Genomic DNA, 72,089 nt, shown 5'->3' on the forward strand with positions numbered 1-72,089 from the left:
ATGGTAATAGGATTGTATATATCAATAATTACCTTAAAAAGTGGATTAAATGCACCAACCAAGGGACATAGACTGGCTGAGTAGATAAAATGTATGTATGTATTTCCATTTATCACATCACTCTGCTTGACCCTCCAAATTATATGTAATTATTTGATATTGTTAGGTTAATCATGTTCCCATTATGGCTTGCAATTGCAATTACTTTTCATTTTTTGTCTGGCTATTGATTGTGAAAACTGATAAACATCTTTTATTATTTTGATTATCTAACTGTCACTCACTTAATGTCATTATATCATGACTGGTCAACAGGAAAATAATAGAATTTTGCATCACCAAAACTACCATAATAGGAAAGCCTATAAGGCATATCAGAATTATCTTAGAAATTTTTGAAAAAATACAAATGTCTAAATATTGTTTTTTTCATCCAAACTCCAGATATGTTTCTAATAAGCTGCTGCTGCTAAGTCGCTTCAGTCATGTCCGACTCTGTGCAACCCGATACAAGGCAGCACACCAGGCTCCCCCATCCCTGGGATTCTCCGTTCTAATAAGCAGCTATGTTTAAAAACAACTGGACTGTAAGATGATCTTTTACTTTTATCTAGTTTGTTTCACTTTTTCTCTTTCATGTTCAGAACATAAACATTTCATATTCAAAACATAAACCATTTAAGTTTAAGTTTTCCAACTTTTCCATCTCTTCTTTTTTTGATATTCTTACTGAAATCTTTATCAAACATAGTAGAATAGCTTTTGTATACATATATGTAAATATTATATATAATATATATCTTAGAAAAATTAATTATTGCCTAACTAAAAAAAATTATGACATTTTGACTCTACTTGTTTGACTTACTATGAATAGAACACTAGATTTCTAATTAAAAAGTATAGATATGTGACAAGCAATAAAGACTTACTGCATAACACAGGGAATTGTAGTCAATATCTTGTAATAACCTATAATGGAAAATAATCCCCAAAGTGATATATTTGTATATGTATAATTGAATCACCTTACTATGAACCTGAGACATTGTAGGTCAATGATACTTCAATAATATATATATAGAGAGAGAAATAAAAACAACATTTCTGCTTAATGGATCCATACCAGTAAAATTCCAACTAAGCACTTTCACACCTATGTAAATTTAATCCTACACATATTCCCTAGATCTATGTTTCTATGAATTTGAAAAACCATGGAGTTCATTTGGTGTTTATCTGAGCTTTCAATGGGTCACACTTTATACCTAATTCTTTGAGGCCTGCTGGAACATGAGGAAAGCTATAGGTAGCACAAAAAGGTGCATTATAGGATTAAATATTTAAATAAGGTACAAACAATCTTATGTAGGATGATCTATCATGTGTAAGATGCATACCCTTTTATATATTTGCATTTTAAAAAATAGATTCCAAAATGTAATTATTTAGTACATGAGCTTTCTGATAAACTGATTTTTAAATTAAGAGATATCTACTTTACAGTTGCTTACAATAAACATATGTTGGGAAAGATTGAGGGCATGAGGAGAAGGTGACAACAGAGGACAAGATGGTTGGATGGAATCACTGGCTCAATGCACATGAGTTTGAGAAAGCTCCTAGAGATGGTGAAGGACAGGGAAGCCTGGCATTTTTCAGTGCATGCAGTTACAAAGAGTCAGACATAACTGAGTGACTGAACAACAACAATGAACGTAATTTCTGAGTTCTACAATATTAACACATAGAAGGAGATTTAAAGACAAAAAGTAGGTCTCTAGAGAGACAGGAGTTTAATCATTAGCAATATTTTATTGATTTACTAATTTTACAATTTAAGTTGTCCCAGAATGGAAGGCTCACCTTGTGTCATCACTCAGAGTACTGAAGTCAAAGCTAACATAAATGTTCTTATGAATGCCAATGTGTAGAGCATGCATCCAGCTGAACTAATTTACACAAATGAAATTTGCTTTTTTTCCCTCTAGTTTTGGTGGAAATGATTGTTTCAGGTCTTTCTAAATTGGGTAAAGCCATACTTTTTAGAATTATAGGAATGTGGAGTACATTGGAACTTTGTAGAAAGCTTGAAAATATTCATATCCAACAAATCACTCAAACATGAAATGCAAAATTTAATTCAATCTTGTCAAAAGAAAGAAGATGATATAAATATTTTGAAATATTTAATCAGCAATTTTTGAGGAGAGGACAAATGAAAATGGGTTTAAATTAAATTAGGCTATACCAAAATTTTTTAAAATGGATAATGTCATTAGATCTAGATTTTCCTTCACTAAATTGCTGCAAAATGGTTTTATATATTAGCAATAGCAAGATGGTATAGCTGAATTGCATTTTTGTGTTCTTTATGTAAAATTGCAATTTGAGATCACTGCAGAGAAATGATCATTCCTTTTATAATAGGTCACATAATATATTTTGTGCAATCTCAATTTCAGGAAAGAGTTTACCTTTACAGATAAATTTTCATGTGTTGTAGAGTCATACAAAAAAGCAAAAACAAAAAGCAAAAACAAAACAATACTTCTTGGAATAAAAAGAAGAGGACATATATAGCACATATTATAAAGATATATAGATTTCTTCTTTGTTATAGTCAGCATGCTGCTGCTGCTAAGTCGCTTCGGTCGTATAGTAAAGGAAAATTTCCAGCTTAGTTACCAGACTTTGGGAACCCCTTGTAGTAAACACCACAAGGCATATTTCTACCTACACTAATGCTTTCTTTGTGTTCAGTCCTATTGCTTCTTTTGTTTACATTTCAGTGAAGCTAGGACTAAAGCTGTTATAGGCCACAATGACATGTCTCATGGTGAATGTTGGTGTTTTTCAATAATAAGAATTTACACAGAATATGACTTTTGAGTACTTTCCAATATTTCAAATAATAATAATAATAATAATAACAACTTTAGGCCTTTGCCTAAGGAAAAAGACACCCCCAGCACAGAGTTAGATATGTCAGTGTCTTTGCACTTTACTATTGCTGTGCATCACGTTTATGAAGGCATAATAAATAGTCATAATAGAAAAAGAGCAGTTAGAATAAAATAAAGTGGTCGATCAAGTACTCAACCCAAGTTTATTACTGCAATGGACTTGGGTTATAATTACCAACAAAGGAGAGAATAACTGTAAGTTATTTTTATGTATAAAGCATATTATACTAAGCCAACATAATAACACAGTTTTTATGAACCACAATAATTATGCTGAAAAATCACACAAGTACATTTTCCTAAAAGAAGGTATGTGTTGATAAGCTACAGAATTTTACAGTTGCTATGAACAAAAATAATTGTCATTGCAAAACAATAAAAGTGCATTAACTTTTGTTGCAATGCTTGAGAAAGATTAAATAATAAAAAATTTAAAATACTTTTTAAATAATAAAAAGTTTATTTCATTTTAATGTCTTTATTTTGAAATGACCTTTTTCATAGAAATTCTCTGTGTATACAAAGTCGTTTATTATCCTTCACGAGTGGTATGTGGGAGATTCTGTTGCTAAGAATGTTCTGTAATATACTTCAGTTAATTAATATAGGAATGATGACTTTTAGGTGGCTGTAGATTTAAATATCTTCTTTGTAAAACTCTAATTAAGATTTTATCTCAAGCCACTATGATTTTATCACTATATTTGATTTTACATTTAGATGCTTATAGAAAAATCAAATGTTATCACCAGTTATATAATGTCTGGTAACAAGTTAAATCATATTATATTAATTCACATTTGAAGGCAAAAACAGACTGTTAAAAAGAACACACGGTCAAGGATATATCTTATAGAAGCAAACCATAAAATAGAGCAATATGGAGAGATGACTTCGAGTAAAGGTTATCTATATAAATTCAGGGCTATACATTTATGACTTATATTGATTTTGAAGAGAATCACTGATTAAAGTAGCTATACATTTTGAGTTATAAACATGGGATTTTCTAAATATAACTAGGAATGAAAAATTCTCTATTTGAATTTCACAGTCAGTAATTTAACAATCTGCTTCGTCTCAAGCAGAAAGGTGATGGAAGACCCAGGCAAGATAATTAGATAAAGGTCTGTGATTTTTCAACATTCTTGACACTACCAAACTGAGGAAAGTCCAGGTATGTAATCTGGAAAGATGTGAAAAATACCAAAAAATTTCACAGACCAGGACTGAGGAGGATGCACTGACTTTGAAAATTCGAGAACATATGGGTGAAGCATTTATTTATTTTCTAAGAGAACATCATGGCATATAGGGCAGAATCCCCTGGGAGATAATGAAATGTATTGTTTCACTGACGTTTGGGAGCTGGGTTCTATCTTTTTGTACACTTATTAGCTAATATCTATGGGTGTTGGCTTTGTTTATTGTGCCTAATGGTCTTTGCCTCTGATAAGGCCCTATAATAAAGGTGCAGGATGGGGGCAGCAGCCATAACTGAGACATACAGTATAATGAGAGGTGAAACATTCCTTGAAAATATTAATTTTCACTGTAAAGCACTTTGTATATTTAAAATATAATCAGCATGAGGAAAGATGTCACGTTATAGTTTTACTTATTTTGCATGCATGCTAAGTGGCTTAAGCCATCACTACATTAACAGAAATAATATTATATAAATAGTGAAATATTAACATTTCAAGGAAATGTAAACACTGTCATAGTATGTTAAGGTATTAACATCAATATGCACTGCGTGCATGGCCACTCAGTTCAGTCGCTGAGTTGTGTCTGACTCTTTGAGACCCCATGAACTGCAGCACACCAGACCTCCCCATCCATCATCAACTCCTAGAGTTCACCCAAACTCATGTCCATTGAATCAGTGATGCCATCCAACCATCTCATGCTCTGCTGTCCCCTTATCCTCCTGCCCTCAATCTTTCCCAGCACCAGAGTCCTTTGAAATGAGTCAGTTCTTTGCATCAGGTGGCCAAAGTATTGGATTTTCAGCTTGAATATCAGTCTTTCTAATGAACACCCAGGACTGATCTCCTTTAGGATGGACTGGTTGGATCTCCTTGCAGTCCAAGGGTCTCTCAAGAGTCTTCTCCAACACCACAGTTCAAACGCATCAATTTTGTGGTGCTCAGCTTTCTTTATAGTCCAACTCTCACACCCATACATGACCATTGGAAAAACCATAGCCTTGACTAGATGGATCTCTGTTGACAAAGTAATGTCTCTGCTTTTTAATATGTTGTGTAGGTTGCTCATAACTTTCCTTCCAAGGAGTAATCATATTTTAATTTAATGGCTGCAATCACCATCTGCAATGATTTTGGAGCCCAGAAAAATAAGGTCAGCCACTGTCTCCCCATCTATTTGCCATGAAGTGATGGGACCGGAAGCCATGATTTTCGTTTTCTAAATGCTGAGACTTAAGCCAACTTTTTCACTCTCCTCTTTCACTTTCATCAAGAGGCTTTTTAGGTCCTCTTCACTTTCTGCCATAAGGGTAGTGTCATTTGCGTACCCAATATTATTGATTTTTCTGCCAGCAATCATGATTCCAGCTTGTGCTTCTACCAGCCCAGTGTTTTTCCTGATATACTCTGCATATAAGTTAAATAAGCAGGGTGACAATATACAGCCTTGACGCACTCCTTTTCCTATTTGGAACCAGTCCATTGTTCCATGTCCAGTTCTAACTCTTGCTTCCTGACCTGCATAGAGGTTTCTCAAGAGACAGGTCAGATGGTCTGGTATTCCCATCTCTTTCAGAATTTTCTATTTATTGTGATCCACACAGTGAAAGGCTTTGGCCTAGTTGATAAACCAGAAACAGATATTTTTCTGGAACTCTCTTGCTTTATCAATGATCCAGTGGATGTTGTCAATTTGATCTCTAGTTCCTCTCCCTTTTCTAAAACCAGCTTGAACGTCTGGAAGTTCATGGTTCATGTATTGCTGAAGCCTGGCTTGGAGAATTTTGAGCATTACTTTACTAGTGTGTGTGAAGAGTGCAATTGTGTGGTAGTTTGAGCATTCTTTGGCATTGCTTTTCTTTGGGATTGAAATGAAAACTGAACTTTTCCAGTCCTGTGGCCCCTGCTGAGTTCTCCAAATTTTCAGACTTATTGACTGCAGCACTTTCACGGCATCATCTATTAGGATTTGAAATAGCTCAACTGGAATTCCATCACCTCCACTAGCTTTGTTCCTAGTGATGCTTCCTAAGGACCACTTGACTTCACATTCCAGGATATCTGGCTCTAGGTGAGTGATCACATCATCATGATTATCTGGGTCGTGAAGATCTTTATTGTATAGTTCTTCTGTGTATTCTTGTCACCTCTTCTTAACATCTTCTGCTTCTGTTAGGTCCATACAATTTATGCCCTTTATTGGCCCATCTTTGCATGAAATATTCCCTTGGTATCTCTAATTTTCTTGAAGAGATCTCTAGTCTTTCCCATTCTATTGTTTTCCTCTATTTCTTTGCATGTGTTGCTGAAGAAGGCTTTCTTATCTCTCCTTGCTATTCTTTGGAACTTTGCATTCAGATGGTTATATCTTTTCATTTTTTCTCTGCTTTTCACTTCTCTTCTTTTCACAGCTATTTGAAAAGCCTCCTCAGACAGCCATTTTTCTTTTATGCATTTCTTTTTCTTGGAAATGGTCTTGATTCCTGTCTCCTGTACAATGTCACGAACCTCTGTCCATAGTTCATCAGGCACTCTGTCTATTAGATCTAGTCCCTTAATGCTTTTTCTAAGTTCCACCGTATAATCATTAGGGATTTTGACTTAGGTCATACCTGAATGGTCCAGTGGTTTTCCCCACTTCCTTCAATTTAAGTCTGAACTTGGCAATAAGGAGTTCATGATCTGAGCCACAGTCAGCTCCCGGTCTTGTTTTTGTTGACTGTATAGAGCTTCTCCATCTTTGGCTACAAAAAATATAATCCATCTGATTTTGGTTTTGGCCATCTTGTGATGTCTATGTGTAGAGTCTTCTCTTGTGTTGTTGGAAGACAGTGTTTACTATGACCAATGTGTTCTCTTGCAAAACTCTATTATCCTTTGCCCTGCTTCATTCTGTATTCCAAGGTCAAATTTGCCTGTTACTCCAGGTGTTTCTTGACTTCCTACTTTTGCTTTCCAGTCCCCTATAATAAAAAGGTTTTATTTTTTGGGTGTTATTTCTAAAAGGTCTTGTAGGTCTTCATAGAACCGTTCAACTTCAGCTTCTTCAGCATTACTGATCAGAGCATAGATTGGATTACCGTGATACTGAATGGTTTGCCTTAGAAATGAACAGAGATCATTCTGTTGTTTCAGCGATTGCATCCAAGTACTGCATTTTGGATTCTTTTGTTGTCCTTTTGGCTACTCTATTTCTTCTAAAGGATTCCTGCCCACAGTAGTAGAATAATGGTCATCTGAGTTAAATTCACCCATTCTAGTATATCTTAGTTCACTGATTGCTAGAATATAGATATTCACTCTTGCCACCTTGTTTGACCACTACCAATTTGCCATGTTTCATGGACCTAACATTCCAGGTTCCTATGCAATATTGCTCTTTACAGCATCAGACCTTGCTTCTGTCACTGGTCACATCCACAGCTGGCTTGTTTTTTGCTTTGGCTCCATCTCTTAATTCTTTCTGAAGTTATTTCTCCACTGATATCCAGTAGCATATTGGGCACCTATGACCTGAGAGTTCATTTCTCAGTGTCCTATCTTTTTGCCTTTTCATACTGTTCATGGGATTCTCAAGGCCAGAATACTGAAGTGGTTTGCCATTCCCTTCTCCGGTGGACCACATTCTGTCAGTCCTCTCCACCATGAAGTCTTCCAAAGCTGAAAAAATGCAATAAACAATCATTGAAATGAAAATGCTGAAGAGTAAATAGTTATTATTTTGGAAATTTCATTATTTTTTAATTGAAGAATAACTGATTTATAATATTGTGTTGGTTTCTGCTATATATGAACATAAATCAGCCATAGATATACATATGACCCCTTTCTCTTGGAACTCCCTCCCAACTACCACTCCATCCCACCACTCTGTTTTGTCACTGAGACCTGGTTTGAGTGCTCTGATTCATACATCAAATCTCCACTATCTATTTTACATATAATAGTGTATACGTACCAGTGCTACTGTCTCCATTCAGTCCACCCTCTCCTCCCCCAGCCCATGTCCACAAGTCTGTTCTCTATGTGCATGTGACTCCATTGCTGCCTCATAAATGGGTTCATCAGTACAATCTTTCTAAATTTCATATAGATGCATTCATATATGATATTTGGTTTTTTCTCTCTGAATCACCTCACTTTGTATATCAGGCTCTAAGTTAATTCACCTCATTAGAGCTAACTCAAATGAGTATTTTTATGGCTGAGTAATATTCCATTTTATATATTTACAACAGCTTCTTTATCCATTTATCTGTTGATAGACATCTAGGTTGCTTCCATGTCCTATTTATGGTAAACAGTGCTACAGTAAATAGTGGGGTACATGTATCTTTTTCAGTTATGGTTTTCACAGGGTAAATGGCCAGGAGGGGAAGGACTGTTGGTTTAAAGAGATGGGAATACCAGACCACCTGACCTGCCTCCTGAGAAATCTGCATGCAGGTCAAGAAGTAAAAGTTAGAACTCGAAATGGAACAACAGACTGGTTCCAAATCAGGAACGGAGTAAGTCAAGGCTGTATATTGTCACCCTGATTATTTAACTTATATGCAGGGTATGTCATGTGAAGTGCCAGGATGAATGAATCACAAGCTAGAATCAAGATTGCTGGGAGAAATATCAATAACCTCAGATATGCAGATGACACCACCCTTATGGTAGAATGTGAAAAGAACTAAAGAATCTCTTGATGAAGGTAAAAGAGGAGAGTGAAAGTGTTGACTTAAAATTCAACATTCAGAAAAGTAAGATCATGGCATCCGGTCCCATCACTTCAAAGCAAACAGATGGGGAAAGAATAGAAATAGTGACAGAGTTTTTTGGGTTCCAGAATCACTGCAGATGATAACTGCAGCCATGAAATTAAAAGACACTTGCATCTTTGAAGAAAAGCTATGACCAAACTAGACAGCATATTAAAAAGCAGAGACATTACTTTGCTGATAAACATTCGTCTAGTCAAAGCTATGGCTTTTCCAGTAGTCATGTACGGATGCGAGAGTTAACTATAAAGAAAGCTGAGCACCAAAGAATTGATGCTTTTGAACTGTGGTGTTGGAGAAGACTCTTGAGAGTCCCTTGGACTGCAAGGAGATCCAACCAGTCCATCCTAAAAGAAATCAGTCCTGAATATTCATTGGAAGGACTCATGCTGAAGCTGAAACTCCAATATTTTGGCCACCTGATGTGAAAAACCGATTCTTGGAAACAAATCTGATGCTGGGAAAGATTGAAGGTGGGAGAAGAAGGAGGATGACAGAGGATGAGATGGTTGGATGGCATCATTGATGTGATGGACAATAGTTTGAGTAGGCTCCAGGAATTGGTGATGGACAGGGAAGCCTGGCATATTGCAGTCCATGAATTGCAAAGAGTCAGACATGAGTGAGCAACTGAACTGAACTGAATTGATGGTAGTTTTATTCTTAGTTTTTAAAGGAATCTCCATAACATCTTCCATAGTGGCTATATCAATTTGCATTCTCATCAATAGTACAAGAATATTCCCCCTCCTCCACATCCTCTCCAACATTTATTGATTATAGATTTTTTGATGATGGCCATTCTGAACAATGGGAAGTGATATATCATTACAGTTTTAATTAGCATTTCTCTAATAATGAGCAATGTTGAGCATCTTTTCATGTGTTTATTAGCCATCTGCATGCCTTGTTTTGAGAAATGTCTATTTAAGTCTTCAGCCTACTTTTTGATTGGGTTGTTTATTTTCCTGGTATTGAGTTCCGTGTGCTGTTTGTATATTTGCTATATATTTGTTATTATTTTCTCTCATTCTGAGGATTGTCTTTTCACCTTGTTTATAATTTCTTTTGTTGTGCAAAAGTTTTTAAGTTTAATTAGGTCCCACTTGTTTACTTTTGTTTTTATTTCTTTTATTATAGAAGGTAGGTCATAGAAGATCTTGCTGTGATTTATGTCATAGAGTGTTCTGCCTATGTTTTCCTCCAAGAGTTTTATCATATCCAGTCTTACATTTAGGTCTTTAATCTATCTTGAATTTATCTTTGTATATGCTAAAGCTGAAACTCCAATACTTCGGCCACCTCATGGGAAGAGTTGATTCATTGAAAAAGACTCTGATGCTGGGAGGGATTGGGGGCAGGAGGAGAAGGAGACAACAGAGGATGAGATGCCTGGGTGGCATCGCCGACTCGATGGACATGAGTTTGTGTGAACTCTGGGAGTGGTGACGGACAGGGAGGCCTGGCGTGCTGCAATTCATGGGGTCACAAAGAGTAAGACACGGCTGAGAGACTGAACTGAACTGAACTGAATGATGTTAGGAAGTGTTCTAATTTCATTCTTTACCATGTAGCTGTCCAGTTCTCTCAGCGATGACTTATTGAAGATGCTATCTTTTCTCTGCTGCATATTTTAGCCTCCTTTGTCAAAGATAAGATACTCATAGGTGTGTGGGTTTATCTCTGGGCTTCCTGTCTTGTTCCATTGGTCCATATTTCTGTTTTTATGCAAGTACCACGTTGTTTTGATGATGACTATAAATTTGTAGTATAGTCTGAAGTCAGGAGGGTTGATTCCTTTATTCCCAAGATTGCCTTGGCTATTTGAGGTCTTCTGTGTTTCCATATGAACTGTGAAATTTATTGTTCTAGTTCTGTGAAAAATGACATTGGCAATTTGATAGGGATAATATTGAGTTTGTAGATTGCATTTGGTATCTACGGATTGTAGATAGTCATTTTCACAATGTTGATTCTTTCAACCCAGGAATATGGAATATCTCTCCATCTGTTTATGTTGTCTTTGATTTCTTCATCAGTGTCTTATAGTTTTCCGTGTACAGCTCTTTTTGTCTCCTTAGGTAAGTTTATTCCTAGATATTTTATTCTTTTTGTTGCAATGGTAAATGGACTTGATTCATTGATTTCTCTTTCTTATTTTTCATTGTAAGTGTATAAGAATGCAAGTGATTTGCGTGTATTAATTTTATATCCTTTGATTTTACTAAATTCACTGATTAGTAATTTTGTGATAGTATCTTTAGGGTTTTTTATGTATAGTATAATGTCATCTACAAACAGTGAGAGTTTTACTTCTTTTCCAAATCAGATTCCTTTTATTTCTTTTTCTTCTCTGATTGCCATAGCTAGGACATCCAGAATTATGTTGAATTATAGTGGTAAGACTGGACAGCCATGTCTTGTTCCTGATCTTTGAGAAAGTGATTTCAGTTTTTCACCATTGAGAATAATGTTTGATATGGGTTTATCATATATGGCCTTTATTATTTTGACTTAAGTTCCTTCTATGTCCATTTTTTGAAGAGTTTTTATCATAAATCAGTGCTCAATATTGTCAAAAGCATTTCTTCCATCTATTGAGATTATCACATGGTTTTTACCTTTAAATTCATTAATATGGTGTATCACATTGGTTTATTTGCATATATTGAAGAATCCTTGCCTCCTGGAATAATCAATAAGTCATATGACTTGATCATGGTATATGATATTTTTAATGTGCTGTTGAATTCCATTTGCTAGAATTTTGTTGAGGACTTTTGTATCTACGTTCATCAGTGATATTGGCCTGTAATTTTCTCTTTTTGTGTTGATGTCTTTATCTTGTTTTGGTATCCAGTTGATGGGGTCTCATAGGATGAATTTGGAAGTGTTACTTCCTCTGCAAGTTTTTGAAAGAATTTCAGATGGATAGGTACTAGCTTTTCTCTAAATGTCTGATAGAATTCAACTATGAAGCCATCTGGCCCTGGGCTTTTGTTTTTTTGGGGAGATATTTTATCACAGTTTCAGTTTCAGTTCTTGTGATTAGCTAGTTCATAATTTCTATTTCTTCTTTGTTCAGTCTTGGAAGGTTGAACTTATCTAATTCTGAATTTTTCTTGTCTGTCCATTTCTTCTAGGTAGTCCATTTTATTGGCATACAACTGCTTATAATAGTCTCTTATAATCCTTTGTATTTCTGCATTATCTGTTGTAACCTAGAAATACATATTTTTGAGCCATGTCTATACCTTAACAAAATACCAGACTATTTAGTGAGAATGACTACATAGGCAATACCTTTATGCATTTGATTCCAGCTAGGAGACTAAAAATAATCTCATCTCTTTCCACATTTAAGAAACAAAAGTCAATTAACTAATTCTGTATACAGTCAATTTCCATTCCTTCCCACAATTTCTTTTTATTCTGATTTTACTCTTACTTGTTTTTCCCATTTTCTTATTTCAGATTTATTAAATCTTAGGATATATGAGTCGATATTTATTTCCACACCATTCTCACAACTAGTGCTTCTTTAGAAAAACACAATATTATTTCATTTTCTTGTTTCACCAGTAATACTGTTGCAAAACATCTTTACTACAGATTGAAGGTAGTATTGGGAGAGGGAAAGAAAAAAATGCAAAGATATCTGAATTCTGTCTTTGCTGAATTCACTAGATAAATACTTTTATTTGTCAATGGAAGAATAGGACAAAAAAGAAAAAAGCTTTCAGAGAATTTCTAAGGACCTAATATAAAACAGGATGATTATAGTTGTACCATTGTACTATATATAATTGAAATTTACTTAAAGAGTAGACTTCAAATGCTCTTACCAAAAAAAAAAAAAAAAAAAAGTAAAGTGAGGGATGTGTTCATAAAGTAGATGTTGGGAATCTTTTTATAAAGTATACACATATTGAGTCACCTTAATGTACACTTTAAATATCCCTCAAATTTGTCAATTATGCCTCAAAAAGTTGGGAAAGAAAGAAATTTTCTATGGGGAAGGTGGGGGTTTGAGTAATGCTAATCATTTCTTTAAACATTTCTGATTAGGGTTTCTTTAATATGCCAAGGTAGGTAATTTTGTAGGGATAAGAAAATGAAATAATTAGGTATGAAATGAGGTGTTTCTACTAATAAATCCTGACATTTTTTAGAGGGACAACAACATGAAATTCCCAGTCTTTTCCCTATGGTGCACACTGTGTTGTCGAACATAGAGTCAGCTGTTAATATTGACCATACACACATAGCACACCCACACAAAATAGTACATTACTCCTGGGCTAATAAGTTGTTGACTATTTAGAGCCAAGGGACAAGTCAATGTAACAAAAGAGGAGAATTACTTAGTTTGTTTTCCCGCAAATAAATCATGATGAGAAAAGACACACTGCATAACACATATTAAGAAAAACATACATTGACATGAATCTGCCACGGATGTACATGTATTCCCCATCTTGAACCAAAACCAATAAAATATTCTAAAATAATTAGCCTTCAATTAAAATAAATAATTTTTTAAAAAATAAAGGAATAAATAAGAAAAAAAAGAAAAGAAAAACGTATCATTTACCAGACCATCTGACCTTAAATCTACCTTCCATTTTAATGGAACTAAATAACTGACTAAACTAACTCAAAGAAAGTTAACAAAATGAAAGAGTCTTCTTTTTGGGACAGAAAGTACATGATGCAATTTTATTACGTAGTATGAAAATGTAAGTGAAGGAAAACAGGATATCAAAACTTATAATGTCCCTAGCATAGACAGTAATTATGTATCATTCTTTTTCCAGCACTGACCTTAGAATGTGTTCTGATTTCCTCTTTGCTTACATTGATTATTTGATCTACGTAGCTGTACTCTCAGAGATCACAGAGAATCCATATTTGTGGATAAAGAACCATAGCAAAATGTAATAACAAAACCAAGAAAAACACCTAAACTTCAGTGTTACTTTATATTAAGGTAGTTTATGGCTCCTGGGCTCCTCTTGATTGCAACACTGTATCTGACTTCCCTTATTTTTATTTATATCAGTAATGAATAATGGATTTTTTATGTTAAACAGTGGCAATAATCATATAATACTTTATTCTTTATTCCACAATTTGTCCCAGATATAGCTAATGGCAGATCTTTCAGTTGAATTCTGCATCTATTTGTTGTATTCTTATAATCTCCTGTGTGTGTGTTTGTATATGGTGTGTGTGTGTGTTTAGCACTTATTAATTTATGGCACTAAAAGATGCTCCCAACTTACCTTGTATATTTCCTACACTAGCCCAGCCTTAAATCATTTCATAAGGTCTTAGAAGTCTTTACTTATTTTGCATTTATTTTCTAAATAATTAAATATATTAATAACTATACTTTACACTGTAGCTACTAATAAGATGATGTTTCTTAACAGTAGAAGAGTCTATTGATGAGGTTGAAAGAGAATAGTGAAAATGTTAAAACTCAACATTCAAAATACTAAGATCAAGGCATCTGGTCCCATCACCTTATGGAAATAAAGAGGGAAAAATTAGACCAGGGACAGATTTTTATTTTGGGGGCTCAAAAATCACTGTGGATGGTAACTGCAACCATGAAATTAAAAGACTCGTGCTCCAAAAAAAAAAAAAAAAAAAAAAAGACTCATGCTCCTTAGAAGAAAAGCTATGACAAACCTGGACAACATATTGAAAAACAAAGGCATCACTTGGATGACAGAGGTTCGCATAGTCACAGCTTTGGTCTTTCCAGTAGTCTTGTACAGATGTGAGAGTTGGGCCATAATGAAGGCTGAATGCAGAAGTATTGCTGCTTTCAAATTGTGGTGTTGGAAAAGACTCTTTAGAGTCCCTTGGACTGTGAGTTAACCAAACCAGTCAGTCCTAAAGGAAATCAACCCTGAATATTGATTGGAAAGACTGATGCTAAAGCTGAAGCTCTAATACTTTTGTCACCTGGTGCAGAGAGTCAACTCACTGGAAAAGACTGCTGGGAAAGATGAAGGCAGAAGAAGAAAGGAGCAGCAGAAGATGAGATGGTTAGATAATATCATCATTAACTCAATGGACATGTATTGGGGCAAACTCAGAGAGACAGTGGGCTTCCCTGGTGGCTCAGACAGTAAAGAATCTGCCTGTAATGTAGGGGACCTGGGTTCAATTCCTGATTTAGGAAGATTCCCTGGAGAAGGGAATGGTTACCCATTCCAGTATTCTTGTTAGGAGAATTCCATGGACAGAGGAGACTGGCAGGCTCCTCCATGGGATTGCAAGAGCCAGACATGACTGAGGAATTAACACTTTCACACTTTCCAGGAGATAGTGAAGGACAGGGTAGTCTGGTGTTCTGCAATCTATGGAGTTGCAGAGTCTGACATGACTTAGCAAATGAACAACAGTAGAAGAGGTTAAGAGGATTAAACTTTATAGAAACACATGGATTAGTATTTCAAGATCAATGTTTCTTTATAAATAAATATGAATCAAGTAAAGTCATTTATCCTTTATTCTTATCTTAGTGGTATGTTGTTTAGTCACTAAGTCATGTCAGACTCTTTGCGACCCTATGGACTGCAGAACAGTCCCCATGGACAGTATTCTTTATGGTCTAACTCTCACATATGTACCAAACTATTTCTTAGGGGTAGACTGAAGGAGATTTTAAATATATAGTCCTTTCCTTAGTTATAGACTATAGAATCATATATTTAAAATATTCGTCAGCATGCTTGCAGTATAAATATTCAGTTTACTTAGAAGCTTTATATATTTTAATGTATATGCAAAAACAAAGGAAAAAATTAGAAAATTGAAATATTTAATGAGAAAATAAACATGTAACTATCTGTCTAAATTACGATTTAAAAATTTTAAAAATATGAATAATGAATGCAAATTAGAGAAATGCAAGCAACAACTAGGTGTTTTGTTTCATTATAGTATATACATTTATAAGGAAATGGGCAAAAAAAATAATGACAATAGTATTTGCAGTGAAGAAGTAAACATTAAATAAGAGAGTGCTAGCTTTTACCACTTTTAGAGCAGAATGAAAATTCTCATGATTCTATTGTTAGATTTTTTTTAATATGGCCAAAATGAAAATTGATAGAAAACATTTTTTTTGTTGAAGTGACAGGATTTAGAAAAGACCAAAATTAGAAATGTCAGGCTGGGTGAAGAACAAGCTAGAATCAAGATTGCCAGGAGAAATATCAATAACCTCAGATTTGTAGATGACACCATCCTTATGGCAGAAAGTGAAGAGGAACTAAAGAACCTCTTGATGAAAGTGAAAGAGGAGAGTGAAAAGTTGGCTTAAAACTTAACATTCAAAACACTAAGATCATGGCATCTGGCCTCATCATTTCTTGGCAAATAGATAGGAAAACAGAGGAAACAGTGAGAGTCTTTATTTTCTTGGACTTTAAAATAACTGCAGCCATGAAATTAAAAGATGCTTGCTCCTTGGAAGAAAAGCTATGACCAAGCTAGACAGCATAATAAAAAGCAGAGACATTACTTTGTTGACAAAGGTCTGTCTAGTCAAAGCTATGGCTTTTCCAGTACTCATGTTGAGAGTTAGATCATAAAGAAAGCTGAGTGCCAAAGAATTGATGCTTTTGAACCGTGGTGTTGGAGAAGACTCTTGAGAGTCCCTTGGACTGAAAGGAGAGCCAACGAGTCAATACTAAAGGAAATCAGTCCTATATTAATTAGAAGAACTTATGCTGAAGCTAAAGCTCCAATATTTTGGCCACCAGATAAGAAGAACTGACTCACAGGAAAAGACCCTGATGTTGGGAAAGATTGAAAGCAGAAAGAAGGGGACAATAGAGGATGAGATGGTTGGATGGCATTACTGACTTGGTGGACATGAGTTTGACCAAACTCTGGTAGTTGATGATGGACAGGAAAGCCTGGTGTGCTGCAGTCCATGGGGTTGTAAAGAGTCAGACATGACTGAGTGACTGAACATAACTGAACAGAACATTTCAACATTTCCAATCACTGTATTATTTCACTTGGAAATTTAATACATCAAGTGTTTTCTTTCACTGAAAAGGGTGAGGAACCATATCACGTTCTCTATATTTGCAAAGGCAAAGTCAGATATTACATATTTGTAGTGTTAATTATATTTTTTAAAATTACCTTTTGACAGGGATTAAGGGATGCAATATAAAGCCTTGATGTACTCCATTTCCTATTTGGAACCAGTCTGTTGTTCCATGTCCAGTTCTAACTCTTGCTTCCTGACCTGTATATAGGTTTCTCAAGAGGCAGGTCGGGGCTCTGGTATTCCCATCACTTTCAGAATTTTCCACAGTTTATTGTGATCCACACAGTCAAAGGCTTAGGCATAGTCAAGAAAGCAGAAATAGATGATTTTCTGGAACTCTCTTGCTTTTCTTATGATCCAGCAGATGTTTGCAATTTGATCTCTGGTTACTCTGCCTTTTCTAAAACCAACTTGAACATCTGGAGGTTCACAGTTCACATATTGCTGAAGCCTGGATTGGAGAATTTTGAGCATTACTTTACTAGCATGTGCAATAGTGTGGTAGTTTGAGCGTTCGTTGGCATTGCCTTTCTTTGGGACTGGAATGAAAACTGACCTTTTCCAGTCTTGTGGCCACTGCTGAGTTTTCCAAATTGGCTGGCATATTGAGTGCAGCACTTTCACAGCATCATCTTTCAGGATTTGAAACAGCTCAACTGGAATTCCATTGCCTCCACTAACTTTGTTCATAATGATGTTTTCTAAGGCCCACTTGACTTCACATTCCAGGATGTCTGGCTCTAGGTGAGTGATCACACCATCGTGATTATCTTGGTCATGAAGATCTTTTTTGTACAGTTCTTCTGTGTATTCTTGCCACCTCTTCTTAGTATCTTCTGCTTCTGCTAGGTCCATATCATTACTGTCCTTTATCGAGCCCATATTTGCATGAAATGTTCCCTTGGTATCTCTAATTTTCTTGAAGAGATCTCTAGTCCTTCCCATTCTGTTGTTTTCCTCTATTTCTTTGCATTGGTTGCTGAAGAAGGCTTTCTTATCTCTTCGTGCTAGTCTTTGGAACTCTACATTCAGATGCTTATATCTTTCCTTTTCTCCTTTGGTTTTCACTTCTCTTCTTTTCACAGCTATTTGAAAGGGCTCCTCAAACAGCCATTTTGCTTTTTGACATTTCTTTTCCATGGGGATGGTCTTGATCCTTGTCTCCTGTACAATGTCACGAACCTCCATCCATAGTTCATCAGGAACTCTATCAGATCTAGTCCCTTAAATCTATTTCTCACTTCCACTGTATAATCATAAGAGACTGGTTCCAAATAGGAAAAAGAGTACATCAAGGCTGTATATTGTCACCCTGCTTATTTAACTTCTATGCAGAGCACATCATGAGAAACTCTGGGCTGGAAGAAGCACAAGCTAGAATCAAGATTGCCAGGAGAAATATCAATAACCTTAGATATGCAAATGACACCACCCTTATGGCAGAAAGGGAAGAGGAACTAAAAAGCCTCTTGATGAAAGTGAAAGAGGAGAGTGAAAAAGTTGGCTTAAAGTTCAACATTCAGAAAACGAAGATCATGGCATCTGGTCCCATCACTTCATGGTAAATAGAAGGGGAAACAGTGGAAACAGTATCAGACTTTATTTTGGGGGGCTCCAAAATCACTGCAGTTGGTGATTGCAGCCATGAAATTAAGAGAAACTTACTCCTTGGAAGGAAAGTTATGACCAACCTATATAGCATATTAAAAAGCAGAGACATTACTTTGCCAACAAAGGTCCGTCTAGTCAAGGCTATGGTTTTTCCTGTGGTCATCTATGGATGTGAGAGTTAGACTGTGAAGAAAGCTGAACGTCTAATAATTGATGCTTTTGAACTGTGGTTTTGGAGAAGACTCTTGAGAGTCTCTTGGACTGCAAGGAGGTCCAACCAGTCCATTCTGAAGGAGATTGGTCCTGGATTTCTTTGGAGAGAATGATGCTGAAGCTGAAACTCCAGTTCTTTGGCCACCTCATGCAAAAAGTTGACTCATTGGAAAAGACTCTGATGCTGGGAGGGATGGGAGGCAGGAGAAGAAGGGGACGACAGATGATGAGATGGCTGGATGGCACCATTGACTTGATGGATGTGTCTGAGTGTACTCTTGGAGTTGGTGATGGACAGGGAGGCCTGGCGTGCTGCAATTCTTGGGGTCACAAAGAGTCGGACATGACTGAGTGATTAAATTGAACTGAAGGGATGTAATAATTTTTTTTCAATAATTATCTGAATTTTATAAATAATATTGAGGAAGCAAAACAATTTTCTAATGAAATGGTTTTTATTGGTTTTAATGGTTTTTATTGACTTTTTGTTTTGGAGGAAATATTTTCTCATTTTTGATTATTTAAACTATTTCTGTGTGCTTGTATATTTTTCTGTGTGTCAGGGGAGAAAAAGAGGGAGAGAGACAGAATTTATATGCAATATATATATTGTTTTCATATGTAATTTTGATTATGAGTACCGTAGATTACCTTATGAAGCATCACTACAAACAAAGCTATTGGAGGAGATGGAATTCCAGTTGAGCTATTTCAAATCCTAAAAGAAGATGCTGTTAAAGTGTTGCACTCAATATGCCAGTGAATTTGGAAAACTCAGCAGTAGCCACCAGACTGGAAAAGGTCAGTTTTCATTCCAATCCCAAAGAAAGGCAATGACAAAGAATGTTCAAACTACCACAATAATTGCACATATTTCACACACTAGCTCAAAATTCTCCAAGCCAGGCTTCAACACTACGGGAACCAAGAACTTCCAAATGTTCAAGCTGGATTTTGAAAAGGCAGAGGAACCAGAGGTCAAATTGTCAATATCCTCTGGATCATAGAGAAAGCAAGAGAGTTCCAGAAAACCTCTACTTCTACCTTATCGAATATGCCAAAGCCTTGAACTGTGTGAATCACAACAAACTGTAAAATTTTTGAAGAGATGAGAATACCAGACCACCTTATCTGCCTCCTGAGATATCTATATGCAGGTCAAAAAGCAAGAGGGTTTTTTCCAATAAATCAGTTCTTCGCATCAGGTGGCCAAAGTACTGAAGCTTGAGCTTCAGCATCAGTCCTTCCAATGAATATTCAGGATGGATTTCCTTTAAGATGGACTGGTGGGATCTCCTTGCAGTCCAAGGGACTCTCAAGAGTCTTCTTCAACACCATAGTTCAAAAGCATCGCTTGTTTGGTCCTCAGCTTTCCTTATAGTCCAGCTCTCACATCCATACATGACTACTGGAAAAACCATAGCTTTGTCTAGACTGACCTTTGTCGACAAAGTAATGTCTCTGCTTTCAAATATTCTGTCTAGGTTGATCATAACTTTTCTTCCAAGGAGCAAGTATCTTTTAATTTCATGGCTGCAGTCACCATCTGCTTTGATTTTGAGACCTAGAAAATAAAGTCTCTCACTGTTTCCATTGTTTCCCCATCTATTTGCCATGAAGTGATGGGACCAAATGCCATTATACTAGTGTTTTGAAAGTTGAGTTTTAAGCCAACTTTTTCACTCTGCTCTTTCACTTTCACCTTTTCACTGTTTTTTAGTTCTTCTTTTCTTTCTGCCATAATGGTGGTGTCATCTGTGTATCTGAGGTTATTAATATTTCTCCCATCAATCTTGATTCCATCTTGTTCTTCATCCAGCCCAGCACTTCACATGATATACTCTGCATATAAGTTAAATGAACAGAGTGACAGTATGCAACTTTGATGTACTCCTTTCCCAATTTGAATGCATGTATATGGAATCTAGGAAGATGGTAATGATGATTTTATTTTCAGGGCAGCAATGGAGAAGCAGACATAGAGAACAGACCTATGGACACATGGGGAAGGAGGAGGGAGAAGGTAAGATAATGGAAAGAGTAACATGGAAGCTTACAATACGATTTGTAAAATAGATAGTCAATAAGAAATTGCTGTATGACTCAGGGAACACAAACAGGGGCTCTTTGACAGTCTAGAAGGGTGGGGAGGGGAGGAGATGGGAACGAAGCTTGGGAGGGTGGGGACAGGGGTGTACCTATGGCTGATTCTTGTGATGTATAACAGAAAACCGCTAAATTCTGTAAAGCAATTATCCTTCAGTTAAAAAAAACAAAGTGGCAAAGAAAAAAAAAAAAAAAACCTCTGTGCACTTTTTGATCATTTGTTGTTTCGATGCTAAGTCATGTCTGACTCTTTTTGACCCCAAGGACTGTAGCCCACTAGGCTCCTTTGTCTATGTGATTTCCCAGGCAAAAATACTGGGGTAGGTTGCCATTTCTTCTCCAGGGGATCTTCCCAACCCAGCGATCAAACTCACATCTCCTGCATTGCAGGTTGATTCTTTATCACTGAACTAGAAAGATTTGCTTTTAATTCTTTATCTTTCCCTGAATTGTCATTCAGCTTTTATTTAATGTCTTTCTTGCTTAGTCTTACTGTATTGTTGATAATGGACCTAATAGAATACAGGTACAGTAGTATCTTGGTTGCTGCATGCAGGATTGGCTTACAAATTTTGAGAGGCTTGAAAATTTTCCTGTATCACACAGATTCTGGGGGTCAGCAATGATAAACACATTGCATTTTATGTATTTAGAGTTAACCAAAATTACCAGATCGCATTTGAAGTTCCCAAAGCAGAAGCATACTTCTTTAGCCACTTATGGAAGCCATCCTCTATTGCCAGTTATGGCTAGTGTCATATCTAAGATGATATCTAATTATTTTTATCTGTGTTGTAACTGATATTGTGAAATTGGTTGGTTAAAGTGATGTTAGCTAGCTTAACTGAGGGGATTGTTGAGACATAGTAGAGGGATGTTGGCTCATTTTTCCATAAATGTACTCATAGCTTAGGATTGTCTAGCTCTAGTCTTTTTCTTCCCATTTATAGTCAAGAAAATCTCCAAAATATGCATAAAAATATAACATCTGATTTAATAAGTTTTGAGATTCTTAGGGCAAAACCACAGATTTTCAAAAATAACAGAAAAATATTTGGCTAAGGTGTACATATAATGTGTATTTCCATGTTAGATTCATGATGTTGAAGACTTCTAATTTCTCTCCAGTTTGGAAAAAGTTCAGTCAAATAAAATATTCTTGAATTTAAACTCATGAAGTAGAAGTTCATTAAATAAATGACATTGAAATAAAAAACAACATTGATTTGCTTTTCTTCTTTTCTCTATTCAATATTATTAATAATTGTGGAGAGGAGTAAATCCAACACAAACTCATCAAGGACCCATTTCCATAAAATGCCTATTAATCTTTTTGCAACATGGAAGATCTAACTGCATGTCTCAGAATGATAAAAATCCCTCTGCAGCAAGTATCTAGTGTGATGTTAAAGGGATCTGTTTTTTGCTTGTTTTAGCCACACAGTACTGTGCCTTTGTGCAACGGAAACTCTGAATCTTAACCACTGGACTGTCAGGAAGTTCCTAAAGGAATCTTTTAATGCTTCTTGCTATTGGAGGTGGAATGAGTGTTTACAACGACTCAGTTCCTTGCATAGACCGACTGTATGGTTCAGGTCACATTCAGCTATTTTCTGTCTCTTTTATCACATCTATTTAGAATTTCTATTCATTTTATCTTCAGAAAATATTTTTTTCTTATGATACTCTAGCAAAACCCTTAAGTTTGCCAAACCTAAGATGTCAATGGCTTCTTTATTCTCACATCATCTTACTAACTAAACTTATATGGAATCCCTTAAACTCTATTTTGTTCTGTCATTACAGGATCTTTGAGGCATCTTATACTTCTCTAACCACATTTGTATGACATAAATATCATTATCTAATTACATTTGAAAAATCTATTATAATCCTAAGGAGTGGCACACAGAAACACAGGATATACATAGTGCAAGCAGTTAAGGCTTATATGGAAAGCAACTACTATGGTTAGCACAGATCTGAAGGCTAGACCTATATCAGAACTGATAACACTTTATGGTTCAGTAGTACATTTGCTCAGGGGCAAATAGTTTCTGGGTCCTGACAATGAAAGAGAAGCTTTTTCTCCCCAGGTTGTATGTAGATGAGTTTTTTACACATATTAGTTTTTAAAGAAGCATTGTAACTCTTATAAAAACTTGCTATTTTAATGAAATATGTGAATTCAGCTTTCAAAGATGCAAGAGAAAGGCAGACTAGAGCCAAGAGCTATAATTAACCACATGCTTATTTGCTAAAATAAATGTGCAGTTCTCACTTTTTCCCTGAATGGAGTCACTGAGACTACTATCATTAGACTGCCATTATAGTCCTATCATTAAAGAAATAATAAGAAACAAGCTGTGGAATCTACTTTTCTCTTCAATTTAGGGGCAATTTGGTGGTAGAAACAGAAGCAGAAGTTATTTTTAAATGTGTTCCATAATTCTTACACAGTGATACCTACATCCATTTGTAAATAAACATGATTATCTGGTCATTTTAAATAGTGGCTTAATGTAAAAATATTAATTTCCTTGTGGTTAACCTAGCTTATCAGATTACATAAAAATTTTGATTGCAAAGTCAATTATGATGCAGAAAATATGTATTGATGGTTTCTGTTTTTCTAATTTACTGATTTTCTGTAATGGTGAATGCTGAATATTTGAACATTTCTTATAGCCTAGTGATTTTTCTACAGTGTACCCCATTTGCATCCTGCTGATTCTCAGGCCTTTCTCCTTTGTCATGCTCCTTTCTGATTCTACAGATTGTTTTACATCCTATGACGCTATCACCTGTTTGTATGATGGTAAACTACAACACCAATCCAGGCTTTTCTGCTGTATGACGACTCTTGGATAATACAGAGGCACGGAAAATGTACCAGCCTTGATCATATGCTTGCTATTTACTTGGAGTCAATGGATCAAGGGTACATTCTCAGAAACATGCAAGAAGGGCTCTAGAATAAAGCTTATAAAGAAATAAATATTTATACACATATATTTTTAAACATAAAATATCCTAAAGTAAAATTACTATCATTGTGTCTATCTGTTTCACATGTTTGAAAGGCAGAGGATGACTATCTTTTTCAAATGTTAAGCAGAGGCAACTAAAATGAAAATTAAAGATTTGTCAGCTGGGAAGTTTATTGGTCATCAAAAGGATCACAAAGACAGATTGGTGAAATCTGGACTGATTAGACTAGAGTTATTTTTTAAAATAGAGTGAATAAATGCAGAGTGGGAGATAAAGAAGTGGATATAACAATAACATTTAACAATTTGAGTAATAATGAAAATTTTACATAAAAAGAGGACAAATGACAAAGAATCCAGATTGAAGGGTTTTCCTTTAAAACTGAGAAATAAGAAAGCAGTAAAAAAATTAAATAATAGTACTTATGTTATTAATAGTGGTATGTTAATTAGAGAGGGAGTGCAAGGGATTAGCTTTAAATACAATTGAGACAATGTTTTTTTAAGAGGATGGAAAGCTGTGAATATGAATTTAGAAAAAATAATTTTATATTACACATATGCATGAAATCATATAGCATTTGTCTTTCTCCATCTGACTGATTTCACTTAGCATAATATCAATGTTCATCCATATTGTCTCAAATAGAAAGATATCATCCTTTTTTGTGGCTGAGTTCAGTTCAGTTCAGTTCAGTCGCTCAGTCGTGTCTGACTCTTTGCGACCCCATGAATTGCAGCACGCCAAGCCTCCCTGTCCATCACCAACTCCCAGAGTTTAATCAAACTCATGTCCATTGAGTTGATGATGACATCCAGCCGTCTCATCCTCTGTCGTCCCCTTCTCCTCCTGCCCCCAATCTCTCCCAGCATCAGAGTCTTTTCCAATGAGTCAACTCTTCACATGAGGTGGCCAAAGTACTGGAGTTTCAGCTTCAACATCATTCCCTCCAAAGAATTTCCAGGGCTGATCTCCTTCAGAATGGACTGGTTGGATCTCCTTGCAGTCCAAGGGACTCTCAAGAGTCTTCTCCAACACCAGAGTTCAAAAGCATCAGTTCCTCAGCTCTCAGCTTTCTTCACAGTCCAACTCTCACATCCATACATGACTACTGGAAAAAACATAGTCTTGACTAGAAGGACCTTTGTTGGCAAAGTAATGTCTCTGCTTTTCAATATGCTATCTAGGGTGGTCATAACTTTCTTTCCAAGAAGTAGTAACCCATTATTTATATGTATGTACACACACACACACCCCACATCTTCTTATCCATTTATCTTTGATGGGCATGTAGGTTGTTTCCGTATTTTGACCATTGTGGATCGTATCTCAGTGAACATAGAGATGTATATATTTCTTAAAATTAATGTTTTCATATTCTTTGGCTAGGGCTTCCCATGTGGCACAGTGGTAAAGAATCTGCCTGCCAATGAGAGGAATGCAAGAGACATGGATTTAATCCCTGGGTTGGAAAGATCCCCTGGAGGATGAAATGGCAACCCACTCCAGTATTCATGCCTAGAAAATCCATGGATAGATAATCCTGGTGGGCTTCTCTCCATGGGGTCACAAAAAGTTGGACATGACTGTGATACTGATCATTGAGCACATTCTTTGTATAGATACCCAGAAGTATCAGAGCTGGATCATATGATAATTATATTCTTAATTTTTTGAGAAATATTCATACTGTCTTCCAGAGTAACTGGACCAAATGAACCAAAAACAAAATAAATAAACAAACCAAACACACAAATACAGAGAACAAAGTAATGGATATGAGAGGAGAAGATGTATTGGCAAAGGAAGCTGAAATAATTAAAGGGATCAGCTGTGTAGTGATGGATGGTAACTAAATTTTTGGTAGTGAGCATATTGCAGGGCATACAGAAGTAGAAATATAATGTTGCATACGGAAAACTTACATAACACTATAACACAATGTTATCTCAATCAAAACCATCCCTACTTTTTTAATGGAAAAAGGATTTTTAGAAGATTTTTGGAAGAAAATGAAGATAAGGAGGGAAGGAAATGAAAGGTCAATGGACTGTGAAAAAGCTGGTAGATGGATGGATTCAAAATTCTGATAGAATGACATGTTGATGTAATGGAGTTACTAAAGGAAAGTAGAAGATAGTTATCAGAAAGAGGATTCATAAAATTTTGGAGTGATTTTACTTTGAAAATACTTAGGAAAAATGATATGTGGCTAGAGGAGAGGTCACCTCATTAAAAAATGAGTAACTCGGGAAACTTTGGGGTGAGGCTGATGATAGATTGTGCAAAAGGATGTTAAGAGAAATAAAAGAGAGAGAAATAATGCTTTGATATTAATAATCATTTATCAGAGTTACCTGCTTGATAAGTACATCATAGATGTATATGATTCTTAGGAATAGGAAGGAAGATGCTATTTGAAATGAGAAGAGCAACTGTTCTACTTCTAGACTAAGTTTTAGATCTTAGTCATATTCAAGGTATGGGTGAAAAAGTAATTATTTTCTTGTGTGTCTTAAAAAACACTGTAGTAGAAAGGAAAGCAAAATTTAAGACATGGTGATAAACATATAGGTCATTTTGATTATGAATTACAAATTTTAATATTTGAGGGAGTCTTGGGGCTGACACTGGTAGGATGAACACCCACAGAGGTGGGGCTGAAACCACTGCTGAGCCCCAGTGGCTGTGCAACAAAGAAGAAGAGCTTAAATCTCTCCTCATGGCTACAAGAACTATGGACTTATGCACCACCACCACCCCACACCCAATACAGGTCCTCACAGAATGTCTGAATGGATGAGTGTTCCCACAGCTGAGACAGTTCTAACTTTAGCAGCTGTAGGCATTATGGGCACTTACATGTGGAGATCTGTCCAGGCCAGAATCTGAGATGCCTCCATAGGTCTCAGAGCAGGCCCATGTGCTCAATTACTGCAGTCCTGGGACCTGACTTTGGTAGATCTGCACTAGTGGCCTGGTGAAAACAATAACTAGGAGACACCAGGACCAACTGTGGGCTTACTCATGGTTAAGGTGGGGCTGAAAACAGGGCCAGCAACAGTGTACTTTATGAACCTACACAATGGGTAAAATAGTGATACAACAGAGTACACTCATTGTTGAACAGCTCCAGATAAGGAAAACTCAATGGCTTTTCTCCCCATAGGAGTGCTACAATCCCTCCTACCTCACATCTCACACAGTTCAGAAATAGATCTGGGGCTTCTACATTAACAACTAGGAAGAAGACCCTGCATCTAATAGGACAGTAAAAACCACAGACCAAAGGGGAGGACCTTCTCAACATCCAGTGAAGGCTCAGATTTACCACAATATCAGTCACATCTACTATCAAGGGGATAGTGACTAGTACACACTGAGGAAACAATTATTAGACATCCAAACTAAAAACAGCTCTTACATTAAAATTGTGAAACACCAAGAGACAACAGAAGGGTGTCTCCACATAAAAATAGTCCCCTAAGACAGTCTGAGTGTCAGGCATCAGGAGGAAAATGCACAAGAGCATTTGGCTTTCAAGACTAGCAGGTTCTGAGTACAGGAGCTCTACAGAAATGAGCAAAACAGGAAGTCCACTCTTGGAGGGTTTACATAAGACCTTACCCACACTAGAACACATCACAAGACAATACTTCCATAAGAACAAAGGCTAGACCTAACTAGGGGTCTGGGAGGTTTGCCTGGAAAGGTAGGGGTTAGTTGTAGCTCGCTATAGGAGCAAGGACACTGGTGGTGGAGGCCACAGAGAATATTTATCAGCATGAGCTCTCTTGCAGATCCCCACTTCAGTACTAAAACCTGACTATACCCAACAGCTTATGGCCTCCAGAGCAGGAAACCTCAGGACAAACAACCAGCAAGACAGGAACACAACCCCACCTATCAACAGACTGGCTGCTTAAAGTTATTCTGAGCTCACAACTACCTCAAACTATACCACTTGACACTGTTCTGCCCATCAGAGGGATGAGATACAGCCCCACCCACCAGAAGACAAGCATGAGTCTCTCACACCAAGAAGCCTACACAGTTCCCTGGACCAACCTCACCCACCAGGAAGCAAATATCAGAAACAAGAGAAACTAAAACCCTGAAGCCAATGGGAAGGAGATCACAAACACAGAAAGACAAAATGAGATAAGAGAGAAACATGCTACAAACAAAGGAACAAGATAAAACCCCCAAGAACAAGTAAATGAAGAGGAAACAGGCACTCTACCTTAGAAATAATTCAAGATAATGATATTAAAAATTATCCAAAATCCTGGATAAAGAATGGAGGCACAGATCGAGAGAATACAAGAAAAATTTAGTAATGAGCTAGAATATTTAAAGAATAAGCAAACAGAGATGGATAATACAGTAACTGAAATGAAAAAAATACACTAGAAGGTATCAATAGCAGAATAACTGAGACTGAAGAACAAATAGGTAAGCTGGAGGACAAAGTGGTGGAAATTACTGCCACAGAATAGAATAAGAAAAAAATGAAAAAAAAAAAAAAAAAAAAGGAGTCTCAGAGACCCTGAGACAATATTAAATGTACCAACATTCACATTATATGGTTTCCAGAAGGAGAAGAGAAAGAGAAAGTCCCTGATAAAATATTTGATGAAATTATAGCTAAACACTTCCTTAACATAAATGGTATGGACCTAACAGTAGCAGAAGATATTAGGAAGAAGTGGCAAGAATACACAGAAGAACTGTACAAAAAAGATATGCATGAGCCAGATAATCATGATTATGTGATCACTAATCTAGAGCCAGATATCTTGGAATGTGAACTCAAGTGGGCCTTAGAAAACATCACTATGAACAAAGCTAGTGGAAGTGATGGAATTCCAGTTGAGCTGTTTCAAATCCTGAAAGATGATTCTGTGAAAGTGCTGCACTCAATATGCCAGCAAATTTGGAAAACTCAGCAGTGGCCACAGGACTGGAAAAAAATCAGTTTTCATTCCAATTCCAAAGAAAGGCAATGCCAAAGAATGCTCAAACTACTGCACAATTGCACTCATCTCACATGCTAGTAAAGTAATGCTCAAAATTCTCCAATCCAGGCTTCAGCAATACGTGAACCGTGAACTCCCTGATGTTCAAGCTGGTTTTAGAAAAGGCAGAGGAACCAGAGATCAAATTGCCAACATCTGCTGGATCATGGAAAAAGCAAGAGAGTTTCAGAAAAACATCTATTTCTGCTTTATTGACTATGCCAAAGCCTTTGACTGTGTGGATCACAATCAACTGTGAAAAATTCTGAAAAAGATGGGAATACCAGACCACCTGACCTGCCTCTTGAGAAATCTGTATGCAGGTCAGGAAGCAACAGTTAGAACTGGACATGGAACAACAGACTGGTTCCAAATAGGAAAAGGAGTATGTCAAGGCTGTATATTGTCACCCTGCTTATTTAACTTCTATGCAAAGTACATCATGAGAAACGCTGGACTGGAAGAAATACAAGCTGGAATCAAGACTGTTGGGAGAAATATCAGTAACCTCAGATATGCAGATGACACCACCCTTATGGCAGAAAGTGAAGAGGAGCTAAAAAGCCTCTTGATGAAAGTGAAAGAGGAGAGCAAAAAAGTTGGCTTAAAGCTCAACATTCAGAAAACGAAGATTATGGCATCTGGTCCCATCACTTCATGGGAAATAGATGGGGAAGCAGTGAAAACAGTGTCAGACTTTATTTTGGGGGGCTCCAAAATCACTGCAGATGGTGATTGCAGCAGTGCAATCAACTGAACATGATAAAGGAAACAGTCACTCAAGTCCAGGAAGTACAGGAAGCCCCATACAGGATGAATCCAAGGCATAAAACTCCAAGACACATATTATTTAAACTGAAAAAATTTAAGGACAAAGAAAAAATTTTAAATCAATTAAGGAACAGAAACAAACCTCATAAAGTTATTAGCTTATTTTTCAGCAGAAGCTCTGCAAGCCAGAAAAGGGTGGCAGGATATAGTTAAAATAATGAATGGGGAGAAACTGCAACCAAGAATACTCCACCCAGCAAAGCTCTCATTCAGATTTGAAAGAGAAATCAAAATCTTTAAGATGAACAAAACTGAAAGAATTCAGCACCACTATATCAGTATTTAACAAATGCTAACAGAACTTCTCTAGACAAGAAAGAGATATAGAGAGTAAAACAACCTTGTGCATATACAGACTACCATATCAAAACATCATGGGAAAAGCAAAACAAAAAACTATAGTAGATAAACACACAAAAATGTAAAAGCAACTCAAACAATATGCTAAATATAGTCATCAAACCACAACAGAACTGAACAAAATTGGAATGAAAGAAAAAAGACTTACAAAAATAAATCCAAAATAATTAAGAAATATCAAAGGAACATATATATTGAAAATTGCATTAAATGTATTGATTAAATGCTCCTACAAAAAGGCATAGACAATATGTGGATACAAAAACAAAACTCATATATATGCTCTAGGAGAAATTACAGACTGCAAGTACTGGGATGGACAAGGATATTCCATGCAAATAGAAACCAAAAGAAATCTAGAGTAGCAATACTCATATCAGAAAAAAAATATTGACTTTAAAATAAACACCGCTACAAGATTAAGGGCAGGAGGAGAAGGGGACGATAGAGGATGGGATGGTTTGATGGCATCACTGACTCGAGGGACATGGGTTTGGGTGGACTCTGGGAGTTAGTGATGGACAGGGAAGCCTAGTGTGCTGAGGTTCATGGGGTTGTAAAGAGTCGGACATGACTGAGTGACTGAACTGAACTAAACTGAATAAGAGAGAAAGGAGTACACGCATAATGACCAAAGGATTAATCCAAGAAGAAGATATAACAATTGTAAATATACATGCACCTCATTAGCAGCAACTCAGTATATAAGCCAAATGCTAATAGCCATAAAAGGGGAAATGGACAGTAACACAATAAAACTGGGGAACTTTAACATATTGCTTACACCAATGGTCAGATAATCTAGACAGAAAATCAATAAGAAAACATAGGCCTTAAAAGATATATCAGACTAGATGAATTTAATTGATTTGTAGAGACCCATTCCATCCAAAAGCAGCAGAATACATTTCCTTCTCAAGTGAACACGGAACATTCTCCAGGATTAACTGCATAGATAACATATTACATATTGGGCCACAAACTAAGCCTTGGTAAACGTAAGGAAATTGAAATTATATCAAACATCTTTTCTAACCACAATGTTATGAGATTAGAAATAAATTATCAGGAAAAACAAGAAAAATCCAAATATGTAGACACTAAAAAATATGTTACTAACTAACCAACCCCTTGGTCATTGAAGAAGTTTAAGAGAAAAAAAAAAAAAACTATGCTAAAATGACGATGAAAACATTACAATCTAAAACCTATGGAGTGCAGCAAAAGCAGTTCTAAGAGAAAAGTTATTAGGAATAAAATTTTACCTTAGGAAACAAGAAAAGTCTCAAATAAACCACCTAAACTTACACCTAAAGCAACTAGAGAAAGAATAATGAACAAAATCCAAGGTCAGTTGTTATTGTTTGGTGACTAAATCATGTCTGATACTTTGAGACCCCCTAGACTGCAGTGCTCTAGGATCCTCTGTACTTCACTGTCTCCCAGAGTTTGCTTAAATTCATGTTGAATCAGTGATGCTATTTAACCAATCTTACCCTCTGCCACCTGCTTTTCCTTTTGCATTCAATCTTTCCCAGCATCAGGGTCTTTTCCAAGGAGTCAACACTGTTTAACAGGTGGCCAAAGCATGGGAGCTTTAGCTTCAGCATCTGTCCTTCCAAAGAGTATTCAGGGTTTATTTCCTTTAGGATTCACTAGTTTGATTTCCTTATAGCCCAAGGGACTCTCAATAGCCTTCTCCAGGACAATTCAAAAGCATAGATTCTTCAGCTCTCAGCCTTCTTTATGTCCCAGCTCTTACATCTATACATGACTACTGGGAAAACCACAGACCTTTGTCAGCAAAGTGATGTCTCTGCATTTTAACATGCTGTCTAGGTTTGTCACAGCTTTTCTTCCAAAGAGAAAGCATCTTTTAATTTCTAGGTTAACCAAAGTTAGTAGGAAGGAAAATATGAAGATTAGAGTCGAAATAAGTGAAATAGAGATAAAAATAGAAAAGAGCGATGAAACTAAAAGCTGATTCTTTGGAAAGATAAATAAGATTGATAAAACTTTAGCCATGCTCATCAAGGAAAAAAGGGTGAGAGACTCAAATCAATACAATTACAATAAGGAGAAGTTACAAGGGACACCATAGAAATGCAAAGGATCATAAGAAACTACTACAAATAACCATGCCAATAAAACTGATGACACTGAAGGAATGGATAAATTCTTAGAAAGGTGCAACCTTCCAAGACTATGTCAGGAGTAAATAGAAAATATGAACATACCAACAACCAGTACTGAAATTGAAAATATGATTAAGAAAGTTTCCACATATCAGAATCCCAAGAATAGATGACTTCAAAGGGAAATTCTTTCAAACATTCAAAGAAAAGTTAGAACCCACCCTTCTGAAACTCTTCCAAAATTTGAAAAGGAAGGAGCACTCACAAATTTGTTCTATTAATAAAAGGCCACTATTACCCTAATAACAAAACCAGACAACAATACTGTAAAAAAGGAAATTGCAGACCAATATCACTGATGAACATAGATTTGAAAATCTTAAACAACACTAACAACTGAATCCAACAACACATTGAAAGGACCATACATCATGATTAAGTCAGATTTACCCCAGGGAGGATGGAAGAATTCTTGACTATTCACAAATCAATCAGGGTGACACAGCACAATTACAAATTGAAGAATAAAAGCCATATGATCATCTCAATAGATGCAGCAAAAGCTTTTGACAAAATTCTACATCCATTACAAGAGAGTTCCAGAAAAACATCTATTTCTGCTTTATGGACTATGCCAAAGCCTTTGACTGTGTGGACCACAATAAACTGTGGAAAATTCTGAAAAAGATGGGAATACCAGACTACCTAACCTGCCTCTTGAGGAATCTGTATGCAGGTCAGGAAGCAACAGTTAGAACTGGACATGGAACAACAGACTGGTTCCAAATAGGAAAAGGAGTACATCAAGGCTGTATATTGTCACCCTGCTTATTTAACTTCTATGCAGAGTACATCATGAGAAATGCTGGACTGGAAGAAACACAAGCTGGAATCAAGATTGCCAGGAGAAATAACAATCACCTCAGACATGCAGATGACATCACCTTTATGGCAGAAAGTGAAGAGGACCTAAAAAGCCTCTTGATGAAAGTGAAAGAGGAGAGTGAAAAAGTTGGCTTAAAGCTCAACATTCAGAAAACGAAGATCATGGCATCTGGTCCCATCACTTCATGGGAAATAGACGGGGAAACAGTAGAAACAGTGTCAGACTTTATTTTGGGGGGCTCCAAAATCACTGCAGATGGTGACTGAAGCCATGAAATTAAAAGATGCTTACTCCTTGGAAGAAAAGTTATGACCAACCTAGATAGTATATTCAAAAGCAGAGACATTACTTTACTCACTAAGGTCCGTCTAGTCAAGGCTACTGTTTTTCCTGTGATCATGTATGGATGTGAGAGTTGAACTGCGAAGAAAGCTGAGCACCAAAAAGAATTGATGCGTTTGAACTGTGGTGTTGGAGAAGACTCTTGAGGGTCCCTTGGACTGCAAGGAGATCCAACCAGTCCATTCTGAAGGAGATCAACCCTGGGATTTCTTTGGAGGGAATGATGCTAAAGCTGAAGCTCCAGTACTTTGGACGCCTCATGCAAAGAACTGACTCATTGGAAAAGACTCTGATGCTGGGAGAGATTGCGGACAGGAGGAGAAGGGGACGACCCAGGATGATATGGCTGGATGGCATTGCGGACTCAATGGATGTGAGTCTGAGTGAACTTCGGGAAATGGTGATGGACAGGGAGGCCTGACGTGCTGCGATTCATGGGGTTGCAAAGAGTCGGACACGACTTGGCGATTGAACTGAACTGAAGTTATGATAAACACTCTTCAGAAAGTGGACAGAGAGGAAACGTACCTCAGTATAAGGACCATAGATGACAAATCCATAGCAAACATTTTCCTCAGGGGTTCAAAACAGAAAACATTTTCTCTAAGATTGGTTACAAGACAAAGATGTTCTGTTCTCACCACTTTTATTCAACATACAGTGAGTTATCATTCTTACCCCAGTCACAATGGCCATCATCAAAAAATCTACAAACAATAAATGCTGGAGAGGGTGTGGAGAAAAAGAAACCCTCTTATAATGTTGATGGGGATGTAAATTGGTACATCACTGTGGAAAGCACTATAGAGGTTCCTTTAAAATTAGAACTACCATATCCCACTCATGAGCATATATCCAGAGGAAATAATAATTCCAAAATATGCATGTACCCCAATGTTCACTAAAGCACTATTTACAATAGCCAGGACATGGAAGCAACATAAATGCCCATCAGCAGAGAATTAACAAAATATATATATATACTTATATATATATGCAATGTAATATTACTCAGCCTTATAAAAGAACAGAATAATACCATTCGCAGTAATATGAATGAACGTAGACATTTTCATACTGAGTGAAGCAAGTCAGAGAAGGAGAGATATTATATGATATCGCTTATATGTGGGATCAAAAAAAAAGTACAAATAAACATATACAAAAGAATAAATAGAGTCAGAGATTTAGAAAACAATTTACAGTTACTGGAGAGAAAAGTGACAATGAAAGAAAGTCAAACCACTCAGTCATGTCTGACTTTTTGCAACCCCATGGACTGTAGCCTACCAAGCTCCTCCGTCCACGGGATTTTCCAGGCAAGAGTACTGAAGTGGGCTGCCATCTGCTTCTCCAGGAGATCTTCTCAACCCAGGGATCGAACCTAGATCTCCTGCATTGCAGACAGATGTTTTACCATCTGAGCTACCAAGGAAGACTGGAGAGAAACGTAAAGAGGGATAAATTGGGAGATTGGGGTTGACATAAAGAAACAACTATCTATAAAATAGAAAACTAATAGAGACCTACTGCATAGCACAAACAACTCTACTCAATACTCTGTAATGGCCTATAGAGGAAAATAATCTATAAAGAATACTGGAAATAAAAGCAAAAATAAACAAATGAGATCTAATTAAAATTAAAAGCTTCTCCGCAACAAAGGAAACTATAAGCAAGGTGAAAAGACAGCCTTCTGAAAGGGAGAAAACAATAGCAAATGAAGCAACTGACAAACAACTAATCTCAAAAATATACAAGCAACTTATGCAGGTGAATTCCAGAAAAATAAACAACCCAATCAAAAAATGGGCCAAAGAACTAAACAGACATTTTTCCAAAGGACATACGGATGGCTAACAAACACATGAAAAGATGCTCAACATCACTCATTATCAGAGAAATGCAAATCCAGACCACAATGAAGTACCATTTCACACCAGTCAGAATGGCAGCGATCCAAAAGTCTACAAGCAATAGATGCTGGAGAGGATGTGGAGAAAAGGGAACCCTCTTACACTGTTGGCTGGAATGAAAACTAGTACAGCCACTATGGAGAACAGTGTGGAGATTCCTTAAAAAATTGCAAATAGAACTGCCATATGACACAGCAATCCCACTGTTGGGCATACACACTAAGAAAACCAGAGTTGCAAGAGACACATGTACCCCACTGTTCATCGCAGCACTGTTTATAATAGCCAGGACATGGAAACAACCTAGATGTCCATCAGCAGATGAATGGATAAGAAAGCTATGGTACATATACACAATGGAGTATTACTCAGCTATTAAAAAGAATACATTTGAATCAATTCTAATGAGATGGATGAAACTGGAGCCGATTATACAGAGTGAAGTAAGCCAGAAAGAAAAACACCAATACAGTATAGTAACACATATATATGGAATTTAGAAAGATGATAATGATAACCCTCTATGAGAGACAGCAAAAGAGACACAGATGTATAGAACGGACTTCTGGACTCTGAGGGAGAGGGAGAGGGTGAGATGATTTGGGAGAATGGCACTGAAACATGTATACTATTATGTAAGAAACGAATCGCCAGTGTCTGTTTGATACAGGATACAGGATGCTTGGGGCTGGTGCACGGGGATGATCCAGAGAGATGATATGGGGTGGGAGGTGGGAGGGGGGTTCAGGATTGGGAACTCATGTACACCCGTGGCGGATTCATGTCAATGTATGGCAAAACCAATACAGTATTGTAAAGTAAAATAAAGTAAAAATAGAAATTAAAAAAGAGTGGATAATATAATATATATAATATATGTATATATAATATACATATAATGATGATGATCCAAATTGGAAAGAATATTTTTATATAATTTGAATATATTTTTTATGTATATTGTATATCATTTGTATATTAGTTTGAATGTATGTATTTCTACATGTATTGTATATACATATATATGGTATACCATGTATATATACATATACCATATGTATATGGCATATCATTCATCTTGCATTTATAAGATGCAAGATGAGAAATATGCAAGAGAATTATTAGTTCTCATAAAACTTTGCCAGCAATTAACTTTTATAGCCAAAATTACCAATAAAGAAATAAGGAAATGAGGGAGGAAGGAAGGAAAGAATGGAGAAGGTCATTGAGGGATATTAGAATATATTTGATTGAAATAGCGAAGTACTCAAAATTTTACATCTATATATTATAAATTACTATTTTTCTGAAATAATACGACACATCAAGAGAACTGAAAGTTATATGTACAATTATTGACAACCTAAATTTGAGTTCAATTTATTCTTCAATTAATTTGTATTTAAAATTTTAATTTAATGTTATACTCTTCCTTTACTGTAATATAATCAGTTTAATAAAGTAGAAAACTATATAATATACATATTCTCTCAGCTCAGTAGGCAAAGAATCTGTCTGCAATGTAGGAGACACAGGAGATGGGGGTTCAATCCCTTAGATGGGATTATACCTTAGAGAAGAAAAGGGCCCCCACTCCAGTATTCTTGCCTGAAAAACACCATGGACAGTCTGCCGGGCTACAGGTCATAGTGTCACAAAGAGTCAGAGACAACTGAGCATCTGAGAACACATATATGATATATACATTCTCTCACCTTTAATGCCATCTCTAAAAGTATGCTTGAAATGGAACATTTTATATGTAATGTTCTTATAATTAGAATGCCTTAGACTATTTTAATGATTTAGATTTAACTTACTTCATCCTAATTTTTCCTAACTATGAGAAATACTTTATATGATTGTTATTCATTGTTTAACTTGTTAATGTTTTGAAATAAGTGAATCCATGGAATTTGGCTCAACTTAAAATGACTTTAAATGTTTTTTTCTTGAGAGTGTCATATTTCACAATACACTACTAAGGCCATTATTGGTTAAGTGTGAAGAAGTCAAACACTGTTTTTAAGAAAACTATGATTCTAGAGGGCACGCTGGTGATAGCAGCTTGTGGTTAAAATCATGCCAATTTTTAAATTAATTTCTACTGAACTGTGAAATCACTGCTTACAACTTTATAAAACACACTATACAGAAAGAACAGGGCTACTATCACCATATGCCAAAGGAATGCTCTTTGATAAGTAATGAGAAAAATTAAGTTTAATTAAAGGAAACTAGGATTCTTAAATGACTTTGAATTGATTTCAGAAACAGGTTTAATGATTATTCATTTATTAGAGCTTATATAAATATATTAGAGAAGGAAATTGCATCCTACTCCACTATTCTTGCCTGAGAAATCCCATGGACAAAGGAGCCTGCTGGGGAGAGTCTATAGGGTCACAAAGAGTTGGACATGACTTAGCAACTAAACAGCAATATAAGCATCTATGCGTTTGTGTGTGTGTATCCTTCAATTTTGTGTTAATGAAAATAAGATTTTGCTAAAAGATAGTGTTTAGACACAGATATGCCAATCAAGAAAGAAAAGAAGGAAACTGATACCAAGAAACTTATTATTTAAAGAATAAATCTGCATGAAATATATATTTGAATTGTGACTCCTACTTTCTACTCAAAGTCATGACTTTTACCTACAGACATCCTTCCTCCTGCACCAGTGTAAAAGTCCAATGTAGATAATTTATTTCTTTATTACTCAGGTTTTATTATTCTTAATATTTTTCATTAATTATTATTTTTTAATTTTATTTTTTATTTTTTTAAGGCTTTCATATTTTATCTCTACTAATCTAAAAGCACTTGGGTCTTTTTTGTAAACATTTAAATTTTGTTGAAAATTCTGATTACTGAAGTCATGCATGCCCATTGTAAAAATTTCACTTAAACAGAAAAACAAAGAGGGGAAAAACATCACTTGCAATCTTGCCAACCAGAATATGTACTGCTAACATTCGATGTATGCTTTTACCTACAAGCATAATTAACAATAGTAAATTATTTATTGAATATGAAATTTATAAGAAGGAAATAGCATTAGAAAGTGAAGGTCATTAATAGTTACATTAGGAAAGCAAAAATCATAATTTAAAATATTTAGTTCGTTTAAATCATTTATAGGACATATAATTTATTAACAACAATCAATTCAATAATTTGGGTAAGGGGAAAATTTGTGATCACAAAAGTTTCTTAGACAAAAAAAAAAAATACTTTAATGCAGTAGCTTAATAAGTAGAAAAGTTACTGCATACACACACACAGAAATGACTTAAAAATAGAGAAGTCTTCCAGGAAAAAAAGGAAGAAAATAAAGATGAAATTAATGAGTATTATTAGAAAATAAAAGATGACAAATATACTTAACATAAGTCCAGGAGAGGAAAACAGAGCAAATATAGGAAGAGTAATTGTAGAAACTAAGTAGATATTTCTCATCTAAGTGAAAAAAGAAGGTTCATCAATTACCAATAAAATTAATGAAATGAGAAAAAGGAAAAAGAGTCATTCTAAAAACATGTCATTCTCTCAAAAAAAAATTTTAGCATGAAACACAAATTGGTCCCATCACTGTTTGATAAATAAGGAGTTTAAGAAACATATTCAAGGTCATTCAGTGTTCCTCAGAAAGTGACAAAAAGGAAAGTAAGTTCGCATGAATACACTGCTTTACACACAATAAAATTATATAATAATTATAATAAACCTCTCTTTTATAGATCATTTCTGATAAGAACTGTCACTACAAAATTATTTTTTTTCTTTTGATCATTATCATAGAAGAAAAGTTATTACTATCACCACTATTACAGATTGAAAAGAAAGGTCAAGTGAATTGCTGAAAAAGTGACAGTGTTCCTGAAAATAGAAGTAAATGCATTTAAAACTAAATTTCAATCATTGTGCTTTAGATGTAAAACTTTGAATGAGAAAAGCCTTGGATTTTGTTCTGAAGTAATTTATCAAGGAGATTGGAAATGGTCTTGGGCAATAATTAAAGTATATCCAGAAATTATTTTTTAAATTTATTTTTTACTGAAAGATAATTACTTTACAGAATTGTTTTGTTTTCTGTCAAACCTCAACATGATTCAGCCATAGGTATACATATATCTCCTCCCTTTTGAACTTCCCTCCGTCTTCCTCCCCGTCTCAGCCCTCTAGATTGATACAGAGCCGCTGTTTGAGTTTCCTGAGCCATATAGCAAATTCCTGATGGCTATCTATTTTATATATGGTAATATAACTTTCTATGTTACTCTTTCCATACATTTCACACTCTCCTTCCCTCTCCGCATGTCCATAAGTCTATTCCCTATGTCTGTAACTCCATTTTTGCCCTGTAAATAAATTCTTCAGAACCATTTTTCTAGATTCATATATGTGCATTAGAATATGATGTTTATCTTTCTGTTTCTGACTCACTTCATTCTGTATAATAGGTTCTAGGTTCATCCACCTCATCAGAACTGACTCAAATGCATTAATTTTTATGGCTGAGTTATATTCCATTGTGTATATGCGCCACAACTTCTTTATCCACTCATCTGTTGATGGACATCTAGGTTGCTTCCATGTTCTAGCTATTGTAAGGAGTGCTGCAATGAACAATGGGATACCTATGTCTTATTCAAATTTGGTTTCCTTTAGGTATATGCCTACGACTGGTGTTGCTGGGTCATATGATGGTTTTATTCCTGATTTTTTAAATAATCTCCATATCATCTTCCATAGTGGCTGTATCAATTCACACCAACAGAGCAAGAGCATTCCCTTTTCTCCACACCCTCTCCAGCATTTGTTGTTTGTAAACATTTTTATAATGGCCATTCTGACTGGTATGAGGTGATATCTCATTGTGGCTTTGGTGTTCATTTCTCTAATAATGAGCAATGTTGAGCATCTTTTCATGTGTTTGTTAGCCATCTGTATGTCTTCTTTGGAGAAATGTCTGTTTAGGTCTTTTTCCCACTTTTTGACTGGGTTGCTTGTTTTTCTTGTATTGAGTTGTATGAGCTGCTTGTATATTTTGGAAATTAATCCTTTGCCAGTTGTTTCACTTACTATTATTTTGTCCCATTCTGAGGGTTGTCTTTTCACCTTGCTTAGTGTTTCCTTTGCTGTGTAAAAGCTTAAAGTTTAATAAGGTCCTACTTCTTTACTTTTGTTTTTATTTCCATTGCTCTAGGAAGTAGATCATAGAGGATCTTTCTTTGATTTAGGTCATCGAATATTCTGCCTATATTTTCCTCTAAGAGTTTTATAGTTTCTGGTCTTACATTTAGATCTTTAATCCATTTTGAGTTTATCTTTGTGTATGGTGTTAGGAAGTGTTCTAATTTCATTCTTTTACATGTAGCTGTCCAGTTTTCCCAAAACCATTTATTGAAAAGTCTGTCTTTGCCCCATTGTATGTTCTTGCCTCCTTTGTCAAAACTAAGGTACCTATAGGTGCATGAGCTTATTTCTGCACTTTCTATCTTGTTCTATTAGTCTACATTTCTGTTTTTATGTGAATACCATGCAGTCTTGATGACAGTAGCTTTGTAGTATAATCTGAGGTCAGGGAGCTTGATTCCTCCAGCCCCATTCTTCTATCTCAAGATTGCTTTGGCTATTTGGGGTCTTTTGTGTTTCCATATGAATTGTGAATTTTTTTGCTCTAGTTTTATGGAAAATGCCATTGATAATTTTATATGGATTGCATTGAATTGATATTTTGCATTTGGTAATATAGTCATTTTCACAATATTGATTCTTCCTACCCAGGAACATGGAATATCTCTCCATCTGTTTATGTCATCTTTGATTTCTTTCATCAGTGTCTTATAATTTTCTGTGTACAGTTCTTTTTTCATCTTAGGTACATTTATTCCTAGATATTTAATTATTTTTGTTGCAATTGATTCCTTAATTTCTCTTTCTGATATTTCATTGTTAGTATATAGAAATGCAAGTGATTTTGGTGTATTGATTTTCTACCTTGCAACTTTGCTAAATTCACTGATTTGCTCTAGTAATTTTCAGATACTATCTTTGGGGTTTTCTATGTACAGAATCATGTCATCTGCAAAATGTATGAGCTTTACTTTTCTGATCTGGATTCCTTTCATTTCTTTTTCTTCTCTGTTGTAGCTAGAACTTCCAGAACTATAGTGAATAACAGTGGTGAAAGTGGACACCCTTGTCCTGTTCCTGATCTTAGGGAAAATGCTTTCAATTTTTCACCACTGAGAATAATGTTTGCTGTAGGCTTATCACATATGGCCTTTACTATGTTGAGTTAGGTTCCTTCTATGCCCATTTTTTAAAGAGTTTTAAACATAAATGGGTGCTGAATTTTGTCAAAGGCTTTTTCTGCATCTATTGAGATAATCATATGGTTTTTATCCTTCTCTTTGTTAATATGGTGTACCACATTGATTGACTTGCATATATTGAAGAATCCTTGCATCCCTGGAATAAACCAATTTGATCATGGTTTATGAGCTTTTGATGTGTTGCTGAATTCTGTTTGCTAAAATTTTGTTGAGGATTTTGCATCTATGTTTATCAGGGATATTGGCCTGTAGTTTTCTTTTTTGTGTGTTATCTTTGTCTGGTTTTGGTATCAGGGTGATTGTGGCCTCGTAGAATTAGATTGGAAGTGTTCCTTCCAATGAATTTTTTTGAAAGAGTTTTAGAAGGATAGGCATCAGCTCTTCTATAAATGTTTGATATAATTTTCCTGTGAAGCCATCTGGTCCCGGGCTTTTGTTTTTTGGGGAATTTTTTTTTTTAATCACAGCTTCCACTTCAGTGCTTGTAATTGGGCTGTTCATAATTTCTATTTCTTTCTGGTTCAGTCCTGGAAGATTGAAGTTTTCTAAGAATTTGTCCATTTCTTCCAGGTTATCCATTTTATTGCCATAGTGTTGTCTATAATAGTCTCTTATAATCCTTTGTATTTCTGCATTGTCTGTTGTAACCTCTCCTTTTTCATTTCTAATTTTGTTAATTTGATTCTTCTCTTTCTCTCTCTCTTTTTTTCTTGATGAATCTGGCTAAAGGCTTGTCCATTTGATCTTCTCAAAGAACCAGCTTTTAGTTTTATTAATCTTTACTATTGTTTCATTTCTTTTTCATTTATCTCTGCTCAGATCTTTATGATTTCTTTCCTTGTACTAATTTTTTTTGTTCTTTTTCCAGTTGTTTTAGGTGTAAAGTTAGGCTCTACTGACTATAAGTATATTCAATATTTTGTTTGTTTCTTGAGGTAGGATTGTATTGCTATAAACTTTCCTCTTAGGACTACTTTTGCTGTATCCCATAGGTTTTGAATTGTCATATTTTTATTGTCATTTGTTTCTAGAAGGTTTTTGACTTCCCTTTTGGTTTCTTCAGTAACCTGTTGCTTATTTAGAAATGTTGCTTTATCTCCATATGTTTGTGTTATTTTTTTTTCCTTGTAATTGATAGCTAGTCTCATAGAGTTGTGGTAAGAGAAGATGCTTGATACAATTTAAATTTTCCAAATTAACTGAGGTTTTGTTTGTGACCCAAGATGTGGTCCATCCTGGGGAATGTTCTATGTGCCCTTGAGAAGAAGGTGTATGCTTCTGCATTTGAATGGAATGTCAGAAGATATCAATGATGTCCATCTCATCTAATATATCATTTAAGACTTGTGTTTCCTTATTAATTATTTTTTTTTTGTTTTGATGATCTGTCCATCAGTGTGAGTGGGATGTTAAAGTCTCTTACTGTTTTTGTGTTACTGTTAATTTCTCCCTTTCTGTCTGTTAGTGTTTGTCTTATGTGTTGAAGTGCTCCTATGTTGGGTGCATAGATATTTACAATTGTTATGTCTTCCTCTTGGATTGATCTGTTAATCATTATGCAGTGTCCTTCCTTATCTCTTGTAATTTTCTTTATTTTATGGTCTATTTTGTCTGATATGAGGATTACTACTCTAGCTTTCTTGTGCCTTCCATTTGCATGGAATATATTTTTCCATCCTCTCACTTCCAGTCTATATGTGTCTTGAGGTCTGAAGTGTGTTTCTTGTAGACACCATATATATGAATCTTGCTTTTTTATCCATTCAGCCAGTCTGTGTCTTTTGGTTGGAGCATTTAATCCTTTTACATTTAAAGCAATTATTGATATATATGTTCCTAATTCCATTTTCTTAATTGTTTGGGGTTGGTTTTGTAGATCTTTTTTCTTCTCTTGTATGTTTTGACTATATGAGTCCGTTTAACATTTGTTGTAAAGCTGGTTTGGTGGTACTGAATTCCCTTAACTTTTGCTTGTCTGAAAAGCTTTTTATTTCTGCATCAACTTTGAATGAAATCCTTGCTGGGTACAGTAATCTTGCTTGCAGATTTTCGCTTTCATTACTTTAAATATATCTTGCCATTCTCTTATGGTCTGGAGAGTTTCTGCTGAAAGATCAGCTGTTAAACATATGGGGTTTCTCTTGTACGTTACTTGCTCCTTCTTCCTTGCTTCTTTTAATATTTTTTTTCTTTCTGTTTAGTTTTTATTAGTTTGATTAGTGTGAGCCTTGTCATGTTTCTCCTCGGGTTTATCCAATATGGGGCTCTTGGTGTCTCTTGGACCTGACTGACTATTTCCTTTTCCATGTTGGCTAAATTTTCAACTATAATCTTTTCAAAAATTTTCTCCTACCCTTTCTTTTTCCTCTTCTTCTTCTGAAACCCCTATAATCTGAATGTTGATGCATTTGATATTGTCCAATAGGTCTCTAAGATTATCCTCAGTTCTTTTCATTCTTTTTACTTTAGTCTGCTCTTCAGAAGTTATTTCCACCATTTTATATTCTAGTTCACTGATTCATTCTTCTACTTCAGATATTCTTCTTTTAACCCCTTGTAGAGTATTTTTAAATTCAATAATTGTGCTGTTTGTCTCTGCATGTTTATTCTTTAATTCTTCTAGGTCTTTGTTAATTGACTCTTCCATTTTGCTTTCAAGGTTTTTTATCATCTTTACTATCATTATTCTGCATCCTTTTTCAGGTAGTGTGCCTATTTCCTCTTCATTTATTTCGAATTCTGTGTTTCTACTTTGTTCCTTCATTTGTGTACTATTTCTCTGCCTTTTCATTATGTGTGTTTTTTTTTAGCTTATGGTGTTTGAGGTCTCCTTTTCTCAGACTTCAAGGTTGAATACTTTCTTCCTTTTGGTTTCTGCCCTCTAACGTTGTCCCAGTAGTTTGTGTAAGCTTCTAATAGGGTGAGATCTGTGCTGAATTTTTGTTTGTCTGTTTGTTTCTCCTCTGATGGGCTAGGATGAGTGAGGTGGTAATCCTGTCTGCTGATGATTGGGTTTGTTATTTTTGTTTTGTTTGTTGTTTAGATGAGGGATCCTGCACAGGGTGCTCTTGGTGGTTGGGTGATGCTGGGTCTTGCATTCCAGTTTCCTTTGTGTGAGTTCTCACTATTTGATATTCCCTGGGGTTAACTGAAGCAGGGTAAATGTTAATTGAAGCAGAAAACACACTGGTCATAGCAAATACCCTCTTCCAACAACACAAGACTCTACACATGGACATCATAGGATGGTCAGCACTGAAATTAGATTGATTATATTATTTGCAGCCAAAGATGGAGAAGCTCTATACAGTCAGCAAAAACAAGACCAGGAACTAACTGTGGCTCAGATCATGAACTCCTTATTGCCAAATTCAGACTTAAATTGAAGAAGGTAGGGAAAACCACTAGGCCATTCACGTGTGGCCTAAATGAAATCTTTTATGATTATTCAGTGGAAGTGAGAAATAGATTTTAGGGCCTAGATCTGATAGATAGAGTGCCTGATGAACTATGGATGAAGGTTCATGACATTGTACAAGAGACAGGGATCAAGACAATACCCCAAAAAAGAACTGCAAAAAAGCAAAATAGCTGTCTGTTGAGGCCTTACAAATAGCTGTGAAAAGATGCAAAAAGCAAAGGAGAAAACAAAAGATATTCCTATTTGAATGCAGAGTTACAAAGAATAGCAAGGAGAGATAAGAAAGCCTTCCTCAGCAATCAGTGAAAGAAATAGAGGAAAACAACAGAATGGGAAAGACTAGATATATCTTCAAGAAAATTAGAGATACTAAGGAAATATTTCATGCAAAGATGGGTTCCAAAAAGGACAGAAACGGTGTGGACCTAACAGAAACAAAAGATATAAAGAAGAGGTGACAAGAATACACAGAAGAACTGTTAAAAAAAAAAAAAAAAAAAAAAAAAAAACTTCACAACCCAGATAATCATGATGGTATGATCACTCACCTAGAGCCAGATATCTTGGAATGTGAAGTCAAGTGGGCCTTAGAAAGCATCACTATGAACAAAGCTAGTGGAGATGATGGAATTCCAGTTGAGCTATTTCAAATCCTGAAGGATGGTGCTGTGAAAGTGCTGCACTCAATATGCCAACAAATTTGGAAAACTCAGCAGTGGCCACAGGACTGGAAAAGGTCAGTTTTCATTCCAATCCCAAAGAAAGGCAATGCCAAAGAATGCTCAAACTACTGCACAATTGCATTCATCTCACACGCTAGTAAAGTAAGGCTCAAAATTCTCCAATCCAGGCTTCAGCAACACGTGAACTGTGAACTTCCAGATGTTCAAGCTTGTTTTAGAAAAAGCAGAGGAACCAGAGATCAAACTGCCAACATTCATTGGATCATCAAAAAAGCAAGAGACCTCCAGAAAAACATCTATTTCTGCTTTATTGACTATGCCAAAGCCTTTGACTGTGTGGATCACAAAAAAAAAAAAAAAAAAAGAAAAACTGGAAAATTCTTTAAGAGATGGGAAGACCAGACCACCTGACCTACCTCTTTAGAAACCTATATTCAGGTCAGGAAGCAACAGTTAGAACTGGACATGGAAAAACAGACTGGTTTCAAATAGGAAAAGGAGTACCTCAAGGCTGTATATTATCATCCTGATTATTTAACTTCTACACAGAGTACATCATGAGAAACGCTGGGCTGGAAGAAGCACAAGCTGGAATCAAGTTCGCAGGGAGAAATATCAATAACCTCAGATATGCAGATGACACCACCCTTATGGCAGACAGTGAAGAGGAACTAAAAAGCTTCTTGATGAAAGTGAAAGAGGAGAGTGAAAAAGTTGGCTTAAGGCTCAACATTCAGAAAACTACGGTTTTCTACTTCATGGGAAATAAATGAGGAAACAGTGGAAACAGTGTCAGACTTTATTTTCTGGGGCTCTGAAATCACTGCAAATGGTGATCTTAGCCATGAAATTAAAAGACGCTTGCTCCTTGGAAGGAAAGTTATGACCAACCTATATACCACATTAAAAAGCAGAGATATTATTTTGCCAACAAGGTCCATCTAGTCAAGTTTATGGTTTTTCCAGTGGTCGTGTATGGATGTGAGAGTTGGACTGTGAAGAAACCTGAGTGCTAAAGAGTTGATGCTTTTGGACTGGGTGTTGGAGAAGAGTCTTGAGAGTCCCTTGGACTGCAAGGAGATCCAACCAGTCCATCCTAAAGGAGACCAGTTCTGGATGTTCATTGGAAGGACTGATGCTGAGGCTGAAACTCCAATACTTTGGCCACCTCATGTGAAGTGTTGACTCACTGGAAAAGACCTTGATGCTGGGAGGGATTAGGGGCAGGAGAAGAAGGGGATGACAGAGGATGAGATGGCTGGATGGCATCACCGACTTGATGGACATGAGTTTGGGTGAACTTCGGAAATTGGTGATGGACAGGGAGGCCTGGTGTGCTGTGATTCATGGCGTCATAAACAGTCGGACATGTCTGAGCAACTGAACTGAACTTAACTGGGGTTAATTCTCTTATAGTCTAGGGTCTTGGAGTCAGTGCTCCCATTCCAAAGGCTCAGGGCATGATCTCTGGTCAGGAATGAAGTAAAAAACCTAGTCAGATTTCATAGTGCCAATAAAATTGACAACTACCACAGAAGGGGGGCAAATAAGAAAAAGAAAATAATGAAATCCAAAAGAATCTATGGAACAAGTCAAAACAAGAAAACTATTTTAGTCAGATTTCATAGTGCCAATAAAATTGACAACTACCACAGAAGGGGGGCAAATAAGAAAAAGAAAATAATGAAATCCAAAAGAATCTATGGAACAAGTCAAAACAAGAAAACTATTTATTTATTTTTTTTTCAAGAATTTTTTTTTATTTTAAATATTTTTTAATTTAAAAGTTAAATATATTTTTAATTTTTTATATTAATATTTTTTTATTTTCAAGAAAAATAAATTTTTCTTGAGGTCAGAGTCCTTTCCTTCACTGGGAGTCACAGCCCACTTCACCTCCTTAGGATGCCTTCTAACTCTGTGCTGATCTCTGGATCTGCTCTTGGGGCATCTCCGATTCTAATCTGTTCCTACTCCTCTGTGTTCTTGCCTCCAATATCCACAGCTATCAGAACTAGTGTGTTTTCTATTGTGGGAGCTCTCAATGACATTTTACATATTCCATAGTCGCAGAGTCTGCCTAGTTGATCATGTGGATTTAATCTGCAGCTTGTACAGCTGGTGGGAGGGTTTGGGGTTTTCTTCCTTAACCACACTGCCCCTGGGTTTCAATTGTGGTTTTATTTTCAGCTCTGCATATGGGTTGTCTACTGGGGTTTGCTCCTGAGCCTACTCTGGAGGACTTGGGTTTTCCCCTGTGAAGACCAGGTGGTTAGGTGTTGCCGCTGCTTGACTAACAGGGGTTCTGGCAGCACCAGGAACTCAGGAGAAAGTGCTCTAGAAGGGTATGACAACCAGTATTGGCCAATACACTCTGGTAGTCTTGCATGGAGAACCTCCCTCCCTGACAGAGAAGCCTGGCAGACCACACTACAAAGTCGCAAAGAGTCAGACACTACTGAATTGACACTTCACACATAAGTGAAAGACATTTTTTTTTTTTTTTTTTTTTTTTGCCTATGGCAGCTCTGCCCCAGTGACAGTTGACATGAAGGTAGTGCAGCTGCTTGGCTCGCAGGGACCCTGGTGGCGCCAAGTGTGCAAGGACATGGACTGCCTCTGCCGCAGGAGTTATGGCCCTATAAGTCTTTTTCTGAGCCTCTTATAGTTGGTGATCAGAAGGCGTCTTTGGCCAGTCTTTCTCCATAGCTCCACCTGTTCAGGCACTTAGAGGGTCTCCTTGCCTGGGGTCATTCTCTGCTGTCCATGCATCAGGCACATAAGGGGGCCCACCAGCTGAGGTCCTATTCTGTAGATTGGCATGTTAGGCACTTAAAGGAGTACCCTAGGTGGGATCCTACTGTATAGTACAGTATGGCAGGTGTTTGATGGGCTAGCCTCTCTGTTGTTCAGCTGCTGATGCTGGTGTGTTGAGGAAGAAAAGCTATGGTGATGGCTCCACCCCCTATGCATGACTTGGCAGTGGCTTTCCTCCACAGGCATTTCCACCACAATCTCCTCCATTATATCCCTTTGATCCATCTCTTTGTAGTCAACAGCAGCCCTCACACTAGGATTGCTCCACAATCCCTAAACTTCAGATCCCAGGTGCTGCACCTTCCAGGGGATCTACATCCCTATCCAGGGCATGTATGGCTGCGGCAAAGGCTGTCTGATTCTCATTCCACTTAGGCTGCCACAGATCAGCTGTTTCACTCTCAGCCTTAAACGTTTTTCCTCTGGTTCAGACAATTGTCTCGCTGTGAGGATCGAACCCCTGCTTCAGTTCCCCCACCCACTGAGGGCAGGCCCAGTCCTACTAATACTCCTGCTTTCCCCCCTTGTTCCTTTGTCTTACTAAGTTTTGCACGGGTCTATGTATATTCTTGTCTGCTTGTCAGGTACTCCTGTCCACTCTCAGCTGGTGTTGTGCGTGCACTTCTGTGTCTGAAGGTATATTCCTGATGTATCTGTGGAGAGAGATGTACTTCACATCCACCTACTCCTTTGCCATCTTGCTCTCCTCAAAAGCCAGAAGTTATTTTTTTTTAAACACAGGATCTAAAACAATAAAATATTTTCTTAAGGTATGAATTTGGTGCATATATATATATATGTATATATACATATATATATATATATATACACATGCCATAGTCATCAGTTCAGTTCAGTACAGACACTCAGTCATGTCCGACTCTTTGTGACCCCATGAATTGAAGCACACCAGGCTTCCCTGTCTATCACCAACTCCCAGAGTTCACCCAGATTCACGTCCATCGAGTCCGTGATGCCATCCAGCCATCTCATCCTCGGTCGTCCCCTTCTCCTCCTGCTCCTAATCCCTCCCAGCATCAAAGTCTTTTCCAATGAGTCAACTCTTCTCATGAAGTGGCCAAAGTACTGGAGTTTCAGCTTTAGCATCATTCCTTCCAAAGAAATCCCAGGGTTGATCTCCTTCAGAATGGACTGGGTGGATCTCCTTGTAGTCCAAGGGACTCTCAAGAGTCTTCTCCAACAACACAGTTCAAAAGCATCAATTCTTCGGCGCTCAGCCTTCTTCACAGTCCAACTCTCACAACCATACATGACTACTGGAAAAACCATAGCCTTGACTAGACGGACCTTAGGCGGCAAAGTAATGTCTCTGCTTTTGAATATGCTATCTAGGTTGATCATCATTCTTCTTCCAAGGAGTAACCATCTTTTAACTTGATGGCTGCAGTCAACATCTGCAATGATTTTGGAGCCCCCAAAATAAAGACTGACACTGTTTTCATTGTTTCCCCATCTATTTCCCATGAAGTGATGGGACCAGATGCCATGATCTTCGTTTTCTAAATGTCGAGCTTTGAGCCAACTTTTTCACTCTCCTCTTTCACTTTCATCAAGAGGCTTTTTAGGTCCTCTTCACTTTCTGCCATAAGGGTGGTGTCATCTGCATATCTGAGGTTATTGATATTTCTCCTGGCAATCTTGATTCCAGCTTGTGTTTCTTCCAGTCCAGCATTTCTCATGATGTACTCTGCATAGAAGTTAAATAAGCAGGGTGACAACATACAGCCTTGAGGTACTCCTTTTCCTATTTGGAACCATTCTGTTGTTCCATATCCAGTTCTAACTGTTGCTTTCTGATCTGCATACAGATTCCTCAAGAGGCAGGTTAGGTGGTCTGGTATTCCCATCTCTTTCAGAATTTTCCACAGTTTATTGTAGTCCACACAGTCAAAGGCTTTGGCATAGTCCATAAAGCAGAAATAGATGTTTTTCTGGAACTTCCTTGCTTTTTCCATGATCCAGCGGATGTTGGCAACTTGATCTCTGCTTCCTCTGCCTTTTCTAAAACCAGCTTGAACATCAAGGAGTTCACGGTTCACGTATTGCTGAAGCCTGAATTGGAGAATTTTGAGCATTACTTTACTAACATGTGAGATGATTGCAATTGTGCAGTAGTTTGAGCATTCTTTGGCATTGCCTTTCTTTGGGATTGGAATGAAAACTGACCTTTTCCAGTCTTGTGGCCACTGCTGAGTTTTCCAAATTGGCTGGCATATTGAGTGCAGCACTTTCACAGCATCATCTTTCAGGATTTGAAATAGCTCAACTGGAATGCCATCACCTCCACTATCTTTGTTCGTAGTGATGCTTTCTAAGGCCCACTTGACTTCACATTCCAGAATGTCTGGCTCCAGATGAGTGATCACACCATCGTGATTATCCAGGTCATGAAGATCTTTTTTGTACAGTTCTTCTGTGTATTCTTGCCACCTCTTCTTAACATCTTCTGCTTCTGTTAGGTCCATACCATTTCTTGAGCCCATCTTTGCATGAAATGTTCCCTTGGTATCTCTCATATAGTGATATAATTTCTAAAACTTCCTGTTGAAATATGTATTTTCCCATTCTGTATCTAAATAAAATAGCTAGCAATTCTAGTGTGAATTTGATAAGATTATAATAGGGTAGCTTAAAAATCTCACTAGCAAATTAAAGACAGAAAAATAATTTTTAGCGAATTTGGGAGACTATTGTAAACTAATGACCACTCAAGAAAATAATCCAATAATGTAGCAACAATCTACTATACCTTGATGGGCCAGGAACACTCAAGCCACAAGTCCTGATAATTAAAACTGAAGACAATAGATATGGGGCCTGACTCTTGTTACATGAAATCAAGTAGTTAATGTTCCTTGGAAAGTAACATTTCTGTCTCTATCCAAGACGATAATATAGATGAAAAGGGGTGATGTGGGTGGAACTAGGGGAAAGAGGACAACATACAAAACCTTGGATGAATTATCATGTTTTAGTATATGTCCTTACTCTTTTGCTAATATACAAGTGATTTAAATGTATGTATACATATATACATATACATAACTGCATTGACAGTCCTAGTTAGACCATATAGGATCAAAAGGGGAACTAATGATAAAAGCCTTGAAGTCTACTGAAAAATAACAAAGACAGTAGTCTTCTTCCCTCCCCACTTTTTCTTTATTAAAAAAAAAAATACGTAGCCTGCTTTGTTCTAGGGGTTCTACTCCCTTGCCTGCCAGCTTGCCTCTCTCATAAGCATCATATGACCAAAAAAAAAAAAAAATCTATTTGCCTACCATTTTACCTCAAACAAAATTATCTGTGCTGAGACAAAAGAATCTGAACTTCAATAAATCCTGACACCAGGTAAGTGATTTTAACTAAAAGATCGTGGGCTTGAGTGAGAAATGAGAAATGGAAAACAGAGCTATTTCTTGGATATTTAAGACATTCTTTCAAAAAGTGTGTGTAGTATGATTACAGCTTTGAGAATATTTTAAAGGATGCATTTCTGGAAGTCTATAAACCAAGGAAATATTTAGTTCTTTACATAACAATTATTTAGTTACATAATAGTTACATAACTATTATTTAGTTATGTAACTAAATATTTAGTTATTTACATAGCTAAATAAATTTAGGTATGTAAAGTTTTTGCTTTCTGTTTTTAAATGTAATACTCTTTTATTCACTAAGGATTTTTAAAAATATAATTAAAAAGTTAAAATTATTTTAAATGTATAAATAGAAATTAGAATGGTTATTTTAACAGAAAAAGTCAGTGTAAAACATTAAAAATGATGCAATGGCCTTAATAAAGCAGAATAATTTTATTATTTATGGTTTAAAAATTTAAAAATGTTGCTTTTTATTAGTAATTATATTTAAAGTAATTTAAATTCATAAGGAATTCTCAGAATATATCTTAAGTTCATAATTCAAAATTCTGTGAATAGTTTGATTATAAGAGAAAAATATACATATATATATATACACACACACACAAATAACTAATACCCAGGAATTATGTTCAGGAAAGTGTTTAATTTTTAATTTGTTACATTACAGTGAGGTTTTATTGCATTTTATTTGCACTTCTAAATTATGAAATACTTTACACATATAAGTTACTCATTAGTATGAGTGTAAAATGCATACCCATTAGTCTACCATCCAAGCTAAGAAATAAAACATAACATTTCCACTATATTTACTTTTTGCTCTTTTAACTTAAAATTTGAAAATTAAACAGATGTAATTATTTTTTATAGTAATAGATATTTCTTTCCAGATGTTTCTTTTTCAACATTTTTATTTTGAATCATTTTTAAAACATGTTCAACTGTTTCTTTTGAAATTATCTTAGAGCTTCCCCTGTCAGGAGCCGCATTAGGCATTACTGACAAAATGGAGGGATGGCTCCAACCCCCTTTCCTCATCCTGCAGGCACAGTCCTGGGATGAAGGAATTAGGTCTTGTGATTCTGACTTGTTCTTTCCTTTCTTCAGTTGAGTTGGCTGGAAAGATTGCTAAGGGGCTTATTGTTCTTGAGAGAAGCATGAGAAAGAATAAAGCCTTCTGCAATTGTGCCCAGAAAATAATCTATAAAGTAACCATTGACATTTGTTCAAGGATCTTTACAAAGAATGTTCCAGGATGAGCACATAGGCCTCAGCTTGTGGCCATGGGAAGGATTGTTATCTGAGACCTGTTTGTGAGGGGAATGTTTATGGCAAAGGATGTTTGCTGAGCTTAGGCATTAGGAATAATTAAGAATAGCAAGAAGACTTTTTAGGAGATAGTGAGCTTAGGATACTAGGAGCAAGCAGGATTTAGAAAGATAAATAAACTGAGGGATGTGGTATGCAGCCCAGACATATGCATGTGTTACAAAGTAACTGTGGTTGAAGGGCAACAATGATTTATGGAGACAATAAATCTGGGTGAGAGGGAGCTGAAAATGTAAAATCTCTGACTTAATGCTTTTGTTAAAGTAGAAAAGAAGACCTGATGCTTGAAATAAACATGCAGTCCCCCATCTTGAGTCAGAGGCTGCATCATTCTCTGCTGACACCACTCATCTCTTCATGCTGATTCCCTGGCTGCTGGAGCTGGACTCCAGCATTCCCCCTCAAATATTGTAGTATCTATGTCTTTTAATATGAAAATTGACTTAATTTAAGCCTACCCATGTGTTTGCTTATGACTATTGTTGTTTTCCATAAATAATATTGCTCATTCATTTTCATTTTTATTGATAGAGTAATTCAGATGAACTTTTCAAGCACTAAAACTCCTAAGTATTTATATCCTGGAAGATAATTTCATTTTTTTTTTCACACTTGCATATTTTGACTATGTGTAATAATATAATTTAAAATCAAAATGACTTTTCATCAAAACCTGAACTTCAAGAATTTGTCTTCTTCAATCTTGTTTTGCCAATGATATATTTTTTAAAAAATCAGTTTTTTGGTGTGTTTTATGTTGTTTTTGTTGACAGCTATTTCTTTGTACTTATGAATTTTCTAGTTTTATATTCCATTAATATTTTCCACTATATATCAAGAAAATGCTCCTTTCCTTCTCTTTTCATCTTTAAATATGTGTAACTTCTTTGATAGCTAGAATTTTTTTTCTCTCTCTCTTAAAGTATTATCCAATTCATCTTTTGACTTTGCTCTATTCTCTAAAATTACTTTCAAACAAATCTTGGAGCTTTGGATAATCTGATATGGAAAAGGTCTTACTTTGATGCAAGATAATGTAATAACCATGAAATTGTTTTAACCTAAAAATTATGTTTTAAAATGTATAAGAATCAAAAAATGGTGGTGGGAAAACTAGACATTCATATGTATAAAAACTGAATCAAGAAAACAAGCTTTACACCAATCACAAAAATTAATTCAAAATGAATCATAGATCTAAATGTAAAACACAAATTTCTAAAAATTCTAGAAAGAAACTGGAGAAAACCTCGATGTCCTTAAGCATGTTGATGACTTTTAAATACAGCACAAAAGGGGTGATCAATAAAATTAGTAATTAATAATCTAAACCTCTAAAATTAAATATTTTTCTCTTCAAAAGATGCTATCAAGAGAATAAGAAGATGAGGCTAAAGACATATCTAATAAAGAACTATTATCCAAAATATATAAAATATTCTTAAAAGTCAACAAGAAGAAAATACACAACCTATTGTAAAAAAATAAAAATAAAAATGACAAAACATCTGAAGACACCTCACCAAAGAAGAAAACATATAGTAAGTGAACATATGAAATAATTTTCAATATTATATATCATTAGGCAATTGCAAATTAAAAAGCTGAGATACCACTACTTACCTAATAAAATGGCCACATTTAAATCCCTGACTACACCAATAGAAGTCCCAAGGATGTGAGGACACAGGAACTCTCAATCATTGCTGGTGGGAATTCAAAACAGATAAGCTAGCTAGGAAGACAGATTGACAGTTTCTTACAAAATTCCAACCAAAAAATCTTTCAAATTCACTCAGGACTTTCCCCAAAGGAGCAGAAAACTTATTCCTGCACAAGGATGTTTATAGCAGTTTTATTTGTCATTATTAAAACATGAAAAAAACAAAAATGTCCTTCAGTAGAATAATAGATAAAGTGTAGTACACATAGATAATAGAGTATTATTAATCTCTAAAGAGAAATTAGCTATCTAACTTTAAAAAGACATGATAGATCCTTATGATAGATCCCTAAACGTATATTACAAAGGGAAAGAAAGTGAAAGTGAAACTGTTCATCGCTAAGTTTTGGCCAACTCATTGCGATGCCAAGGACTCCAGCCTGCCAGGTTCCTCTGTTCATAGCATTCTCCATGCAAGAGTAATGGAATGAGTAACCATTCCCTTCTCCAGGGGTTTTTCATGACACAGGACCCAAGGATCCAACCCCAGTCTCCTGCATTGCAGGCAGATTCTTTACCATCTGAGCCATCTGGTCCTTCAAGGCTACATAACTTACCATTCCAATTATATAATATTCTGGAACACACATATCTATTGAGATAATAAAAAGATCAACAATTGTTAGGTGTTGTAAGAAAGGGAAGATAGAGTTGATAAAGCACTTAGGATTTTTAGGGCAGTGAAGCAATTGTGTGATATTGTAATAGTGGGTATATGTCATTGTACACTTGTCCAGATATAGAATATACAACACGAAGAATGAATCATCTGGTAACTATGGACTCTGAGGGATTATGACTTTTTTCCATGTGGGTTCATTGATTGTAAGAAATATGGGGAAGAAAATCTATGCTATCTGGTCAATTTTTCTATGAACCTGGAGGGTGGAATGATTTGGGAGAATGGCATTGAAATATGTATAATATCATATAAGAAATGAATCACCAGTCTAGGTTTGATGCAGGATGCAGGATGCTTGGGGCTGATGCACTGGGATGACCGAGAGATGGTATGGGGAGGGAGGTGGGAGGGGGGTTCTGGATTGGGAACATGTGTACACCCGTGGCAGATTCATGTTGATGTATGGCAAAACCAATACAGTATTGTAAAGTAAAATAAACTAAAAAGAAAAAAAAAAGCATATATTGATGAATGCTGCTGGCCCCTATAGAATTCCCAAAATCCTGTATCATGGAGCTTCTACTGAAAATAATGGTTGTGGCAACAGGCAACAGAGCCCTGGTCCATTCATATACCCATATAAAAGACTGATGTAAGTGAATGCCTGGACATTGAGAAACTCAAATTGAAGATAAAAGATTCAGAATGAAACAGAACAAAACAAATCTTTATTCAAATTAATCAGACAAAAAATATACGTAAAATAGAGTTTATGCCTGCTGTCCAACAGTTTGTTCTCTTCACTGAATATATATTTTATTACACAAATTCTGCTGAGCAAGCTGAACAACTACATGTGAAAGAATGAAATTGGAACATTCTCTAACACCGTTAAAAAAAAAAAAAAAAAAACTTGGAATGGATTAAAGACTTAAATATAAGATAACACACTATAAAACTCCTAGAGAAAAACACAGGCTGAATACTCTTTGACATAAATCACAGCAATATTTTTGTTGGTCCATCACCTGAACTAAAGGAAAGAAAAGCAAAAATAAACAAATTGGACCTAGTGAAGCAAAAGCCTTTGCATATTAAAGGAAAACTTACAAAAAAGGAAAAGACAACATACTTAATGGCAGAAAATATTTACAAGTGATAAGACCTGTGAAGGATTAAAATCCAACATATATAAGTAGCTTTCACATCTTAACATCAAAAAAGAAAAAAATAATAAAAAATGAGCAGAAGAAGCAAATAGATATTTTTTCAAAGAGGAAATGCAGGTGGCCAATAGACACATGAAAAGATCTTCAACATCACTAATCATCAGTGAAATGCAAATCAAAATCACAATGAGATATCACCTCATGCCTATTAGAATGGCTATCATCAAAAAGGACACAAATAACAAATATTGGTGAAGATATGGAATAAAGGGAACACTCATACTATGTTGGTGGAAATATAAATTGGTGCATCCACTGAAGAAATGCAAGTTTTATAATAAAACTGAAAATGGAAATGTCATATGACCCAGCAATTTCACTACTGGATGCATAACTGAAAAAAGTAATAGTACTAATTTGAAAAGATATGTTCACCCCAATTTTCATAGCATATATATATATATATAATATATATATTCCTACTGTTTACACCCACTAGTCATGCATAAAAAATAATACAATTTTGCAGTTTGCAACAACATGGGTGGACTTGGTGTGCATTATGCTGAAGTGAAATGTCAGACAGAGAATAATAATACTGTATGATATCACAAATATGGAATCTAAAAAACAAAACAAACTAGTAAATAAAACAAAAAAGAGGCAGACTCACATACACACAGAGCAAAATAATGGTTAGCAATGGAGGAGAGGGGTGTATATGGGCAGAAGAGTAGGAGGCATAGACTATTGAGTGTAAGTAAGATGGACTCAAAAATATATTGTACAGTAAAAGGGGTATAACTAATATTTGCAATAATTGTAAGAGAAAAGTAACTCTTAAAAACTGTATAATTTTTAAAATACACATATAACAATGACAAAATTAATTATGTATTGTCATAAAGGATATCTCCACAAATTTTACAATACATAAATTATACTATCCATAAATTATGCTAAAGCTAAGTAAATAGTATGAAATTTAAACAACAAAAGTGACTAATTGAAATTTATAAGCATTAGCTTTGAGAGTAAATATAGCATGTCCATTATTATCAAAACCTCTAATGTCGTTTTATTCTTATACTACTCACCTCTCCTTCTTCATTACAGAGGTATCCTGATATTTTTTAAATCATCTGCCACTTTTCTTTATAATTTATTGAGCAATGCATGCATCAATAAGATGTACTTAAGTTGCCATTTATATTCATAAAGTTATCTTTTGGTTCACTTTTTCCTGAAATTTTATTAACATATTTTGACTTTATGAATTATTAATTTTTATAAACCCACGGATTTTTAGCATGCAACTTAAAAATACCCCATTTATCTCTTTTCAAAACAGTGAGCATTTGAGTTATTTAAAATGTTTGAGGGGGCGGTCCTAAGACGGCGGAGGAATAGGATGGGGAGACCACTTTCTCCCTCACAAATTCATCAAAAGAACATTTCAACGCTGAGTAAATTTCACAAAACAACTTCTGAATGCTGGCAGAGGACATCAGGCATCCAGAAAAGCAGATCATTGTCTTCAAAAACAGGTAGGAAAAAATATAAAAGAGGAAAAAAGAGACAAAGGAGGTAGGGAGGGAGCTCCGTACTGGGAAGGAAGTCCCGTCCTGGGAAGAGAATCATAAGAAGAAAGGTTTCCAAACACCAGGAAACACTCTCACTGCTGAGTCTGTGGCGAGCCTTGGAAGCACAGAGGGCAACATAACAGGAAGGAAAAATAAATAAATAAAATGAACAGATTATGAGCCCAACAGTAACTCCCCCAGCGGAGAAGCAGCGAAGATGCCTGCATCTGCCACTAGCAAGTGCGGGCTGGGCAGGGAGGTGCGGGCTGCAGTGCTTTTAAGAATCGGGCCGGAATGCCCCACGCGTAACCAGAGCGAACTAACTTGAGCTAGCAAACCAGACTGTGGAATAGCTACCATGCGAAAAGCTTGAACATAAGACACCACCAGGACCGCACACAGAACAAAGGACAGAACAGAAATAGCTGGCTACAGACCATCCCCCTCCGGTGACAGGCAGTCAGAGCCGTAAGGGCTGGAAGGGGGCAATTGCAGCCCAAAAGAGACATTACCTACCAAAATGCAAGCAGGCTTCTTTGCTAATTAAGTCTTCTGGGGGTTCTGGACAGTCATCATGCACCTGAGAAGGGACACCAGCGGTACACCCAGAAAACTGAGCAGCAGAGATGGGAAAAGCGATAAGTTGCAGTGACCGTGCTCGCCAAACACCTGAGCTACTCGGACCTGGGAGGCCCAACTGAATCTGCGCCTCTGAGGGCTACCTGAGCACCGAGCCTGAGTGGTTTAGACCGGGGAGGTGCATGCACCCTAGCGCCGGCCTCAGACTGTTCCCGGCAGAGCAATGTAGAGCCTGAGCAGTGTGTGCCGTGAGCAGGGGCAGGCCCAGCGGAGCTGAGACAGTGCGAGCACATGCCAGTGTTATTTGTTTGCTGCATCCCTCCCTCCCCACAGCACAACTGAACAAGTGAGCCTAAAAAAAAAATGTGTCCACCACCACACCCCCCTCGCCCCATGTCAGGACAGAAATCAGACATTGAAGAGACCAGCAAATAGAAGAAGTTAAACAGAGGCAACTGCCTTGGAAGTGACCCCACAATGCCCACAACACAAGAGAAAGGGTCAGATATATCTTTACTATTTTTACAATCATTCCTTTTCTTTTTTTTTTTGTTGATGTTGTTGTGTGATTGTTTTTTCTTTTCTTTTTCTTCTTTTTTTTTAACTTCTTAAAAGTTTTAAGTCCTCTATTTCTCCTTTAATTTTTATTTTTATAACTTACTATTACTTTTCAAAAAAAAAAAAGACCCTATTTTTAAAGCAAACGCCGTATATAGTTTTTTTGTGGTTGTTGTTGTTGTTGTTTTAATAATTCTTATGTTTTTTTTTTTTTTCCTTCTTTTCTTTAATATTGTGTATTTGAAAATCCAACCTCTACTCTAGATTTTTAATCTTTGCTTTTTGGTATTTGTTGTCAATTTTGTACATTTAAAAACCCAATTTTCAGTACCCAATTTTACCTGAGAGTGAGATTACTGGCTTGACCACTCTCTCCTCCTTTGGACTCTCCTTTTTCTCCACCAGGTGGCCTCTGTCTCTTCTCTCCCCCTTCTCTTCTCTACCCAACTCTGTGAATCTCTGTGTGTTCCGGATGGTGGAGAACACTTAGGGAACAGGTTACTGGCTGGATCTGTCTCTAACCTTTTTGTTTCCCTCTTTTATCCTCCGGGCCACCTCTGTCTACTTCCTCCCTCTCCTCTTCCCTGTATAACTCCGTGAACACCTCTGAGCAGTTCAGACTGTGGAGTGCACATAAGGAAGTGATTACTGGCTAGCTTGCTCTCTCCTCTTTCGATCCCAGCTCATCTCATTCCAGTCACCTCTAACTACCCCCTCCCTCTTCTCTTCTCCATGTAACTCAGTGAACCTCTCTGGGTGACCCTCAATGTGGAGAAACATTTCATCTTTAACCTAGATGTTTAATTTTCGGTGCTGTATAGATGGAGAAGTCTTGAGGCTACTGTAAAAATAAAACTGAAAACAAGAAGCAGGAAGCTTAAGTCCAAATCCTGAGAACATCATAGAACTCCTGAATCCAGGGAACATTAATCAATAGGAGGTCATCAAACGCCTCCATACCTACACTGAAACCAAGATCCACCCAAGGGCCAACAAGTTCCAGAGCAAGACATACCATGCAAATTCTCCAGCAACACAGGAACACACCCCTGAGCTTCAATATACAGGTAGTTCAAAGTTACTCCAAAACTGACATCTCATAACCCATTACTGGTCACTCCATTGCACTCCAGAGAGAATAAATCCAGCTCCACCCACCAGAACTCCAACACAAGCCTCCCTAACCAAGAAACCTTGACAAGCCACTGATACAACCCCACCCACAGTGAGGAAACTCCATAATAAAGAGAACTTCACAAATTCCCAGAATATAGAAAGGCCACCCCAAACGCAGCAATATAACCATGATGAAGAGACAGAGGAATACCCAGCAGGTAAAGGAACAGGAGAAATGCCCACCAAACCAAACAAAAGAGGAAGAGATAGGGAATCTACCTGAGAAAGAATTCCAAATATTGATAGTGAAAATGATCCAAAATCTTGAAATAAAAATGGAATCACAGATAAATAGCCTGGAGACAGGATTGAGAAGATGCAAGAAAGGTTAAACAAGGACCTAGAAGAAATAAAAAAGAGTCAATATGTAATGAATAATGCAATAAATGAGATCAGAAATGCTCTGGAGGCAACAAATAGTGGAATAACGGAGGCAGAAGATAGGATTAGTGAAATAGAAGATAGAAAGGTAGAAATAAGTGAATAAGAGAGGAAAAAAGAAAAACAAATTAAAAGAAATGAGGACAACCTCAGAGACCACCAGGACAATATGACACGCCCCAACAATCATATTATAGGAATCCCAGAAGAAGAAGACAAAAAGAAAGACCATGAGAAAATACTTGAGGAGATAATGGTGGAATACTTCCCTAAAATGGGGAAGGAAATAATCACCCAAGTCCAAGAAACCCAGAGAGTTCCAAACAGGATAAACCCAAGGCAAAAAACCCCAGGACACATATTAACTAAATTAACAAAGATCAAACTCAAAGAACAAATATTAAAAGCAGCAAGGGAAAAACAACAAATAACACCCAAGGGGATTCCCATAAGGATTACTGCAGTTCAGGCCAGGGGGGAATGGCAAGACATACTTAACGTGATGAAAGAAAATAACCTACAGCCCAGATTACTGTACCCAGCAAGGGTCTTATTCAAATATGAAGGAGAAATCAAAAGCTTTACAGACAAGCAAAAGCTGAGAGAATTCAGCACCACCAAACCAGCTCTCCAACAAATGCTAAAGGATATTCTCTAGACAGGAAACACAAAAAGGGTGTATACACCCGAACCCAAAACAATAAAGTAACTGGTAACGGGATCATACTTATCAATAATTACCTTAAATGTAAATGGGATGAATGGCCCAACCAAAAGGCAAAGACTGGCTGAATGGATACAAAAATAAGGTCTCTATATATGCTGCCAACAAGAGACCCACCTCAAAACAAGGGACACATACCGACTGAAAGTGAAGGGCTGGAAAAAGATATTCCACACAAATAGAGACCAAAAGAAAGCAGGAGTAGCAATACTCATAACCGATAAAATAGACTTTAAAACAAAGGCTGTGAAAAGAGACAAAGAAGGCCACTACATAATGATCAAAGGATCAATCCAAGAAGAAGATATAACAATTTTAAATATATATGCACCCAACATAGGAGCACCACAATATGTAAGACAAATGCTAACAAGTATGAAAGGGGCAATTAACAGAAACACAATATTAGTGGGAGACTTTAATACCCCACTCAAATCTATGGACAGATCAACTAAGCAGAAAATTAACAAAGAAACACAAACTTTAAATGATACATTAGACCAGTTAGACCTAATTGATATCTATAGGACATTTCACCCCAAAACAATGAATTTCAGCTTTTTCTCAAGTGCTCATGGAACCTTCTCCAGGATAGATCACATCCTGGGCCATAAATCTAACCTTGATAAATTTAAAAAAATCAAAATCATTCTAAGCATCTTTTCTGACAATAATGCATTAAGATTAGATCTCAATTACAGGAGAAAAACTATTAAAAATTCCAACATATGGAGGATGAACAACACGCTTCTGAATAACCAACAAATCACAGAAGAAATTAAAAGAGAAATCAAAATATTCATAGAAACAAATGAAATGAAAACACAACAACCCAAAACCTGTGGGACTCTATAAAAGCAGTGCTAAGAGGAAAGTTCATAGCAATACAGGCATACCTCAAGAAACAAGAAATAAGGCAAATAAATAACCTAACTCTACACCTAAAGCAACTAGAAAAGGAAGAAATGAAGAACCCCATGATCAGCAGAAGAAAATAAATTTTAAAAATTAGGGCAGAAATAAATGCAAAAGAAACCAAACAGACCATAGCAAAAACAACAAAGCCAAAAGCTGATTCTTTGAAAGGATAAATGAAATTGACAAACCATTAGCCAGACTCATCAAGAAACAAAGAGAGAAAAATCAAATCAATAAAATTAGAAATGAAAATGGAGAGATCACAACAGACAACACAGAAATACAAAGGATCATAAGAGACTACTATCAGCAATTATATGCCAATAAAATGGACAACGTGGAAGAAATGGAATTCTTAGAAAAGTACAACTTTTCAAAACTGAACCAGAAAGAAATAGAAAATCTTAACAGACCCATCATTAGCACGGAAATTGAAACTGTAACCAGAAATCTTCCAGCAAACAAAAGCCCAGGTCCAGACGGCTTCACAGCTGAATTCTACCAAAAATTTAGAGAAGAGCTAACACCTATTCTACTCAAACTCTTCCAGAAAATTGCAGAGGAGGGTAAACTTCCAAACTCATTCTATGAGGCCACCATCACCCTAATACCAAAACCTGACAAAGATGCAACAAATAAAGAAAACTACAGGCCAATATCACTGATGAACATAGATGCAAAAATTCTCAACAAAATTCCAGCAATCAGAATCCAACAACACATTAAAAAGATCATACACCATGACCAAGTGGGCTTTATCCCAGGGATGCAAGGATTCTTCAATATCTGCATATCAGTCAATGTTATTCACCACATCAACAAATTGAAAAATAAAAGCCATATGATTATCTCAAAAGAAACAGAGAAGGCTTTTGACAAAATTCAACATCCATTTATAATAAAAATTCTCCAGAAAGCAGGAATAGAAGGAACACACCTGAACATAATAAAAGCTATATATGACAAACCCACAGCAAACATTATCCTCAATGATGAAAAATTGAAAGCATTTCCCCTAAAGTCAGGAACAAGACAAGGGTGCCCACTTTCACCGCAACTATTCAACATAGTTCTGGAAGTTTTGGCCACAGCAATTGGAGCAGAAAAAGAAATAAAAGGAATCCAAATTGGAAAAGAAGAAGTAAAACTCTCACTGTTTGCAGATGACATGATCCTCTACATAGAAAACCCTAAAGACTCCACCAGAAAATTACTAGAGCTAATCAATGAATATAGTAAAGTTGCAGGATATAAAATCAACACACAGAAATCCCTTGCATTCCTATACACTAATAATGAGAAAGTAGAAAAAGAAATTAAGGAAACAATTCCATTCACCATTGCAACGAAAAGAATAAAATACTTAGGAATATATCTACCTAAAGAAATTAAAGACCTATATATATAGAAAACTATAAAACACTGATGAAAGAAATCAAAGAGGACACTAAGAGATGGAGAAATATACCATGTTCATGGATCAGAAGAATCAATATAGTGAACATGAGTATACTACCCAAAGCAATCTACACATTCAATGCAATTCCTATTAAGCTACCAGCGGTATTTTTCACAGAACTAGAACAAATAATTTCAAGATTTGTATGGAAATACAAAAAACCTCGAATAGCCAAAGCAATCTTGAGAAAGAAGAATGGAACTGGAGGAATCAACTTGCCTGACTTCAGGCTCTACTACAAAGCCACAGTCATCAAGACAGTATGGTACTGGCACAAAGACAGAAATATAGATCAATGGAACAAAATAGAAAGCCCAGAGATAAATCCACACACCTATGGACACCTTATCTTCGAGCAAGGAGGCAAGAATATACAATGGAGTAAAGACAATCTCTTTAACAAGTGGTGCTGGGAAAACTGGTCAACCACTTGTAAAAGAATGAAACTAGATCACTTTCTAACACCACACACAAAAATAAACTCAAAATGGATTAAAGATATAAATGTAAGACCAGAAATTATAAAACTCCTAGAGGAGAACATAGGCAAAACACTCTCTGACATAAATCACAGCAGGATCCTCTATGATCCACCTCCCAGAATACTGGAAATAAAAGCAAAAATAAACAAATGGGATCTAATTAAAATTAAGAGCTTCTGCACAACAAAGGAAACTATAAGCAAGGTGAAAAGACAGCCTTCTGAATGGGAGAAAACAATAGCAAATGAAGCAACTGACAAACACCTAATCTCAAAAATAAATATACAAGCAACTTATGCAGCTGAATTCCAGAAAAATAAGCAACCCAATCAAAAAATAGGCCAAAGAACTAAATAGACATTTCTCCAAAGAAGACATACGGATGGCTAACAAAAACATGAAAAGATGCTCAACATCACTCATTATTAGAAAAATGCAAATCAAGACCACAATGAGGTACCATTTCACACCAGTCAGAATGGCTGTGATCCAAAAGTCTACAAGCAATAAATGCTGGAGAGGGTGTGGAGTAAAGGGAACCCTCTTACACTGTTGGTGGGAATGCAAACTAGTTCAGCCACTGTGGAGAACAGTGTGGAGATTCCTTAAAAAATTGCAAATAGAACTGCCTTATGACCCAGCAATCCCACTGCTGGACATACACACCGAGGAAACCAGAATTGAAAGAGACACATGTACCCCAATGTTCATCACAGCACTGTTTATAATAGCCAGGACATGGAAACAACCTAGATGTCCATCAGCAGATGAATGGATAAGAAAGCTGTGGTACATATACATAATGGAGTGTTGCTCAGCCATTAAAAAGAATACATTTGAATCAGTTCTAATTAGATGGATGAAACTGGAGCCAACTATATAGAGTGAAGTAAGCCAGAAAGAAAAACACCAATACAGTATACTAACACATATATATGGAATTTAGAAAGATGGTAAGGATAACCCTTTATGCAAGACAGCAAAAGAGACACAGATGTATAGAACGGACTTTTGGACTCTGAGGGAGAGGGAGAGGGAGAGGGTGGGATGATTTGGGAGAATGGCACTGAAACATGTATACTATCATGTAAGAAACGAATCGCCAGCCTCTGTTCTATACAGGATACAGCGTGCTTGGGGCTGGTGCACGGGGATGATCCAGAGAGATGATATGGGGTGGGAGGTGGGAGGGGGGTTCAGGATTGGGAACTCATGTACACCCATGGAGGATTCATGTCAGCATATGGCAAAACCAATACAGTATTGTAAAGTAAAATAAAGTAAAAATAAAAATTAAAAATTAAATAAAAATAAAATGTTTGATTATTGCTATCAATATTGTGAACATATTTGTAAATGTATATTGATACACATACAATGAAATTTATCTTGAGATGTAGTCAAAGATAATTTAGGAAGAAATTGCTAGAATTTCCTTTGTGTGTGTGCTGTCATTTCAGTCAAGTCTCACTCTGTGGCCCCCATGGACTGTAGCCTGCCAAGTTCTTCTCTCCGTAGGATTCTCCAGGCAAGAACAGTGGAGTGGGTTACTGTGCCCTACTCCAGAGAATCTTCCCCAGCCAGAGACTGAACCTATGTCGCATATATCCTCCTGCATTGGCAGGCAGGTTCTTTACCATTAGCGTCACCTGGGAAATCCTTCATTTGTGTACACCTTTAATTTTACAAGAATATAATTTTTTAAATTAATTATTTCAATTTATAATTTGAACAATAAGTTTTTGTTTTTATGTTGTTATTTAAATTTTTGCCATCTTAATGAGTGTAGAATAACATTTTTGTGGTTTAACTTGCATTTACATGCTTACCAATACTGTCAGGTAAATTTTCACAGATACCGATTATCATTTCACATCTTTGGCAGTTCATATTTTCTTAAATACCTGTTTTTGCATTTTTCTATATTTCTACTAGCTTGCATATAAGTATATGCTTGCATATTTTAAATACTTTAATGGTTACGTGTATAGCAGATATCAACTCCCAGTATCATGTCTTTCATTTTTGTTTGTTTGTTTATTTGTTTTTGTTTTTTGTTTTTTGTTTTTTTTGTTTTTGTTGTCTTTCATTTTTTGATGATGCCTTTTGATAAATGATTTACTACATTATAGTTAAATATATGATTATTCTTTCATCATTATTATCATATTTTGACTGCTATTAATGTTTTATAAGTTATTTTCTATCCTCAATACTTTTCAGCAGTTTCTTTTCATTAATATTTATTTATTTGGCTGAGCTGGTCTCAGCTGCAACAGTGGGATTTTGATCTTCACTGTGGCAAGTGTGTGTTTTTTTCTTTTCTTTTTTTTTTTTTTTTTAATGGCATGTGGAATCTTTAGTTACAGCATGTGTGAAATAGTTCCCTGACCAGACATGAAACTCCCTACATTGGAAGTCAGAGGATTAGCCACTGGACCACCAGGGAAGTCCTTACATTTTCTTATAAACAATTATTTTGTTTGACATTTAAATATTTTAAATATTTTATCTGCTTGGAATTGTTTTGTGTATGATGTGTGCCATAAATTATTTTTATTTTTTACATTTCTGTGTACAAAAACAAATCTTACCATAATTATATCAAACAGTGATTTTTCTTTCTCTTCATTTTCCATACTACTTGTCTTCTTTAAGTTTTCTATAGTTTTTCTACTGAGTTATTGTTGTTCAGTCGCCCAGTTGTGTCCAACTTTTTGTGACCCCATGTACTGTAGCATGCCAGGCTACCCATCCCTCATCATCTCCCAGAGTTTGCCCAAGTTCACTTTCATTGCACCGGTGATTCCATCCAGCCATCTCTTCCTCTGATGTTCTCTTCTCTCTCTGCCCAGGATCAGGGACTTTTCCAGTGAATTGGATGTTCCAATCAGATGACCAAAATAACGGAGTTTCAGCTTAAGCATGAGTCTTTATGGTGAATATTTAGGGTTGATCTCCTTTAAGATTGACTTGTTTTATTTCCTTGCTGTCCAAGGGACTTTCATAAGTCTCCAGCACCACAGTTTGAAGGCATCAATTATTTGGCATTTTGCTTTATTTATGGTCCAGCTCTCACAATGGTACATTACCACTGGGAAGACCATGGCCTTGACTATACTGACCTTTGTGGGTTGAGTAATGTCTGCTTTTCAACACACTGTCTAAGTTTGTCATTGCTTTCCTTCCAAGAAACAATTGTTTTCTGATTTCATGGCTTTAGTCACCATCCATGGTGATTTTAGAGTCTAAGAAGAGGAAATCTGTTACTACTTCCACCTTTTCCCCATCTATTTGTCATGTGGTAATGGGGCCAGATGCAATGATCTTAGTTTTTTTTTTTTTTTTTTTTCTTAATCCAGCTCTTTCACTCTCCTCCTTCACCTTCATCAAGAGGCTCTTTAGTTCCTCTTTGCTTTTTGTCATTAGAGTAATATCATCTGCATATGTTTCTCCCACCTATCTTGATTTCAGTTTGTAACTCATCCAGCCCAGTATTTCTCACAATGTGCTCTGCTTATAGGTTAAACAAACAAGGTGACAGCAGACAGCCCGTCTTACTCCTTTCTCGATTTTGAACCAAACAGTTGCTCCATACAGGGTTCTAACTTTTGCTTTTTGACCTGCAAACAAGTTTCTCAAGAGACAGGTAAGATAGTTTGGTATTCCCATCTCTCTAAAAGCTTTCCATACTTTGTCCTGATCCACACAGTCAAAGGCTTTAGCGTAGTTGTTGAAACAGAGATAGAGATTTTTTTTTTTAATTCCCTTGCTTTCTCTATAATCTAGTGAATGTTGGAAATTTGATATCTATTTCTTCTTCCTTTTCTAAACTCAACCTGGAAATTTAGAAGTTCTTGGTTCATATAACGCTGAAGCAGGATTAAAATGCAATTAAATTAAATTAAATTAAATTAAAATGCAATAAAATTTTTAAAAATGCAGGATTTTAAGCACAACCTTACCAGCACAGAAGATGAATGAAATTGTCTGATGATTAGCACATTCTTTGGTACTACCCTTGGAAATCGGGATGGGGATTGAACTTTTCCAGTCCTGTGGCCACTGCTGGGTCTTCCAGATTTGCTGATGTAATGAGTGTAAAACCTTGATGGCGTCATCCTTTAAGGATTTGAATAGTTCTGCTGGAATTTCGGAGAAGGCAATGGCAACCCACTCCAGTACTCCTGCCTGGAAAATCCCATGGACGGAGGAGCCCAGTAGGCTGCAGTCCATGGGGCCGCTAGGAGTTGGACATGACTAAGCGACTTCACTTTCACTTTCACTTTTATGCATTGGAGAAGGAAATGGCAACCCACTCCAGTGTTCTTGCCTGGAGAATCCCAGGGATGGGGGAGCCTGGTGGGCTGCCATCTATGGGGTCGGACATGACTTAGCAGCAGCAGCAGCTGGAATTTCACCACATCCACTAGCTTTATTAACAGCAGTGCTTCTTAAGGCCTACTTGACTTCACATTCCAGAATGTTTGGCTCTGGGTGACTAACCACACCATCATACTAATCTGCTTCATTAAGATCTTTTTTTTTTTTTTTAATAAAATTCTTCCATATATTCTTTCCATCTATTCTTGATCTCATCAGCTTCTACTAGGTCTTCATCATTTTTGTCCTTTATTGTGTCTATCTTTTGGCAGAATGCTCCCTTGATGTTTCCAGTTTTCCTGAAGAGATCTCTAGGCTTTCTCTTTTTGTTGTTTTCTTCTATTATTAAGCACTGTTCATTCATTGAAGAAGGCTGTTTTGTCTCTCATAGCTGTTCTTTGGAACTCTGCATTTAATTGGATGTGTCCTTTCCTCTCTCCCTTGCTTTTCTCTTCTCTTTGTTCTTCTGCTATTTGTAAAGTCTCCTCAGATAACCACTTTGCCTTCTTGCTTTTCTTTATGTGGGGGGATGGTTTTGTTTGCCACTTCCTGTACAATATTATGGACATCTGTTCATAGTTCTTCAGGAACACTGTGAACTAGAGCTAGTCCCTTGAATCTATTTAATACTTCTACTGAGAATTCATATGGTATTTGATTTAAGTCATTCCCAGTTTCCTTTAGTTTAAGCCTAAATTTTGCTATGAGAAACTGATGATCTGAGCCACAGTCAGTTCCATGTCTTGTTTTTCCTGACTGTATACAGCTTCTCCATCTTCAACTACAAAGAACATAATCAATTTGATTTTGGTATTGGCAATTTGGTGATGTCTGTGTGTAAAGTTAGCTCTTGAAAGGGTGTTTGCTATGACCAGTGAATTTTCTTGGCAGAATTCAGTTAGTATTTGCCCTGCTTCATTTTTCCTCCAAGACCAAACTTGCCTGTTACTCCAGGTATATCTTGACTTCCTACTTTTGCATTCTAATCCCTGATGATGAATAGAACCTATTTTTTGGGTTTAAGGAGGTCTTCTAGTTCTTCATAGAACTGATCAACTTCAGCTTCTTTGGCATTGATGGAAAGGCATAGACTTGGGTTATTGTGATTTTGAATGGCTTGCCTTGGAAACAAGCCAAAATTATTTTGTCATTTTTGAGGCTGAACCCAAGTACTGTATTTCAGACTTTTGTTGATTATGAAAGCTACTCCATCTCTTCTATGGGATTTTTGCCCAGAGTATTAGATAGAATTGTTATCTAAATTAAATTCACCCATTTCCATCCATTTTAGTTTTCCAATTCATAAGATGTTGATGTTTATTCTTACCATCTCCTGCTCAACCATGTCCAATTTTCCTTGATTCATTGACCTAGCATTCCAGGTACCTATACAATGCTGTTCTTTGCAGCATCAGATTTAACTTTCATCACTAGACATATCCACAACTGAGTGTCATATCTGCTTTGGTCCAGTCACTTAATTTATTCTGGGGCTATTGGTAATTCTCCACTTTTCACTAGCATATTTTACACATTCAGACCTGGGAGACTCATCTTTTGGTGTCATATCTTTTCGCCTTTTATACTGCTCATGAGGATCTCGTGGCAAGTACACCAGAGTGGTTTGCCATTCCCTCCTCAAGTGGATCACGTTTTGTCAGAACTCTCTGCTATGACTCATCCATCTTGGGTGGCCCTGCATGGCTCATAGCTTCACTGAGTTATGCAAACTCCTTCACCATGACAAGGCAATGATTCTTGAAGGGAGTTGTGCCAAGTACCACTGGCCAATTAATTTTTGGCTGGAATTTACACTCACTTGATTTCTTCAAGAATGTCTTTACTATTATTGGCCCCATCTTCTTCCATATAAATTTCAGAGTATGTTTGTTAAGTTCCATTCAAACCTTTGCCAGAATTTAATTACAGAGCATTAAATCTGAGAGTCATTTTGATGAGATTTTACATAGCTAAAATATTGACTCTCAGTATTCATGAAGAAGTTATATTTCTCTAGTTACTTATACATCTTTATGCATTTTCACATAGTCTTTTTTTTTTCTCTAATAGATTGAAAAGCTCATATTTGGTGAATTTCTTTGTTCTTATTTTTGGATGATTGAAATGTTATCTTTTTATTGCATTTCTAACACTGTTCCTAGGTATTAGTCTTTGGACATTGCTCTTTTTATCTTATCTTCTATCTTTTTAACCTAAACAGTGTAATTTATTTCTTTTTAATTCTTATACATATAACATTTGATTTTATTTCTTACTTAGCTCTTAGGTACATCCCTTACAATGCTGAATGGAAGAAGTCATAGTGGATTGTTATCTTGATGCTAATTTTAAAGGTAATGTTTTTACATTTCTCTATTGATCACAATAATGTTGACCTTGAGACTTTTTATTCCTTCCAGATACCCTTTATCAAGAAAGTAAGTTCTCTCCTATTTACTGTTTGTTAAGAGCTTTTTATAAGGAATAGTATTGAATTATATCACATATAGTCTCTGAATCTTCTGAAATGATGTATTGCTTTTCCTCTTATAGTTTTATAATCTATCAATGTGCTGTACTACACTGATTTATTTTATACAAGTAAAATACCTTGCAGTCTTGGGATAATCCAGCTATGCAAATTAGTTTGCTTATATAAAAGTAATATATATATACATTATATATATATATATATATTCACATTGGATCTAGTGTGCTAATGTGGGTCATCTCAGCAATGACCCACTGAGATGTTATGGGGAGGGAGGTGGGAGGGGGGTTCATGTTTGGGAACACATGTAAGAATTAAAGATTTTAAAATTAAAAAAAAATGAAACTAATACAATAATGTAAATCAAAAAAATAAAATAAAATAAAATTTTAAATATATTTCTAC

Source organism: Capricornis sumatraensis, chromosome 1 (assembly GCF_032405125.1).
Source record: "Capricornis sumatraensis isolate serow.1 chromosome 1, serow.2, whole genome shotgun sequence".
In the NCBI taxonomy this organism is placed as follows: domain Eukaryota; kingdom Metazoa; phylum Chordata; class Mammalia; order Artiodactyla; family Bovidae; genus Capricornis; species Capricornis sumatraensis.